This window comes from Triticum urartu, chromosome 6A (assembly GCF_056163025.1).
Source record: "Triticum urartu cultivar PI428250 chromosome 6A, HENAU_Tu73, whole genome shotgun sequence".
NCBI classification, from domain to species: domain Eukaryota; kingdom Viridiplantae; phylum Streptophyta; class Magnoliopsida; order Poales; family Poaceae; genus Triticum; species Triticum urartu.
The window spans coordinates 369,851,372-369,923,460 of record NC_141878.1 but is presented as its reverse complement, the minus strand read 5'-3'; the positions used below and the strand labels follow the sequence as shown (position 1 = coordinate 369,923,460).

The 72,089-nt window shown below is 45.8% G+C and overlaps 3 protein-coding genes across 5 annotated transcripts; all 3 read left to right on the top strand.

The window, feature by feature from the left end:
- Positions 1-33,850: 33,850 nt before the first annotated feature.
- Positions 33,851-34,456, top strand: LOC147965291 (uncharacterized). Its single transcript, XM_087530391.1, has one exon. It carries the CDS (start codon positions 33,851-33,853, stop codon positions 34,454-34,456), a length of 606 nt encoding a protein of 201 aa, XP_087386517.1.
- Positions 34,457-48,983: 14,527 nt separating this feature from the next.
- Positions 48,984-52,042, top strand: LOC125513544 (uncharacterized). Of its 2 annotated transcripts, none has more exons than XM_048678670.2 (2): positions 48,984-49,496; positions 50,611-52,042. In XM_048678670.2, exons 1-2 carry the CDS (start codon positions 49,425-49,427, stop codon positions 51,709-51,711), a joined length of 1,173 nt encoding a protein of 390 aa, XP_048534627.1. In that variant the 5' UTR covers positions 48,984-49,424; the 3' UTR covers positions 51,712-52,042. The 2 variants fall into 2 exon arrangements, with proteins under 2 accessions (XP_048534627.1, XP_048534628.1); XM_048678671.2 differs by lacking the exon at positions 48,984-49,496 and adding an exon at positions 49,658-49,791.
- A 5,930-nt stretch (positions 52,043-57,972) lies between these two features.
- Positions 57,973-63,727, top strand: LOC125513543 (SUPPRESSOR OF GAMMA RESPONSE 1). Of its 2 annotated transcripts, XM_048678669.2 has the most exons (8): positions 57,974-58,379; positions 59,526-59,661; positions 60,044-60,230; positions 60,320-60,801; positions 61,274-61,561; positions 62,194-62,373; positions 62,919-63,194; positions 63,284-63,727. In XM_048678669.2, the coding sequence occupies exons 1-8, from the start codon at positions 58,372-58,374 to the stop codon at positions 63,335-63,337; spliced, it is 1,611 nt and encodes a 536-aa protein (XP_048534626.1). In that variant the 5' UTR covers positions 57,974-58,371; the 3' UTR covers positions 63,338-63,727. The 2 variants fall into 2 exon arrangements, with proteins under 2 accessions (XP_087384136.1, XP_048534626.1); XM_087528010.1 differs by lacking the exon at positions 62,194-62,373 and having other exon boundaries at positions 57,973-58,379.
- Positions 63,728-72,089: the final 8,362 nt, after the last annotated feature.

Sequence of the window (72,089 nt, the reverse complement as noted above, 5' to 3'; positions counted from 1 at the left end):
AGGGTGCTCCCCTCCTGGCACGCCCAGGTGGGTTGTCCCCACCTGGTCGCCCCGCGGACCCTGAAACCGACGCTATAAAATCCTATTTTTCCATAAAAAATCAGGGAGAAAGAATTATCGCAATCCACGAGACGGAGCCGCCTTCACCTCCTGTTCTTCATAGGGAGGCCGGATCTGGAGTCTGTTTAGGGCTCCGAAGAGGGGGATCTTCGTTCTTCGTCATCACCAATCTTTCTCCATATCCAAATTCCATGATGCTCCCCACCGGGAGTGAGTAATTCTTTCGTAGGCTCGCTGGTCGATGAGGAGTTGGATGAGATTCATCATGTAATCGAGTTAGTTTTGTTAGGGCTTGATCCCTAGTATCCACTATGTTCTAAGATTGATGTTGCTATGACTTGGCCATGCTTAATGCTTGTCACTTTGGGCCCGGGTGCCATGATTTCAAATCTGAACCATTTATGTTATCATTATTATATCCATGTTCTAGGTCCGATCTTGCAAGTTATAGTCACCTACTACGTGTTATGATCTGGCAACCACGGAGTGACAATAGTCGGGACCACTCCCGGTGATGACCGCAGTTTGAGGAGTTCATGTATTCACCCTGTGTTAATGCTTTGTTCTGGTTCTCTATTGAAAGGAGGCCTTAACATCCCTTAGTTTCCAATAGGACCCCGCTACCACGGGAGGGTAGGATAAAAGATTTCATGCAAGTTCTTTCCATAAGCACGTATGACTATTTACGAAATACATGCCTACATTACATTGATGAACTGGAGTTAGTGCTGTATCGCCCTAGGTTATAACTCTCTCATGAGGAATATCATCCAACAAGTCATTGATCCAATGCCTACGAATTTATCTATTATTATTCTTGCTAAGTTACTATTTCTATCGTTACTGTTGCACTTACTACAAACTATTGCTATCAGTGTTACCGTTACCATTGCTACTATCAAAACTATCATATTACTTTGCTACTAATTACGTTGCTGCAGATAATTAATCTCCAGGTGTGGTTGAATTGACAACTCAGCTGCTAATACCTTCAAATATTCTTTGGCTCCCCTTGTGTTGAATCTATAAATTTGGGTTGAATACTCTACCCTCGAAAACTGTTGTGATCCCCTATACTTGTGGGTTATTAGTGGCTCCCCTGGAAGTTTTGGGGGTATATGTGTATATATAGGAGGAAGATCTAGGTCAGGGAGTCACCGAGGGGCCCACAAGGTTGGGGTCGTGCCCTGCCCCCTAGGCGCGCCCTCCACCCTTGTGTCCGCCTCGTGGCTCTTCTGACTTGCACTCCAAGTCTACTAGGTGTCTTCTGGTCCAAGAAAAATCATCGTGAAAGTTTTATTCTGTTTGGACTCCGTTTGGTATTCCTTTTCTGCGAAACTCTAAAACAAGGAAAAAACAGAAGCTGGCACTGGGCTCTAGGTTAATAGGTTAGTCCCAAAAATCATATAAAATGGCATATTAATGCATATAAAACATCCAAAACAGATAATATAATAGCATGGAACAATCAAAAATTATAGATACATTGGAGACATATCAAGCATCCCCAAGCTTAATTCCTGCTCGTCCTCGAGTAGGTAAATGACAAAACAGAATTTTTGATGTGGAATGCTACCTAACATATTTATCCATGTATCTCTTTATTGTGGCATGAATATTCAGATCCGTAAGATTAAAAACAAAAGTTTAATATTGACATAAAAACAATAACACTTCAAGCACTCTAACAAAATAATTATGTCTTCTCAAAATAATATGGCCAAAGAAAGCTTATCCCTACAAAATCATATAGTCTGGCTATGCTCCATATTCATCACATAAAATATTCAAATCATGCAAATCCCCGATGACAAGCTAAGCAATTGTTTCATAGTTTTGATGTTCTCAAACCTTTTCAACTTTCATGCAATACATGAGCGTCAGCAATGGACATAACACTATAGGTGCAATAGATAGTGGTTGTGGAGAAGACAAAAAAATAAGGAGATAGTCTCACCACAACTAGGCGTATCAACGGGCTATGGATATGCCCATCAATAGATATCAATGTGAGTGAGTAGGGATTGCCATGCAACGGATGCACTATAGCTATAAGTTTATGAAAGTTGAAGAAAACTAAGTGGGTGTGCATCCAACTTGCTTTCGCATGAAGACCTAGGGCGTTTGAGGAAGCCCATCGTTGGAATATACAAGTCAAGTTCTATAATGAAAAATTCCCACTAGTATATGAAAGTGATAACATAGGAGACTCTCTATCATGAAGATCATGGTGCTACTTTGAAGCACAAATGTGGCAAAAGGGATAGTAACATTGTCCCTTCTCTCTTTTTCTCTCATTTTTTTCTTTCTCTTTTTTTGGGCCTTCTCTTTTTTTATTTGTCCTTTCCACTTTTTTATTTCCTCACATGGGACAATGCTCTAATAATGAAAATCATCACACTTATATTTACTTACAACTCAAGAATACAACTCGATACTAGAACAAAAATATGACTCTATGTGAATGCCTCCGGCGGTGTACCGGGATGTGCAATGAATCAAGAGTGACATGTAAAAAAATGATGAACGGTGTCTTTGCCACAAATACGATGTCAACTGCATGATCATGAAAAGAAATATGACAATGATGATATGTATGTCATAATAAACTGAACGGTGGAAAGTTGCATGGCAATATATTTCGGAATGGCTATGGAAATGTCATAATAGGTAGGTATGGTGGCTGTTTTGAGGAAGGATATGTGGTGGGTTTATGGTACCGGTGAAAGTTGCGTGGTACTAGAGAGGCTAGCAATGGCGGGAAGGTGAGAGTGTGTATAATCCATGGACTCAAAAATCTATTAGTTGTCGAAACAAAGAACTACGCGCATGCTCCTAGGGGGGTAGATTGGTAAGAAAAGATCATCGCTCATCCATGACCGCCACTCATAAGGAAGACAATCAAAAAATATCCCATGCTCCAACTTCGTTACATAATGGTTCACCATACGTGCATGCTACAGGACTCACAAACCTTAACACAAGTATTTATCAAATTCACAACTACTTACTAGCATGACTCTAATATCACCATCTTCATAGCTCAAAACAATCATAAGGAATCAAACTTCTCATAGTATTCGATGCACTTTATATGAAAGTTTTTATTATATCCCTCTTGGATGCCTATCATATTAGGACTAATTTTATAACCAAAGCAAATTACCATGTTGTTCTAAAGACTCTCAAAATAATATAAGTGAAGTACGAGAGTTCATCAATTTCTATAAAATAAAACCACCGCCGTGCTCTAAAAAGATATAAGTGAAGCACTAGATAAAAATTGCATAGCTCAAAAGACATAAATGAAGCGCATAGGGTATTCTAATAAATCATGATTCTTGCGTGCCTCTCCCAAAACTTGAAAACTTCACAACACAAAACTCCAACAGAAAATCTCGTAAGCCCCGTTAGTATAAGAAAATAAATCACCACTTTTGGTACTATTGTGAACTCATTCTTTATTTATATTGGTGTAATATGTAATGTACTCCAACTTTTCCATGGTTTATACCCCCCGATACTAACCATAGATGCATCAAATAAGCAAACAACACGCGGAAAACAGAATCTGTCAAAAACAGAACAGTCTGTAGAAATCTGGATATTTAGGATACTTCTGTAACACCAAAAATCCTGAGAAATTAGGAATTCCTATAAAATTTGTTTATTAATCCTATGCAAAAAGTATCAGTATTTTATCGCACTTTTGTTAAAAACTAAAACTAATCTCCTGGGCGCAAAAGTTTCTGATTTTCAGTAGGATCAAATCAACTATCACCGTAAGCTATCCCAAAGGTCTTACTTGGCACAAACACTAATTAAAACACAAAACCACATCTAACCATAGGCTAGATGAAATATTTATTGCAAAACAGGACCTAAAAAGTAAGAACACAAATAAAATTGGGTTGCCTCCCAACAGGCGCTATTTTTAACGCCCCTAGCTAGGCATAAAAACACGAATAGATCTAAGCGTTATCATCTTTGGCATGCAAACCATAAGTGGATCTCATAATAGATTCATAAGGCAATTAAATTTTCTTTCTAGGGAAGTGTTCCATGCCTTTCCTTGACGGAAATTAATATCTAATGTTTCCTTTTTTCATATCAATAATTGCACCAATCGTTCTAAGGAAAGGTCTACCAAGAATAATAGGACATGTAGGATTGCAATCTATATCAAGAACAATGAAATCCACGGGGACATAATTCCTATTTGCAACAATAAAAACATCATTAATCCTTCCCATAGGTTTCTTAATAGTGGAATCCGCAAGATGCAAATTTAAGGAACAATCATCAAATTCACAGAAACCTAACACACCACATAAAGTTTTTTGGAATCATGGAAACACTAGCACCCAAATCACACAAAGCATAGCATTTATAATATTTAATTTTAATCATAATAGTAAGTTCCCACTCATCATAAAGTTTTCTAGGGATAGAAACTTCCAATTCAAGCTTTCTTCAAAAGATTGCATCATAGCATCAACGATATGTTTAGTAAAAGCTTTGTTTTGATTATAAGCATGAGGAGAACTCAACATGGATTGCAATAAGGAAATACAATCTATTAAAGAACAATTGTCATAATTAAATTCCTTGAAATCCAAAAGAGTTGGTTCATCGCTACCTAAAGTTTTGACCTCTCCAATCCCACTTTTATCAATTTTTGCATCAAGATCTTAAAACTCTGAATCATTGGGATGCCTTCTATCTAAAGTTAACTCATATACAGTCCCATCTTTATCAAGATTTACATTGGAAAACAAAGGTTCAATAGGAGTTACTTCAATTACTTTAAGGTCTTCATCATTATTTTCACAGAAACTAGACGGACACGCTTTTATAAACCAATCTTTCTTAGCATGCATCTTTTTTTGAAGGATTAGACAGTAGGAAAGGCTCCTAGTGCTTAGTATATTACCAAGAGGTAAAACAAGATGTACAATGTTACATTACATATGGACAGAGTCCAGCAAGCAACCCCCGCGCAGGGGGGAAAGCATTACTGGTATTCTCAAAGTAAAGAGTCAAGTATAGTGGTAATTATCTGTTTTTTGCGATCAGGGACCCTATGGCTAATACTAGCAAAGTCCTTCTTGAACCTAGTTTTCCAGGATGAGATTGATGGGGCTACTTGGCGAAAGTAGTTATTGTTTCTTTCTTTCCAAAGACTCCAAGCTGCCACCAAGAAGATTTCCATAACCATGGGGCTATGATGTAAAGTTTTGAGGTTCATCATCATGTCCAATCTGTTGCCATTTACAGGCCAAGAAATATTCAACTCATTCCAGCATGTCCCACTAAATGTACACCGGAAAAAGAGGTGTTCCACCGTTTCCTCAATGTGCTGCCCACAGAGCAAACAATCCAAGTTGTCTCCAATGTTATAGTGCCGCCTTTTGAGCATGTTCCTTGTGTTAAGACGATCGGATAAAAGGAACCAACCAAAGACTTTGAGCTTGGGTATACATCGAGCCTTCCACAACAATTTAAAAGCTTCATGTGTAATTACATCTCTGAAGGAGAAAGCGTAATACGCGGTTGTCTTGAATTCAGCCGCCCCCCAAATGCAGGACCAGATGTCCTTTGTGTCTGTCACTCCAAGGTGTCTCACGTGTTGTTGCAGCGTCCTCAACTCATCATGCGCTTGGAGTGAGAGAGGTAAGTGAAAGCCTTGCTCCACACTAGAAATGGTGAGGAACTGGTTGATCGAGGCATCTTCCATGATGGTGTATGAGAACGCACGTGGGTAGATATCAGCAACGATGCCTTCACACCAGTCGTCCTTCCAAAAAAGTGCTGAGTCACCCGATCCCACATTCACCTTAGAAACCCCACTGTAAACTGGCATAAGTTTGATGAGTTCCCGCCACCAGAAGGAACCACAAGGTGCTGCAGCACGGGGGGACAGTGGAGGAGTAGTAGGAGTCCCACATGAGGTGTACCCAAGGCGTATCAAATTTATTGTAGAATTTGTGAAGTAGTTTAAGAAGCATTGCGGCGTTCTAAACCTTGAGGTTAAGGACACCGAGACCACCATTCTTTTTTGGTCTGCAAACCATATCCCAAGCCGCACAGGAATTACATTTGTCCCCGTCATCATTTTTTCTAATCTACAAGCCATGACGTCTGATTTTATCCAATTGTTCAATGATTTTTGGAGGGAGTCTGTAACGCCCTCGATGCGGCTATATCTCCCACGTGTCGAAGCACGACTTAGAGGCATAACCGCATTGAAAGCAATGTCACAAGTGAGGTAATCTTCGCAAACAACCCATGTAATACAATAGGGGAAAAGATACATAGTTGGCTTACAATCGCCACTTCACGCAATTACATGAATAAAGCATTACAACAACCAAATACAATCAAGGTCCGTCTACGGAACCAAAATAAAAGAAGAACCCCAAATGCGACACGGTCCCCGATCGACCCCAACTGGGCTCCACTACTGATCAACTAGAACGAAACAACACAAAGGACAAGATCTTCATCGAGCTCCTCCTGAGCTGGGTTGCATCATTTACACGGAATCATCGGCACCTGCAAGCTGGTTTTGGAAGTATCTGTGAGTCACGGGGACTCAGCAATCTCACACCCTCGCGATTAAGACTATTTAAGCTTATAGGAAGGGTAAAAAGGTATGAGGTGGAGCTGCAGCAAGCGACTAGCAATATAGTGGCTAACATATTCGCAAAAGAGAGCGAGAAGAGAAGGCAAAAGCACGGTCGAACAACTATGATCAAGAAGTGATCCTAGAACAACCTACGCCAAGCATTACTCCAACACCGCGTTCACTTCCCGGACTCCGCGGGAAAGAGACCATCACGGTTACACACGCGGTTGATGTATTTTAATTAAGGTCAACTTCAGGTTATCTACAACCGGACATTAACAAATTCCCATCTGCCCATAACCGCGGACACGGCTTTCAAAAGTTCAAATCCCTGCGGGGGTGTCCCAACTTAGCCCATCACAAGCTCTCACGGTCAACGAAGGATATTCCTTCTAGTGGGAAGACCCGATCAGACTCGGAATCCCGGTTACAAGACATTTCGACAATGATAAAACAAATCCAGCAACACCGCTCGAATGTGCCGACAAATCCCGATAGGAGCTGCACATATCTCGTTCTCAGGGCACACTCAGATTGTCTAAACTTCCGGTAGGCCAGCCCAGAGTTGCCCCTGGTGGTCACCGGCGGCTGACAAGGTGGACCAACACTCAGAGGAGCACTGGCCCGGGGGGGTTAAAATAATGATGACCCTTGAGTCTGCAGAACCCAAGGGAAAGAAAAGTCTAGGTGGCAAATGGTAAAACCAAGGTTGGGCATTGCTGGAGGAGTTTTATTCAAGGCGAACTGTCAAGGGGTTCCCATTATTACCCAACCGCGTAAGGAACGCAAAATCCGGGAACATAACACTGATATGACGGAAACTAGGGCGGCAAGAGTGGAACAAAACACCAGGCATAAGGCCGAGCCTTCCACCCTTTACCAAGTATATAGATGCATTAATTAAATAAGATATATCGTGATATCCCAACAAGTAACCATGTTCCAACAAGGAACAACATCTCCATATTCCAACAAGGAACAAACTTCAATCTTCACCTGCAACTAACAACGCTATAAGAGGGGCTGAGAAAAGCGGTAACATAGCCAAACAACGGTTTGCTAGGACAAGGTGGGTTAGAGGCTTGGTTCAACAATATGGGAGGCATGATAAGCAAGTGGTAGGTATCGCAGCATAGGCATAGCAAAAGAGCGAGCATCTAGCAAGCAAAGATAGAAGTGATTTCGAGGGTATGGTCATCTTGCCTGAAATCCCGCAAGGAATAAGAACGAGTCCATGAAGAAGACAAACGGGCGTAGTAGAACGGTTCCTCACAAACGCGACGTTCTCGGTACCAACCTGAAGAAGCAACACCGGAAAGAAGCAAACAACATAGTAAACAACCACGACAAGAACATGGCATGATGCACAACCAAGTATGATGCATGTCCGATTTAATGAGGCATGGCATGGAAAAGTGCACAAACTCCGTTGCATATTGACGAAACACCACATTCAAGTTATTTAGTTCGATCTCGTTTATGTACTCAACAATATTAAATGTTGTTAAACATGGCAAGAGGGTGAAGCAAAGTAAAACTACCTATCTAGTCAAGTTTAAATTAGGCCGGAAGCAACGAACAACAATTCCAATAAATCCCCATATGCATATATTAGGTTTGGTACTGTTCTGCCCTAAACCATATTTTAGAGTTATTAAACATGCAAAGTGAGTACACCATGTTAAACTAGGCATAATTCTACCCCAAATACATATAAAGTTTATTAGAAACCGAGCTACGGTTATTTAGTTATGAAATAAATCATTTTACATGGCAATATGGCAAAATAGATGCAAACATTATTTTAAACATTTTAAACATAGATGAAAGTGGCATATTATGAAACTAGACAAGATTCTAAGCAACTTTCATATTAAGTTTGTTTTAATCCGATGCATGGTTCAACAGTTATTAAATGCATGATGCTCGGGGGGTTTTCTGTAAAACTGGACGGCTCTGGATAAAAAGATAAATCGCTGATCTGGAAAAAATATACACTGGGCCGAATCTGGCCGGCCCAAAGTGCATAGGAGCGGGGGCTGCTCACCAGCGTGGCCATTGGGCCGACATGAGCTGGGCCTGGGCCGGTCGGTGGGGGAATGCAGGCTGGACAGGCCGCAGCGAGCAAAAGCGTTCTCCTCCTCTTCTCGATAGGAAGGCGAGCAGCGGCGGCGTGGATGAACTCCGGCAGGGTCTAGGACTCCAGCGGCAAGGGAAGACGGCGGGAATGGGCAGATCCGGTCCCTGGGCACCGGATCCGACCGAAGATGGACGAGGACGGCGAGGTGCGGCATGGATCTGAGTGCTGGAACGGCGGGGTTCGCGAGATCCGGCGAACTCCATGCGGCGGCGCGACGAGGCTCCGGGGTCCTACGGAACATGGGGAGAGAGAGCTTTGTGAGAGGAAGAAATAGAGGCAGGGGAAGGAAAGAGGAGCAGGTGGCGGGATTCGGCCTGGGTTGGTGCTCGCCGGTGGCGGAGTGACGAGGTAGGTCTGGGACGGCGCCGGCGGAGTCCAGCGCTGGGGATCGGGTCGCCGGCGGGAGGTTTGCGGGGTGCTGCGTGGATCGTGCGCCCAGGCTCGCGGCGGGTGGCCTCGGGCCCAGATCGGCCCGCGGCGGGTCTGCCATGGGCTTCGCCGGGCTCTGCGGGAGGTGGAGGGAGGCAAACGCTGAGGTGGCGTGCGGCGGTTGGTTGCATCCAGCGCAGATGGCGGCGGGGGCGAATGGCGGTGCGCCAAGTGGCGGCGGCGGGTTAGGCCGGTGCTGAGATTGAGGATGGGGGTAGGTGGCTGCCGGCTGAGAGGTGGGAGGAGGGTTAGGGTAGGCTTAGGGGCTAGGGACGCCCAAAATGGCAAGGGGGTTTGCTTAAATAGGAAGGGACTAGGGTTTTGGTGGGTTTGGGAGGCTTTAGGAGCGTTTCGGAGCCTCCGATCGTGATCTGAGGGTCCGCAACGGAGGGGGGATTTAGGTGGGCTGCAGGTGGGTTGTGAAAAGAGGTTGGGCTGAGATGAGAGGAGAGGAGTGCAGCCCGGCAACTGTTTCCGGAGACCGAAAACGTCCGACGTTTTGCCCGACTATAATGTCGCTATAGTTATCCGTTGGGGCATCAAACGAACTCCGAATGCAATGAAACTTGGCAGGAGGCCTACCTACAACATAGCAACACCGCATGCCAACTTTCAACCCATTCCGAGAACATTTTCCTGCCACTTATAAAATACTATTTCGGACATGCCGCGGGCGCGTGCAAGTGTGGTTGGGCTCAGAACGGACATCGGACGGAACTGGGAAACCCAGACAGATGCAAGTTTTGAAAACATGATGATGCAATGCACATGATGACATGACAAGATGCAACACGGAAGCGAATGACATGGCAACAACAGCGAATAACCTGAAATACACCTGGCACATCGGTCTCGGGGCGTTACAACACTCCACCACTACGAGAGGATCTCGTCCCGAGATCTAGAATGGCACCCGAGGGAAAACAGAAGAGAAAGAGAAGAGGTAAAACTAAGTTGCTTCTTGACAAACAAGTAAAACCAAAGAACCTTGTGAGGTTCAACAAATTCGAGAAAAGAATACAACGAAGGTGAACAAAGTCGAAAACACACCGTTAGAAAAGAGGGACAATGAACATTGCGAAAAAAACCTGACGTTGAAGGGCAAGATATATATTGAAACCACTCCGGTTAAGAAGGGATGCAAGACTTGATAAAATGAAAGAACTTGAGCAGCGGGCACACTCTCCGGTTAAAAGGATAAGCACGATCAAAACATGGTCCCGACAAGGCGAGAAGATGGATTGAGGAGAGCAACATCACAATGCCTTCAGAACGGAGGAATAGAAGATAGATAATTGAAATAGGAGAAATGAGGAGAAAATGCCAACTTCTGCCAAAAGAGCTTGAGAAGGCATCCTTAGGTGAAGGGTCGAACGGTGTTGTTGGAAAACCAACAATGAAAGGATAAGCTTGATATGGTCTTGTGGAGTACATCTCAAATTAAGAGATGAAAACCTGCCACTCACGGGAAAAAGAATTGGATTGATATGAATAAGGAGACGAGAAACTTATTTCACCGGGAGGATAAATGAAGAATTTGGATCATTAATAAACACCATAAGAGCGACAGTCCTTAAAGGAAAACTTTAGGTGAAATATACCCAAGGTAACTCCAATGACGAGATTGGTGGATTTAAAATACCTCATCTTGATAACTTGTGAAACACGAAGCACGAAGGGAAGTTATCAAGAATGACATAACACCACCTCAAAAGATGTGCGTGAAAGAATTGCACTCCGGATTGCAAGATGAAGAAAACTTGAGCTCCTTAGAAAAGAATCTTGATGAACGCTTCGAGAAGGAAATAAATCCTTGATGAACCATCATGTAGAACCTTCATGAAGAACTCCGGTAAAAGAAAGGAATAAAAAGAAAGAGAAGTTGAAAACTGAAGGTGAAACCTTGCAATGATTAGATGGATCTTCGTGATGAGATAAAGCGGAAAAACTGGAACTCTGGAAAAAAGAAGAACAAAAGAGATCAAGAATTTGATGAACCTCCGGAATAAGGAATTAATCACTTGGATGGAACAAGAATAAGAATTATGTTATGCGTATCCTTCAACAATTTAATTGCTGACAAGCAACGGATTTGGCATACTACTTATCCTCGTAAAAAGATTAAGAGAGATATAGCGCAAACTTGAGAAGGTCTTCAAGGAACCACCGGTAGAATTTGAAAAGCACGAATGCATGGATATGATACATGAAGGAATATGATACACGAAGGAAGAAAACTCTTGAATGAACCACCGTAAGAATTGAAAAAGAACGAATAAAACATAAAGAAACACCGGGAAGAATTATAAAATAAACGAAGATGCTTGAGAGGATTTAGATACATGAGAACGAAGAGATCACGAGCTGATTAAAGATCACTTGAACGAAGCACCAGTAAAATTTGGAGAATGATAGCTGAAAGCTGAGAATGAATAATCCCGAAATGATGGCCTTCGGAGAATCAAACTGAAAAGACTCCTGAATTACTCCGGATGGGTGAAAATCTCACCAACAAAAACAATTATGAGAGGATGGCAGAGAATGGGGCAATATTTAAAAGAAACTCTTCTTCGGTCTTCAAATGCAGAGAATGACGATGAGGAACACCACCATGAATTGTTGAGGCACTCCGAATGAAAATTATAAAGGTTGAACCAACGATGAAATAATTTGACAGATCTTGGAGAAATACATTTGACTGATGTCAATTCATTCTTACGTCAAACTGTGAAATGAATCTGAGACTAACTCTGGGAGAATAAGAAGAGTCAGGTAAGATCCTGGGAAAAGACCTGTGGGTTAGGGCCCACTCAAAAGAACACCGTTGAAAAGATTTAAAAGAGAGATTGCACCGGTTGAATTAAATGACATGAATGAGATAACAATCTCGAAAGAGCTTGAAAGGATCTTGAATGACAAGACGAGCCTTTTGAGAAAACTTGAGCACGCCGGAACAAATGAATAGCGAGAAGTGAATTATTATGAAGTGCACCGGTATGAGAAGGCATTGAAATGAGGAAAAGGGTAAGATTAACAAAGCTTGACTTGAAACCACCGGAGAAGATAAAAGAAACGAAGAATGATGAACTAGAAGCTCCATTAGAATCTTCATGAGAATCACCGGATAAGAACATTGACGGGGAGAATGACGAAACTTCTCATGAATAAAAGGATACTTGATTAAGAAATCTGAGTCCTTGAAGAAAAAGGGGTGGGTGGGTGGGAAAATAAAGACAACTTGGGATGGATGAAACGAACACCGTTGAGAGAGCTGAGATTGAATCTTGCGGATATTGAAAATAACGGATCCGCTTGAAGAGAAACACACCGGTTGAAAAGGATTGTCATGACAATGTCGACTATCATGAAGGATTAGTACTCCCGTAGGAATACGAGAACACCACTTATAAAAGGTATGGAATCAACATTTGACTTCGAAGCAACTCGAATACCACAACTCAAAACAAAACAAAGGATTGGCTTGCAGAATAAGCCGGAACAAACATATGATAGAGATTTCGTCCGAAGTTTTCGTGGTGGGGCCTACATGGGCTCGATCGTACAGCACCATCATGTACAAGGCAGTGCACATGACATACGAAGCGTCCCCGAGTCGGCATAGCCAAGGACTCTTTAAGACACAACGAGACCACTGTAAAAACCGACCGTGAATAGGCGGACCACTAGACGTCGAACCCCAATTTCGTATCATACATCTGTCGGAAAGATATCCTAAGAGCTACTTGAATTCCCACTTATAAACTCCCGAAATTTTCCGGTTATGCAATCAGGTGTTGGGGATACAAGGGAAGCATAATACCTCACCCAAAACTAGCAAATCCTACATCCAGCTGTATCCATCCTTCAACACATAACCAAGAAACCTTCGGAAATCGTCTACCCCAACCTTCGAAAAGCATCCGTTATACAAGTTATGGCAATACTCTCGAACTCCCGCCCCAGTACTGGGTGGCGTCGAGGTTATCTCACCAACAACTGCATAAAAGAGATTTTTGATGTCGGCGAAACTAAACTCAGGTATTCCAGAACTGCAACGATAAAATTGTGACGACAACACCTCGGAGCTCAACTCCCTGGGACACTGCCACAACCCCTAAATGACAGGAGGCACCAAGAACAATGTTCTCGTCACAAAACCATCAGAACGATTCCAAGATACCCGCGTGATCCTAAATTTTTTTTTTGTGAAATTTGAGAAGAGAATAGTCAAAACTCTACGTCAGGATGCCTTACCAGAGCGATGAAGGGACTGGGGAGTAAAAAGAATTCCTAAACTCTCCGATATATAATTCCTAAATGACTCAAAACATTTTTCTAGACTCAACTCGTCCACTAATTCGATCAAGCAGTGGGGGCTCCTAAGGTCGGGGAAGGCTCTGATTACCAACTTGTAACGCCCTCGATGCGGCTATATCTCCCACGTGTCGAAGCACGACTTAGAGGCATAACCGCATTGAAAGCAATGTCGCAAGTGAGGTAATCTTCGCAAACAACCCATGTAATACAATAGGGGAAAAGATACATAGTTGGCTTACAATCGCCACTTCACGCAATTACATGAATAAAGCATTACAACAACCAAATACAATCAAGGTCCGTCTACGGAACCAAAATAAAAGAAGAACCCCAAATGCGACACGGTCCCCGATCGACCCCAACTGGGCTCCACTACTGATCAACTAGAACGAAACAACACAAAGGACAAGATCTTCATCGAGCTCCTCCTGAGCTGGGTTGCGTCATCGGCACCTGCAAGCTGGTTTTGGAAGTATCTGTGAGTCACGGGGACTCAGTAATCTCACACCCTCGCGATCAAGACTATTTAAGCTTATAGGAAGGGTAAAAAGGTATGAGGTGGAGCTGCAGCAAGCGACTAGCAATATAGTGGCTAACATATTCGCAAAAGAGAGCGAGAAGAGAAGGAAAAAGCACGGTCGAACAACTATGATCAAGAAGTGATCCTAGAACAACCTACGTCAAGCATTATTCCAACACCGTGTTCACTTCCCGGACTCCGCCGGAAAGAGACCATCACGGTTACACACGCGGTTGATGTATTTTAATTAAGGTCAACTTCAGCTTATCTACAACCGGACATTAACAAATTCCCATCTGCCCATAACCACGGGCACGGCTTTCGAAAGTTCAAATCCCTGCAGGGGTGTCCCAACTTAGCTCATCACAAGCTCTCACGGTCAACGAAGGATATTACTTCTAGCGGGAAGACCCGATCAGACTCGGAATCCCGGTTACAAGACATTTCGACAATGATAAAACAAATCCAGCAACACCGCCTGAATGTGCCGACAAATCCCGATAGGAGCTGCACATATCTCGTTCTCAGGGCACACTCAGATTGTCTAAACTTCTGGTAGGCCAGCCCAGAGTTGCCCCTGGTGGTCACCGGCGGCTGACGAGGTGGACCAACACTCAGAGGAGCACTGGCCCAGGGGGGTTAAAATAATGATGACCCTTGAGTCTGCAGAACCCAAGGGAAAGAAAAGGCTAGGTGGCAAATGGTAAAACCAAGGTTGGGCATTGCTGGAGGAGTTTTATTCAAGGTGAACTATCAAGGGGTTCCCATTATTACCCAACCGCGTAAGGAACGCAAAATCTGGGAACATAACACCGATATGACGGAAACTAGGGCGGCAAGAGTGGAACAAAACACCAGGCATAAGGCCGAGCCTTCCACCCTTTACCAAGTATATAGATGCATTAATTAAATAAGATATATTGTGATATCCCAACAAGTAACCATGTTCCAACAAGGAACAACATCTCCATATTCCAACAAGGAACAAACTTCAATCTTCACCTGCAACTAACAATGCTATAAGAGGGGCTGAGCAAAGCAGTAACATAGCCAAACAACGGTTTGCTAGGACAAGGTGGGTTAGAGGCTTGGTTCAACAATATGGGAGGCATGATAAGCAAGTGGTAGGTATCACAGCATAGGCATAGCAAAAGAGCGAGCATCTAGCAAGCAAAGATAGAAGTGATTTCGAGGGTATGGTCATCTTTCCTGAAATCCCGCAAGGAAGAAGAACGAGTCCATGAAGAAGACAAACGGGCGTAGTCGAACGGTTCCTCACAAACGCGACGTTATCGGTACCAACCCGAAGAAGCAACACCAGAAAGAAGCAAACAACGTAGTAAACAACCACGACATGAACATGGCATGATGCACAACCAAGTATGATGCATGCCCGGTTTAATGAGGCATGGCATGGCAAAATGCACAAACAACCCTAGAAATTAATTGGAGCTCAATATGAAACTCCGTTGCATATTGACGAAACACCACATTCAAGTTATTTAGTTCGATCTCGTTTATGTACTCAACAATATTAAATGTTGTTAAACATGGCAAGAGGGTGAAGCAAAGTAAAACTACCTATCTAGTCAAGTTTAAATTAGGCCGGAAGCAACGAACAACAATTCCAATAAATCCCCATATGCATATATTAGGTTTGGTACTGTTCTGCCCAAAACCATATTTTAGAGTTATTAAACATGCAAAGTGAGTACACCATGTTAAACTAGGCATAATTCTACCCCAAATACATATAAAGTTTATTAGAAACCGAGCTACGGTTATTTAGTTATGAAATAAATCATTTTACATGGAAATATGGCAAAATAGATGCAAACATTATTTTAAACATTTTAAACATAGATGAAAGTGGCATATTATGAAACTAGACAAGATTCTAAGCAACTTTCATATTAAGTTTGTTTTAATCCGATGCACGGTTCAACAGTTATTAAATGCATGATGCTCGGGGGGTTTTCTGTAAAACTGGACGGCTCTGGATAAAAAGATAAATCGCTGATCTGGAAAAAAAAACATACACTGGGCCGAATCTGGCCGGCCCAAAGTGCATAGGAGCGGGGGCTGCTCACCAGCGTGGCCATTGGGCCGACATGAGCTGGGCCTGGGCCGGTCGGTGGGGGAATGCAGGCTGGATAGGCCGCAGCGAGCAAAAGCGTTCTCCTCCTCTTCTCGATAGGAAGGCGAGCAGCGGCGGCGTGGATGAACTCCGGCGGGGTCTAGGACTCCAGCGGCAAGGGAAGACGGCGGGAATGGGCAGATCCGGTCCCTGGGCACGGGATCCGACCGGAGGTGGACGAGGACGGCGAGGTGCGGCATGGATCTGAGCGCAGGAACGACGGGGTTCGCGAGATCCGGCGAACTCCATGCGGCGGCGCGACGAGGCTCCGGGGTCCTGCGTAACATGGGGAGAGAGAGCTTTGTGAGAGGAAGAAATAGAGGCGGGGGAAGGAAAGAGGAGCAGGTGGCGGGATTCGGCCTGGGTTGGTGCTCGCCGGCGGCGGAGTGACGAGGTACGTCCGGGACGGCGCCGGCGGAGTCCAGCGGTGGGGATCGGATCGCCGGTGGGAGGTTTGTGGGGTGCTGCGTGGATCGTGCGCCTGGGCTCACGGCGGGTGGCCTCGGGCCCAGATCGGCCCGCGGAGGGTCTGCCATGGGCTTCACCGGGCTCTGCGGGAGGTGGAGGGAGGCAAACGCTGAGGTGGCGTGCGGCGGTTGGTTGCATCCAGCGCAGATGGCGGCGGGGGCGAATGGCGGTGCGCCAAGTGGCGGTGGCGGGTTAGGCCGGTGCTGAGATTGAGGAGGGGGGTAGGTGGCTGCCGGCTGAGAGGTGGGAGGAGGGTTAGGGTAGGTTTAGGGGCTAGGGACGCCCAAAATGTCAAGGGGGTTTGCTTAAATAGGAAGGGACTAGGGTTTTGGTGGGTTTGGGAGGCTTTAGGAGCGTTTCGGAGCCTCTGATCGCGATCTGAGGGTCCGCAACGGAGGGGGGATTTAGGTGGGCTGCAGGTGGGTTGTGAAAAGTGGTTGGGCTGAGATGAGAGGAGAGGAGTGCAGCCCGGCAACTATTTCCGGAGACCGAAAACGTCCGACGTTTTGCCCGACTATAATGTCGCTATAGTTATCCGTTGGGGCATCAAACAAACTCCGAATGCAATGAAACTTGGCAGGCGGCCTACCTACAACATAACAACACCGCATGCCAACTTTCAACCGATTCCGAGAACATTTTCCGGCCACTTATAAAATACTATTTCGGACATGCCGCGGGCGCGTGCAAGTGTGGTTGGGCTCAGAACGGACAACGGACGGAACTGGGGAAACCCGGACGGATGCAAGTTTTGAAAACATGATGATGCAATGCACATGATGACATGACAAGATGCAACACGCAAGCGAATGACATGGCAACAACAGCGAATAACCTGAAAGACACCTGGCACATTGGTCTCGGGGCGTTACAGAGTCTGAGGGTACCCATTGGATAAATAGCCAGAGATGTGACTAGAGAGTTCATAAGAGCCAATTTACCCGCGTACGACATCAATGACATGACAGCTGTGATCCTACTTTCGGCTTTGCAAATCTACGGAGTGAGATCAGCAACAGTTGGTTTAGTGGTGCCTAGAGGTAACCCAAGGTATGTAAACGGCATTTGAGCGCATGTACAACCAAAGATGGCTGCAATTTCTTGGTATGTATCATTAGGAGTGTTGATTGGTATCAACGTGGACTTACTGAAGTTGATGTGCAGACCCACAGAGTCTGCGTAATCCTCAAGAATCCGTTTCATTCGAGTTGCTTGTTCCCTACAAGCAGGCATGACAATGATCGTGTCGTCTGCGTATTGAATAACCGGAAAGTTTTTATCACGATAGGCAGGTATAGGGAGTTGAAGTTGGTCGTTGTTGAGAGCCTCATTTATAGCTGTTTGTAGTAGATATGCCGCAAGAACAAAGAGTAACGGTGACAGTGGGTCACCTTGTCGCACCCCACATTTGCACCAAAAGTTTTTGCCAGGGACCCCGTTGAGCAGGACAGAAGATTTTCTAGAGGAGGAGATACACTTGAACCAGTTAATCCATTTCTCGTTAAATCCCATGCTCTGCATGATTGTAATAATGGCTGAATGTTGTACTGTGTCGAAGGCCTTAGGGAAATCCAGCTTAAGGAGGATGATCAGTCGCTTAGAGGCTTGGCATTGATGTATATATTCGAATACCCAAGCTAAGCAGTCATTGATAGAGCGCCCTTTAAGAAAACCGTACTGGTTACGATGCACAATCCGAAGAATTATACTTTGTAGACGATTAGCCAATAGTTTGGTGATCAATTTGAGACAGAAGTTAAGCAATGTAATCGGTCTAAAATCGTTGACCGTCTCAGGAGCACGTTTCTTGGGGATCAGGGTGATGTAGCCATAATTAAGGCTCTCAAGATTGAGGTTGCTTTTATGAAAGTCAGTGCATAGTCGGTTGAAGTCGTTTTTAATGATTGGCCAGCAAGCTTTCATGAATGCACCATTAAACCCGTCCGGACCAGGCGCTCGATCAGGTGGCATCTCTTTAATCACATCATCAATCTCTCGAGGTGTGAAGGGGACAGTTAGTGCATCAAAATCCACCTGCGAGCGAAGCACCCGTGGGAGATTAAATTTCATCTGTGGGGGTTTTGAAGCACCCATACGATTTTTACAGGCCTCAAAGAGGATCGAATCCTTTCTCGAGTGGTCATCAACCACAGCGTCGTCATTAGTTTTCAAGCTAGAGATAAAATTCTTTCTATATCATTCGGTTGCTACGGCTTGAAATTTTTTGGAGTTTTCATCTCCGAACTTAATCCAACGAATGGTGCACCTCTTTTTCCAATACTCTTTCTGATGTTGCAGCAATCTTAACAGGTGACGCTTGAGTATAGATCTAAAGTTAGCTTCAGGGACTGTGAGGGTGCGGCGATCTGCAATGTGATCTAATTCAAGCAGGGCTTTGTTGGTGTTCTCGAGAGCAATTTTGAGTCTAGAAATTGTCTTGCTCCAACGGATGAGGTCATGTCTGAGGTTTTTGAGTTTCTGACATAGACTCGATGCAGCATTAACTGACTTGTCATATTTTAGGGGTTTGTTCCAAGCTTGAGACACAACATCCATAAATCCAGGGTGAGCAATCCAGTAAGTTTCAAATCTGAAAATTTTTCTTTTGGGTATTGAAGTTTGAATCACAACCGAGCAAGGGGTGTGGTCTGACACCGGTCGACCAACAGGATTGACCATGGTATTCAGGAAAGAGGATGTCCAATTGAGCGTTGTAAAAAACCAATCTATTTGCTCGAGCAGAGGGTTTTGCTGCATGTTTGACCATGTATATGTTTTTCCTTTGATAGGTATCTCAGTTAAACTTTGTTCACGTATAAAATCATTGAATGTGAACATATCGTGTATGTTACCGCCTAGTTTATTTCTGTTGTTAGGGGAACGGATGTAGTTGAAATCGCCAAGTAACAGCCAGTCTTCATTGGACGAGATATCTATGTCAAACAGCCAGGAAGTAAAACTATCACCTTGCTCACCCTGACACAGACCATAAATATTAACAAGCTTCTAGGAGTGGGAAGAGATTGTGGATTTAAACTCAATACCTAACGCAAACTGTTCATGAATGAAAACTTGTCCCGTGAATGCACTATTGCACCAGATTGTAATGATACCTCCAGATGCACCAGTAGAGGGAATAAAAGCAAAAGCATCAAAGCGCAAGGGGCAAATAGACTTAAGGATGCTAGCATTAAAGTCTTGCATTTTAGATTCTTGAAGACAAATGATGGAACAACCAGAAGTGCTGATCGCGTTGGAGAGAGCTAAGTGTTTCATAGGAGAGTTCAAGCCACGAATATTCCAGCATAGTACATTCCAGTTGTGCAAAAGTAGCATAAAGAACGCAAAGTAGAGGCTTTAGGTCGATGAAGCAGAGCCATCAACATCCTTGGTGAGAACCTCCATGGTGAGCTCTTCCGCAGGAATGGTGCAGAGATGAGTGCCAATGTTCTGCATGGTTGCAATGGCAGTCGGAGGTGGTGTGTCTTCAGTCTCAACCTGCATATTTGGATCAGCACAAGTGTTCATATTGGACACAGCCGAAGGAATAGTCCTGGGCTTCACTTTTGACTTGGTGGCGCGCGAATCCAGTGTCTGAGTTGTGCGGAAGCCATCGTACTTATTGTTCCTGGTGCTACGGCAAAGTGGGGCAGTTGAAATTGGATCTCATCTTAGCGGTTCTTTCTTTGCACTCATCAGTGGAAATTCTAATGGATTTTAGATACTCATTGATATCATGCTTAGGTGGAATAGATCAAAATTTCAAAGAATCAACATCAAGAGAAATTCTATCCATGTTCCTAGCCAAATCGTCAATCTTAAGCAATTTTTCTTCAATCAAAGCATTGAAATTCTTTAGCGAACTAATAAATTCTTTAACACTATTCTCAAATTCAGAGGGAATGTTATTACAATTTCCAAAAGAATTGTTGTAGGAATTACCAAAATTATTAGAGGAATTACTAGGAAACTGCCTAGGATTAAAATTACCTCTATACGCGTTATTACCAAAATTGGTCCTACCGAAAAAATTCACATCCATAGATTCATTATTGTGTTCAATCAAGGAAGACAAAGGTATATCATTAAGATCAATAGGATCACTCTTATTAGCAAACAATTTCATAAGCTCATCCAGCTTCCACTCAAAACATTTATTTCTTCAATTGCGTGCACTTTTTTTACTAGTGGAAGATCTTTCGGTATGCCATTGAGAATAATTAACCATAATATTATATAGTAGTTTAGTAGCTTATCCTAAAGTAATTTCCATAAAAGTGCCTCCCGCAGCCAAATCTAAAAGATTTCTAGAAGCAAAATTCAATCCGGCATAAAAGTTTTGTATAATCATCCAGAAATTCAAACCATGAGTAGGGCAATTTCTAATCACCAATTTCATCTTCTCCCAAGATTGTGCAACATGTTCATGATCAAGTTGCTTAAAATTCATAATATCGTTCCTAAGGGAGATGATCTTAGCGAGAGGAAAGTACTTGGAAATAAAGGCATCTTTACACATATTCCATGAATCAATACTATTTTTAGGCAAAGATGAAAACCAAGTTTTAGCGCGATCCCTAAGCGAGAACGGAAATAGCTTCAACTTAACAATATCATTATCCACATATTTTTTCTTTTGCATATCACACAAATCAATGAAATTATTAAGATGGGATGTGACATCTTCATTGGGAAGGCCGGAAAATTGATCTTTCATAACAAGATTCAGCAAAGCGGTATTAATTTGACAAGATTCCGCATTAGCATCAGGAGCAATCGGAGTGCTAATAAAATCATTGTTGTTGGTATTGGAAAAGTCACATAATTTGGTATTATCTTGAGCCATCATGACAAAGAAAGCAATCCAACACACGAGCACACAAAAAGCAAGCGAAGAAGATGAATGGAAGAAGGGTGAGGAAAAGACGAATCTTTTCGAAAATAGTATTAGAAGTGGGGGAGAGGAAAACGAGAGGCGAATGGCGAATAATGTAATGCGAGGGGTGAGAGTTTATGATGGGTACTTGGTATGTCTTGGCTTGGCGTAGATCTCCCGGGCAACGGCGCCAGAAATCCTTCTTGCTACCTCTTGAGCTTGCCTTGGTTTTTCCCTTGAAGAGGAAAGGGTGGTGCACCAAAGTAGCGTAAGTATTTCCCTCAGTTTTGAGAACCAAGGTATCAATCCAGTAGGAGACAACACGCAAGCCACCGAATACCTGCACAAACAAACACCAACCTTGCACCCAACGCGATAAAGGGGTTGTCAATCCCTTCACGGTTATTTGAAACATGAGATCTGATAGAGATGGATAAATGGTAAAGTAATATTTTTGGTATTTTTGGTTTATGGGACAGAAAGTAAAAGATTGCAAAAGAAAGTAAATAGGAAACTAGGATTGTAGATCGGAAACTTATATGATGGAAAATAGACTCGTGGGCCATAGGTTTCACTAAAGGCTTCTCTCAAGATAGAAGATATCACGGTGGGTAAACAAATTACAACTGAGCAATTGATAGAAAAGCGCAAAGTTATGATGATATCTAAGGCAATGATCTTGAATATAGGCATCACGTCTGTGTCAAGTAGACCGAAACGATTCTGCATCTACTACTATTACTCCAGACATCGACCGACTCCTGCCTACATCTAGAGTATTAAGTTCATAAGAACATAGCAACGCATTAAGTAAGATGACATGATGTAGCGGGATTAACTCAAGCAATATGATGAAAACCCCATCTTGTTATCCTCGATGGCAACAATACAATACGTGCCTTGCTGCCCCTACTATCACTGGGAAAGGACACCGCAAGATTGAACCCAAAGCTAATCACTTCTCCCATTGCAAGAAAAACCAATCTAGTTGGCCAAACCAAATCGATAGTTTGAAGAGACTTGCAAATATATCAAATCATGCATAAAAGAATTCAAAGAAGATTCAAATAATATTCATAGATAAGCTGATCATAAATCCACAATTCATCGGATCTCGACAAACACACCGCAAAAGAGTATTACATTGAATAGATCTCCAAGAACATCGAGGAGAACATGGTATTGAGAATCAAAGAGAGAGAGAAGAAGCCATCTAGCTACTAGCTATGGACCCACAGATCTGTGGTAAACTACTCACGCTTCATCGGAGAGGCAATGGTGTTGATGTAGAAGCCCTCCGTGATAGAATCCCCCTGCGGCAGGATGCCGGAAAAGGCCCCAAGATGGGATCTCACGGGTACAGAAGTTTGCGGCAGTGGAAAAGTGGTTTCGTGGCTCCCCTAGAAGTTTTTGGGGTATATGTGTATATATAGGAGGAAGATTTAGGTCAGGGGATCACCGAGGGGACCACAAAGTTGGGGGCGCCCTACCCCCTAGGCGCGCCCTCCACCCTTGTGGCCGCCTCGTGGATCTTCTGACTTGCACTCCAAGTCTCCTAGGTGCCTTCTGGTCCAAGAAAAATCATTGTGAAAGTTCTATTCTGTTTGGACTCCGTTTGGTATTCCTTTTCTGCGAAACTCTAAAACAAGGAAAAAACAGAAACTGGCACTGGGCTCTAGGTTAATAGTTTAGTCCCAAAAGTCATATAAAATAGCATATTAATGCATATAAAACATCCAAAATAGATAATATAATAGCATGGAACAATAAAAAATTATAGATACGTTGGAGAGGTATCAATAATCAATAATAGCGACGCCATGAATCGCATTGCCAAATGAGCGATAGAGCTCCTTCCCTTAGAGATCGTATACAGACCACATCGAGCTATTAAATCTCATGTGTTGGCCGATTTTTATCCGAATGGACCAAAGCCGAACTCCCCGGGGAATATAATACATATGCACACTGGACGATGTACTTCGACGATTCTAAAATGCTAGCCAGACTGGGTGCTGGGGTAATCCTAATATCCCCCACAGGCAACAATATTTGGTACGTTCTACAGATCATGTACACGGACTCAAATAACCCAGCCGAATATGAGGCATTGTTGCACGGTCTTCGGATGGCAACATCGATGGGTGTTCAGCAGTTAGAGGTGCGAGGAGATTCGAACCTTGCCATCTCCCAGGTCAACGGCGAATTTGACACCAAAGACCCAAAAATGGCGGCATACAGAAACGCTGTCCTCGGGATGTCAACCCGATTTGAGGGTCTAGAATTCCATCATGTCTCTAGAGACAGTAACCAAGTTGCGGATGTCCTTGCCCGCATGGGCGGCAAGCGCGACCCATTCCCTAAAAACACCTTTCTAGAAAGGCTCTTCAAGCCATCCATGGTATGGCAGGGCGGGGATAGTGGCACCACAACCAATGAGCCCGCCTAAATTGCCCCCCCCCCGGAAATCGAGCTCGATGACTATATCATCGGGGGCTCTGCACTCGAAGAGACACCCTCGACCCACGAGATCATGGCCATAATTGCCCCGTGGACGAGCCCTTTCTTGCCTTCCTCCTACGACAGGAACTCCCTGATGATCAAAAGGAGGTGTGACACATAGTCTGGCGCTCTAAAGCGTACAAGGTCCATGAGGGCGAACTCTATAAAAAGAGCACTGCAGGGGTCCTTTAGAGGTGTGTCGGTGTCAAAACCGGCGGATCTCGGGTAGGGGTCCCGAACTGTGTGTCTAAGGCGGATGGTAACAGGAGGCAGGGGACACGATGTTTTACCCAGGTTCGGGCCCTCTTGATGGAGGTAAAACCCTATGTCCTGCTTGATTTATTCTTGATGATATGGGTATTACAAGAGTTGATCTACCAATCAGAGAGGCTAAACCCTAGAAGCCTATGGTATGATTGTATGTTGTTGTTGTTGTGTCCTACAGACTAAAACCCTCCGGTTTATATAGACACCGGAGAGGGTTAGGGTTACACAAGGTCGATTACAAAGGAGGAGATATACATATCCGTATTGCCTAGCTTGCCTTCCACGCCAAGTAGAGTCCCATCCGGACACGAGACGAAGTCTTCAATCTAGTATGTTCATAGTCCAACAGTCCGGCCAAAGGATATAGTCCGGCTGTCCGAAGACCCCCTAATCCAGGACTCCCTCAGTAGCCCCTGAACCAGGCTTCAATGACGATGAGTCCGGCGTGCAGTGTTGTCTTCGGCATTGCAAGGCGGGTTCCTCCCCCGAATACATCACGGAAGAATTTGAATACAAGGATAGTGTCCGACCCTGCAAAATAAGTTCCACATACCACCGTAGAGAGAATAATATTTCCACAAATCTAATTTGCTGACTTGTTTTGGTAATACAACATTATGCCATGGCCCGGTGATTATTCGAACCGTTTCCTTTAACTAGCCCGCACATAACGCGAGGCAGTTTTTTGACACGTCTTGTCAAAGCAGAGATCGTGTCCCCCTTATTACGGGATTCTCATTAATACGGGCGTGGGTAACCCAACCGCGCCATCGATTACGGCGCTTGGGGGATAAGCGAGTTTTACCAGGTTAGTGGGGACGTATAGTTTCGGCCGCCCATATAAAGGGGCAAGGATTCACCTTTTCACCCACGCCTTCTTCCTCCTTTGCTCATCCATTTTCGCACACCCAATCTCCAGCGCCCAAGTCCGCATTTCCCACCTCAACCTTCTCCAACCATGTCCAGACCGGGAGGCAGGTGGATGGTCTCCTCCGTCACGGAGGGACACATCAAGAAGCTGAGGAGAGCCGGATACCTGTCCGATGACATCGCGCATGGGCTCCCAGATGAAGGGCAGCTCATCCCCACCCCCAGGCCCCACGAGAGGGTAGTGTCCCTTACCCATTTCCTCCGCAGACTGGGATTCCCTCTCCACCCATTCGTCCGGGTCATGTTCTACTACGGCCTGGATTTCCACGATCTGGCCCCAAACTTCATCCTCAACATCTCGGCGTTTATTGTCGTGTGTGAGGCCTTCCTCCGCATCAAGCCCCACTTCGGCTTATGGCTGAAGACCTTCAATGTCAAGCCAAAGGTAGTGAGCGGCCGCCAAGCGGAGTGCGGAGGCGCCATGGTGGGCAAGATGCCCAATGTCACATGGCTCGAGGGCTCCTTCGTGGAGACCATAAAGGGGTGGCAATCGGGGTGGTTCTACATCACCGAGCCGCGTGACCCTAAATGGGCAGTGGCCCCCGAGTTCCGATCTGGCATCCCCACGCGGCTCACCTCCTGGCAAGAGAAGGGCCTGTCCTGGGGTAGTTCGGGAGAGTTGACCGGACTCCAAACATGTATTCAAAACATGGTGAACAAGAAGCTCAAACTCGTCAACGTAGTCCAGGTCATGCTCATCCGCCGGATCCTCCCGTGTCAACAACGGGCTTTCAACTTGTGGGAGTTTGACCCGGCCCAGCACCGAACTCTGACCAGGCTCTTCGACACAACTCACGAGGATGCCTGGAAGGTGCTATTCAAGGGTGCCGAGGTTCCCCCTCCCACACCGAGGATCATGGATTCTGCGCGAAGCGCCAAGCCAGCGCGGTAAGTTGTTTTACCTCTCACGGGATACTTGTTTTTCATAGTTTGACTCTATGCGGGATCTAAGCTCTCGTACCTTTGACAGGACTGGCAGGAGCCGGCCGGACAGATCGACTGTCCAGCTCCTTTGCCCGAAGGCCCAGCAGACGCTCTCCTGACGAAGATGCTGACTCCGGCCCCTTATAAGGTGCCGGAGAAGACCAAGAAGGCCAAGGGAACCTGAAAGAGTTCCCGACACCAGGCGTCATCAGACTCATCGTCCGATAACTCTGCGACACACTCCTCCCCCGAAGACGAGGAGGAAGAAGAAGATGCTCCCCCTTCAGTTGGGGGAGACAAGAAAAGGAAGGCCGCCCCAACCAGGGGGGCGAAGGGTCCAAGAAGGGAAGGACTCTCCTTCCGGACTACTCTACCACAGCCGCCGAAGGCGAAGATGAGTGGCTGCTCAGGGCCAAGCCCCTGGCAAAGTTGTAAGTATTCGGATGCCAGAGTAACTCATAGCATTCATTTGTCGCACTGTTTCCTCTAACGCCGAATTATGATTATGAAGACCGCCACAAGCCCGTATCGACGTATCGTCGGACGGCTCCCTGGGCTCGTCGGATATGGATAGCGATCCACTTCCGACCGCCACCTCCCCTTGCCCTACGGACAATGTCGAGGTATTGTCTCAAGAGGCACCTGGTCGAGGGGAGACAGTCCCGGGAGCAGAGGGAGCAAGGCTCCCGAGGGCTCCGAGTTCGGACCTCAGCCGAACATCGCGCCGGAACCCCCAGTGGTTCCGGACTCGGGCAGGCGGCCTCCTTCTAAAAGGGGCAAGACGCCTGTGCTGGTGACCTCTGTCCATCCAGAGGCACCGGACAGTCTGCTGGGAGCGCTTCGCAGCGCTTCCATCGACGAGGAGCACCGCACTATTATGAGTGCGATGGTCCAGAAGGTTCAGTCCGCCAAGAGCGGATTGACTGAAGCCTGCGGCAGCCTTCTAACAGGATTTGAGGTAAGTGTTTGAAATATAGGAAAAATATTACCGCATAGACAGTAGCCCCTGATGCTCTATTCGGTGTTCAAAAAGAAAAGCCGAATAGAGGATCAAATAATACCGCGGGAGTCTGACATAAGTATGTCTATATGCGTATGCAGGCTTCGCTACTGGCCTCAGCCGCACTGACTGCGGAGGTCGCCACACTGAAGCAGGACCTCGAGGGGTCCAAGAAAGAGCTCGGCCTTGCCAAGAGGCAGCTCGAGGAGAACAAGGGTAAGTAATACCCTGTCTATAGATATGTATATATAAAAGAAGACGCGATTGCAAAATGACAGGATCATCTTATATTTGCCAGGGGACACGACTGAGGTGGCGACCCTGAAGCAAGCGCTATCCGAGGCCGAAGACAAAGCGGCCAAGGAGCGCACCGAGCGGGAAAGGCAAGAGGCACGGGTGGGCGAGGTGCAGCAAGAGCTCCAAGCTCTTGTGTCGAATCATGAGGCGTTGGAGCGTGACTCGAAGACGCGAGAGTCCGAGCTTGCCACGGCCCTCGAAAGCGCGAAAATTGCCAAGGCTAAAGCCCAGAAGGCCCTCCAGGAGATTGATGCGATGAAGAAGATAGTGGCGGGTAAGGCATTCTATATGCAAAGCAAGCATGTGAAAGTAAATTACCTGTTACTTACCCAAATCCGGAGCTCTCCAGGAGCATTCGCAGATTTGCCCCACAGCATGTCAGATGCCGCAACTTTTTACCAGGCCGAGGAGGGAAGCTCAACGGAGAAGTTGTTCTGGGCCCAATATACTGGGACCGAACACCCGGTGCCTATGAGCGACCAGCTAAAGCAGCTGGTCGAGCTACACAAGGCGGCCGAACAGGCCATGAAGGGCTTTATAGTCCGGTTGTGGCCTGGCAACGCCCTTCCGAACAGCTACTTCGGCCTGGTGAGGCGGCTTGTGGATGCCTGCCCATGGCTGGAAGTCGTCAAGCGGTCCGTCTACATTGAAGGTGCACGCCGGGCTTTCGCCCGTGTGAAGGTGCAATGGGCCAAGCTAGATGTCGTGAAGCTGATCAAGGAAGGGCCGCCGGCGGGCAAGGAGCATCGCCACCCTGAGATGTACTATGAGGGTGTCCTGAAGGGTGCCCGTCTCGTAGCGGACGAGTGTACGAGAGATGTAATATTTGAGTAAACTTGCTCGTGTGATCCTGTATGGTGAAAACTTGTTTCATATGCGCTATGCAACGCTTGTTTGAATTTAAAATATTACCTTCTGTTTGGCTGTTTATCCAATCTGAGAGATGGCTAGTCCTCGGCTTCTGCCCCCATGCCGCGAGTGCTGGGGTGTTCGGGATAAACGTGAGCACTCTTGTTCCCATTTTTGGGTCCTTCGAGGGAGGTGCTCAGCACAGCGAACAAGGCAACCAGACTAATAATGCTTTATCACTCTCACTTAGCCACAGAATTCTATAATTTTAAATTTCGGCGAAGCCCCTGGTATTCGGAAGGCCGAATTTGGGGCACGATACACGCCTTTAAGCCGGACAGGACCGACTCCTCGCTCTAAGCGGCATAAGTATTTAGGGACTCGAAACCTCGCCGAACAGCGACCAGTCTCTCGCCTTATCATGACAGTCAGTTTTAGCTTTCTCTACTGAGGTGCTTAGCCCAACAGAACCGGGGCACAATCGCAGTAGTTCTCCTAGTGGTACCTTAGCCGATAGAGCGGAACGTAAGGTACCAAAACATAGGAGCCGGGCAAACCCAACATTTGACCAAAGACATGATTCGGAGTTGATGCATATAATGCTATAAGTTCGGGGTGCCGCACTTGTGAAAGTGTTCGGACTTCTCACACCATATTGTGGGGTACTTAAGCCCCTGGTGTGTTGGCCGTACCAAAGTGTACGGTTGCAAGGCGTCATTAATGAACACACACACACACACATATATATATATATATGTAGGAAGAATGCAATAATAGTCTTAATGCTATGTATTGTTTATTTAAAAAGGTGCGTTAAAGAGGAATGATACATGCAGTGCAATAAGCAAAAAGTAGGACTATATCCCCTCCAAGGGCAAGCTGAGGAATAATGTTAAGGCAAGTATTTCACCCATTATCGTAATCCACCTGGGAGTTCCGTTTTGTGATGTAGGTTTCTGCCTCCTTGGATGCTGCATCATGTGTCCGGCAATCACGCTGCCGGACAGGGTTTCCAGAGATTAATGTCCTGAAAGAGAGAAAAATAACAAAGCAGGAAGCCCCTAGTGCGGTTTAAGCCGCGTCTTGGGTCGTGCCGTAGTTGTGGGCCCCTCCCCACATGTGCCCATGGTATTTTTAATGCGTAATTATGTACGGGTGGCATGAATTTCGCCGTTTGGCTGGGGCCGGGGTGGGGGCCGCATTGTTATGCGAGCTTGGGACGTGCCAGGCGGTCCAGTTGCCGATTACTCCGGACGCGCTTGAAGGTGTTCGGGTCCTTGAACGCCGAACTAGTGGATTGCCTTAAGAGGCTGCTTTGCGCTTCCGCTGCGAGGGCCGCAGTGTGCTCCTCCGTTCGGAGAGAGCGCTCTGTGTTTCCATTAACTTTAATGACCCCCTGAGGTCCTGGCATCTTGAGCTTGAGGTATGCATAATGCGGTACCGCATTGAATCTCGCAAATGCGGTTCGCCCGAGCAGTGCATGATACCCACTGCGGAACGGGACTATATCGAAGATTAACTCTTCGCTTCGGAAGTTATCCGGGGATCCGAAGACCACTTCCAGTGTGACTGAGCCTATGCAATGGGCTTCTACACCTGGTATGACGCCTTTAAAGGTTGTTTTTGTGGGTTTGATCCTTGAGGGGTCTATACCCATTTTGCGCACCGTGTCTTGATAAAGCAGGTTCAGGCTGCTGCCAAAATCCATAAGGACTCGAGTGAGGTGAAATCCGTCAATAATTGGGTCTAGGACCAGTGCGGCGAATCCGCCATGACGGATACTAGTGGGGTGGTCCCTGCGATCGAAGGTGATCGGACAGGAGGACCATGGGTTGAACTTTGGGGCGACTGGCTCCAACGCATATACGTCCCTGAGCGCACGCTTCCGCTCCCTCTTAGGGATGTGGGTTGTGTATATCATGTTCACCGTCCGCACTTGTGGGGGGGACCTCTTCTGTACTCCGGTATTCGGTTGCCGGGGCGCCTCCTCGTCATCGCTATGTGGCCCCTTATCTTTGTTTTCGACAATTAACTTGCCGGCCTGCTTGAACACCCAACAATCCCTGTTGGTGTGGTTGGCTGGCTTGTCGGGGGCGCCGTGTATTTGACACGAGCGATCGAGTATACGGTCCAAACTGGACGGGCCTGGAGTGCTTCTTTTGAATGGCTTTTTCCGCTGACCGGGTTTAGAGCCTTTGAATCCGGCATTGACTGCCGTATCCTCGGTATTGTCGCTGTTAATGCGGCGCTTATGTTTGTTGCGACGTGACCTGCTATTGCCGTCCTTGGTATCCGAAGTAACATGGTTCTTTGATATGTTATTACTGCGAGCCAGCCAGCTGTCTTCTCCTGCACAAAAGCGGGTCATGAGTGTCGTGAGGGCTGCCATAGATTTCGGCTTTTCCTGACCAAGGTGCCGGGCTAGCCACTCTTCGCGGATGTTGTGTTTAAAAGCTGCTAGGGCCTCTGCATCCGGACAGTCGACGATTTGATTTTTCTTTGTTAGGAACCGTGTCCAGAATTGCCTGGTCGATTCCTCTGGCTGCTGAATTATGTGGCTCAAGTCATCGACATCTGGTGGTCGCACATAAGTGCCCTGAAAGTTGTCGAGGAATGCGGCTTCCAGATCTTCCCAACAGCCAATGGACTCTGCTGGCAAGCTGTTGAGCCAGTGCCGAGCTGGTCCTTTAAGTTTGAGTGGGAGGTATTTGATTGCGTGTAGGTCATCACCACGGGCCATGTGGATGTGCAGGAGGAAATCCTCGATCCATACCGCAGGATTTGTCGTGTCGTCGTATGATTCTATGTTTACGGGTTTGAAACCCTTTGGGATTTGATGATCCATTACTTCATCTATGAAGAATAAGGGGTGTGCGGCCCCTCTGTACTGGGCTATATCGCGACACAGCTCCAATGAATCTTGCCCGCTGTGTTCGGCCCGGCCGGATTTACTTTTACTGTATCCGGCGTGACGTTTATCGTCTCGCGTGGTGGCGCGCCCTCGTGATCCATAGATCGATCTTGCATGTTTTGCTTTGTCCTCCAATACGTCTCGCAGGTCTGGTGTATTTCCCCATGCCTTTTTATTTGAATGATGTCGGGGTGCGGGCTGAGTTTTTGGCTGGAATGCCTCTCTATCGCGGCCACGAGGTGGCCGATCAGCCGCGTCATACGCTTCTTCCTCCAGTCGGGGTAGCAACCTGCATTTTGGGTAACTCTTGGAGGGGCGTTCAAGTTTATATTCCTCGGCCGCGAGGACTTCAGTCCATCTGTCAGCTAGCAAATCTTGATCAGCTTGAAGCTGTTGCTGCTTTTTCTTAAGGCTATTTGCCGTGGCTATAAGCCAGTGCTTGAAGCGCTCTTGTTCGACGGGATCCTCTAGCACGACGAATTCGGCATCGTCGAGGCTTGCCTCGTCTTCGGAGGGGGGCATGTAATTATCGTCCTCCGCCTCTCCATCTGCCTCTCTCTCTGGAGGCCTGGCCTTTCCATCCTCCTGTCCTAGATCATGCTGGAGGGGATTGTTGCCATCTTCGGCACTATCCGGAGTGCTATTATCTCCTGTGCCGGTATCACCACTTTTGCTTTGGCGGGACTTAGAGCGGCACCGCTGACGTCTGCGCTTGGGTTGCTTCTTGGAGGGGTCATCCTCCGCTGTCTCGTCGCCATTGCCTTCTTTGGGTGTGTCCACCATGTATATATCGTATGATGAGGTGGCTGTCCAGTGCCCTGTGGGCAGTGGTTCCTCTTCGTTTCCCGCATCGTCGTCCATACCGTCGATGTCTTCGGAGTCGAAGTCGAGCATGTCGGTTAAGTCGTCGACAGTGGCTACTAAGTGGGTGGTGGGTGGGCAGCGAATTTCTTCGTCATCTGCATCCCAATCCTGCCAGACATAGTTCGGCCAGGATCCTCCTGACAAGGAGAGAGACCATAATGAGTTCAGTATGTCGCCAAAGGGCGAGTGCTGAAAAATATCCGCGGAGGTAAATTCCATGACCGGCGCCCAATCGGATTCGCTAGGAACGGGCGCAGGGGGTTCGGAGTCCGTGACCGGAGAAGGATCCGGCAGTCTGACAACACGGCTCTCGTGCAGGGTAAGGTCGATGTTCGGCTCGATCGCCGCTGAGGATAAGGCCTCCGTGGCGAGGTCCATCCACCCGTCCATGGACGGCGCAACTGGCTCCGAATCGAGGGTCGGAGCGGCTGCCGGTGCGATCTCCTGAACACTGTCCGATGGTAGAGCTAAATCGTGCTCATCGTGACCGCGTGACGCACAGGGCAGAGGCTCGAATCCGTCGAAGATCAAGTCTCCGCGGATATCGGTCGTGTAGTTTAAGCTTCCAAATCTGACCTAGTGGCCAGGGGCGTAACTTTTGATCTGCTCCATATGGCCAAGCGAGTTGGCCCGCAGTGCGAAGCCGCCGAATACAAAAATCTGTCCGGGGAGAAAAGTCTCACCCTGGACTGCATCGCTAACGATGATCGAAGGAGCCATCAAGCCTAACGGTGACGACACAGAGGAACTCTCAATGAAAGCACCAATGTCGGTGTCAAAACCGGCGGATCTCGGGTAGGGGGTCCCGAACTGTGCGTCTAAGGCGGATGGTAACAGGAGGCAGGGGACACGATGTTTTACCCAGGTTTAGGCCCTCTTGATGGAGGTAAAACCCTACGTCCTGCTTGATTTATTCTTGATGATATGGGTATTACAAGAGTTGATCTACCATGAGATCGGAGAGGCTAAACCCTAGAAGCTAGCCTATGGTATGATTGTATGTTGTTGTTGTGTCCTACGGACTAAAACCTTCCGGTTTATATAGACACCAGAGAGGGTTAGGGTTACACAAGGTCGGTTACAAAGGAGGAGATATACATATCTGTATTGCCTAGCTTGCCTTCCACGCCAAGTAGATTCCCATCCGGACACGAGACGAAGTCTTTAATCTTGTATCTTCATAGTCCAACAGTTCGGCCAAAGGATATAGTTCGGCTGTCTGGAGACCCCCTAATCCAGGACTCCCTCAAGGTGCATCTCCAAAGAGGAGGGGCAGCAGCTTCTCGCTGAGATACATGCCGGCATGGGCGGCCACCATGCAGCAGCTCGGGGCCTGGTCAGTAAGGCCTTCCGAGAAGGCTCCTTCTGGCCCACAGCCCGCACGGACGCACGTACGCTGGTTCAACATTGTGTTGGGTGCCAGTTATTTGCAAAGCAAAGCCATATGCCCCTCACAGCTCTTCGGACGATACTGATAACCTGACCATTTGCGGTCTGGGGGCTTGACATGGTCGGGCCACTTAAAGGGGGGCCAAGAAAAAGAAGTACTTGCTGGTTATGGTCGATAAGTTCACTAAGTGGATCGAAGCAAAGCCGATAACCTCTATAGAATCCAGACCAGTTTTTGACTTCATATCTAGTGTCATACACCATTACGGTGTTCCCCACAGTATAATCACTGATAATGGGTCTATTTTTACTGCCCAAGAGGTCAAAGATTGGTGTGCTAAGATGGGCATAAAGCTCGACTATGCTTCGGTGTACCACACGCAAACTAATGGGCAGGTAGAGCGAGCAAATGGACTAATTATGAGCGGCATCAAACCTCGCTTAATCCGCTCACTTAAAGAATCAAATTGCCACTGGGTAGAGGAGCTGGAGTCTGTGCTATGGGGGTTACGCACCACTCCTAATCGGTCAACAGGATACACCCCGTTCATTATGGTGTACGACGCTGAAGTAGTCCTCCCATGTAATTTGATCCATGACGCACCTAGAGTGTGCATGTACGAAGAGAAGGAGGCCGATTTGGATCGGCAGGACGACCTGGATGCCTTGGAAGGAGAGCGGGACATCGCACGGGCACGCTCCGCGTTTTATCAACAGCAAGCACAGCGCTACCAGAATCGAGAGGTTCAGGCGAAGGCATACAACATGGGAGAGCTCGTCCTCTGCCTCCCTGAGAAGCAGAAGCATAATCTTTCACCCAAATGGGAGGCCCCCTTCATCATAGATGAAGTACTCGCAGGAGGGGCATACCGCCTTCATAGCCCGTCAGATGATCACCTCGAACCCAACCCATGGAACGCCGCTCGACTTCAATGTTTCTACGCCTAGTCTGGTATCATCATCACCACTCCTCATTTTCCTTTGGTTTTATATCTTTCCTTGTTTTACTCTTGGAGCTTTAACCTCCCGACCTAGAGTTCGGATTGACCGTAACACGACATGTCGCCACTGTACACATCTTCGGATGTACTACCCAGCTTTACCTGGGGGCTTCTCTTAAAGAGGCCAACTACAATATTCATCAAACAACCTATTTATGTTGTTTGAACTAATGTTCTTCCAATATCTTTCAAGCCATTATATGCACCTATTTGACTTAAGTCCTTTGGCAAGTTGGGTTTCCTGGCTCCTGTGTTTACCCCTATGTTTCCGATTGTTCGGCTAGGAAGTAAAGGGAGCACCTCTGCGATTGTTACGCCCGGGTAATCTGGATACATACCTTAGACGGGTGAAGCCGAAAGCTAGTGTTCTTACAGAAAATAATAGTTCGACCCCAAGGGAAGTGAATATAACCAGGCGCTAGCCGCCAGCTCACTATTCTTGGTTCCTAAAAACCACGTCATCCATGTATCACCAGCATCCGGACTCACGGCTTATGGTCAACATACTATACCTAAAGAAAGGAACCCTTGGAGGAACTATTTTCTTCGGAAGATGTTTCTTATGTTATAAAGTAATATAAGACAGCTCGACGCGCACGTTTTGTCTGTTCGCACCAAATGGCCAGATTGCCTGGTTACCAGAAGTATTCCTTGTTCATCAGGGCATATAGTAAGGAACACTGCCCGACCACTGGTCGTGGAGGCGGAAGCCGATGTCCGGTTAAGGCAACATTTTCACTACGGACCGAGATGGCACAATGTAAAGTACATGGAAACATAGAATCACGCACCCTACTCTTTGTCAATACCATCTATCAAACTGTCCAAGGCACAATCTTGTTGAGAGTACCGAGCAGCAAGCATTACCCGGTCATATACTAAGCTAAGAGGTATTTCCTGCCCATCCGGCCCCACGGGTCCAACTCGAGCCATCTGTTCAGGTTCGAGCTTGGTAAATTGGGTCTTCACCATTGCCCACGCCTTGCGCGCTCCTTCCCGGCAAGCCGACTTCTTCCACAAATCAAAGCGTCGCCTCGCTCCTTTAAAGCGGCTTGCCAGCTCGGCCATGCTTTCTGGCGGCACTTCCATCGACCATAATGCCTTAACCATATTTTTCATGACCTTCCGGGCTCTCTCGTGCGTTTTGGTCAGCTCCTTCAAAAGGTTCCCACTAAAGGAACCGACCTCCTCTTCCGGCCGTCCCGTCAGGAGACCTAGCAAACAGGCGCGGCATGTTATTTATTGTGATCATCCACATACATGTAATATTGAATTCGTCACTTACTGAATATGCCGCCTTTTATCTTCTAGTTCTCCTCTTGGGCTTGCGCCAACTGAGACTTTAAACTCTCAATTTCTTGGGAATTTTGCTAATTTTCCGCCTTGAGCTTATTCTTCTCCTCATGACTTCATGTCGGACTCATTTCCCAGCCTTGTGCTGCGACTCCGCATGCCAATGGGATTCTCTGGCCGCTTCCAGGTCCTTCCGCAATTGGCCCAGGGACTCGGTAGCTACAGAGACAGTATGGTGATATAAAACAAGAAATGCTATACAGTTTTAAAGCATTCTAAAGCTTTCCCTCTTACCATGAGTCCCGCTGGTGACAACCGCTTCTAGTTTGGCCCTAGTATTGGCCAACTGCATTTGGCACAGCTCGAGGTCTTCGGAAAACTTGTTATTCTGTTCCCTCTGGCCTTCAAAATCTAAGCAACATATGGTATAGTTCCTTAACTCGGCCGTCCCGCCCAAATTAAGGCTCGGGGGCTACTAGATTAGGATCTGTGATATCTTCCTAAATAATTCATATAAGAGATCAAAGAAGACTCAAATAATATTCATGGATATAGATCTGATCATAAACTCAAAGTTCATCGGATCCCAACAAAAACACCGCAAAAAGAGTTACATCAAATAGATCTCCAAAAGACCATTGTATTGAGAATCAAAAAGAGAGAAGAAGCCATCTAGTTACTGCCTACGGACCCGTAGGTCTATGGTGGACTACTCACACATCATCAGAGAGGCACTAATGAGGACGATGAACCCCTCTATGATGGTGTTATATTGGATCCTGTGGTTCTAGAACTTGCGGTGGCTAGAATTGTGTTTCATCGACTCCCCTAGGGTTTCTGGAATATTTGGGAATTTATAGGGTGAAGAGGCAGTACAGGGGGGCTCCGTGGGGGGCATAGGCGCGCCCTGGTGGGTTGTGCTCCCGACGGGCCTCCCCTCTGGTACTTCTTTGGCCCACTGGGTGTCTTCTGGTGATGTAGGGTGGAACCCTAGATGGCCGATCTTTCACGAAAGGAGCGGATCCCGCGAAGAACACGAAGAACACGAGGGGAAACACGAGGTTAAAATCACAAGGGGAACACAAGAGAACACTCAAACCAACAAGTATGATCACACATGTGCTAGATCCATGAACACAAAAGGAGATACAAGATCCACAATCAACAAGGGACGATACACAGTAACCAGTTCTTCTCCAAAGTAGGTCTTGATGGGGCCACCAAAGAGGGGGTCTTGAATCCAAGGGGATCTTCTCCGAAGAGGGGTCACGGTCTCTCTCATGAAGTAGATCCGTAATGGATGAGCAAAGCTCTATCTCTAAATGAACTACCACTTTGCTAACCCTAGAAAGAGGGAGGAAGAGGAGTATATATAGTCTAGGTGGGCGAAGGGGTACATGGGCCTCGGCCCTTCACTGTGTGCAGACAGGTGGAGCCGGATGTCTGGGCGTCGGGCCGGATGTCCGGGGCTTCGCGACGGTCCGGATGTCCGGGCTGGGAGGCCGGATGTCCGAGCTGGCCTGGGTCTTCCAGATGCATTCGGTGATGGAGGGGCCGGATGTCCGGGGCTTAGGGAGGAGTCGGATGTCTAGGGCAAGGTGCCGGATGTCCGGGATGCACTCGTCCTTTTCGGTGTTCTCTAGATAGTCGATGCCAGATTTCTGGGGCAAGGGCCGGATGTCCGGGCTGGGCCGGATGTCCGGCCGCTATAGCAGCTGGCTCCTCTTCCTTCTCCTTCCTTCGCTTCCGCGCACGCTTGGCCTTGGTCCTTGGGCTCTCCATGGTCTCCTCGGGTGTACCTGAGTATGCACAAGGTCCGCGCTTGAAGTAGCATCCATGTCTTACATGCGGAAAGGGAAGATTCAGAAAGGAGCGAGTTCACCTTAGGTCCAAAGGCGTATGCTTGAGTGTACATGGGGATGATCATAGGATGCTCCGCATCATCTCCCCTCCCTTGGGAAAGATCCGACCTCAGATCGAAAACCTCATCACCATGGAAATGGTTGTCGTGGACGGACTTGTAGTTGGACGGATTGGAAGACATGGCGCAATCCAAGTACTCGAGGGTGTCGCCGGAGTGGTATACTTGCAAAAAGAGCAAACACAAACGACACTTGGAAATACAATGGTTAGCGCACACAAGGTGTCCATCAAGGAAATATGAGTCCGTGAGGCAAGATTGTTCGTGACAAAGCACATGAAGCTTAGCAAGATGATATGGAAGGAAATGTAAATCATTCATGGGAGCAAAAGCATTCATTGTGCACACAAATGTATTGTGAATGTGATCAATGCAACCACGGTGCAAAATGATGTCATAGTGAGATGGTTTATCAATAGCATGAATATGGCAATGGATTCATAATATGATTATGTTATCATGCAATTGATGGTAGGCAATATGATCATGATGTATGAATATGCCATCAAGAAAGATCACAACAAATTTGCTAAGGAAGTGCACAAGCTCATATATCATGGATGACATGGAAATGCAAGATGCAACAAGGCAATCATAATGTGAATCGATCCATGAATAAGGTGCAAATTTGTTATGGGTGGTGTTGTATTATAGCTCGATGTCGAGGTAGAAGTGGTGTTCCGGTGGAGCTTCCAAAATAGGTGCATCCACTAAGTCCGAGCACTCCTCAACTTGAAGGTCCATAGGGTCCATCTCCAATGTCGGTTCTCTGTTCACGAGATGTATCATGTAGACAACAAGAAGGAAACAACAATGAAAGTATGGCCCATCCAATATGCATAAGTGAAGATGGCTCAAAGGGAAAGACTTCACCTTTATGAGAATGTCGAAAATGTTGGTGTCGCACATCGTGTACGCCTTCACATGACCAAGTTGTCTCGTGATGGTACCACCTTGTGAATCCTTCAAAACAAAAGAACATGACAAACACTCGAAAAAACAAATGAGGTTAGCGGAAGTGCAAAACCTATCATTCGTGTGGTAAGATACCCAACAAGTGGATGCATCATGCTCATCATAAGAAAAGGACAAGGGAGCATTTCATAGTATGGAGGCATATGATGCGAGAACAACCAAATACAATAGGCTCAATCCAACAAGCATGCATCACATGGAATATGTCCAAGTCTCCAAGATAGATAAGCATATCATGGGTGCACTCACTATAATGGCATATGAGAGGTGCAACTAATGGATACAAGAGACAATTATCAAGATATATCACGTGAGAGGCATGAACATATATGTCATCAACCCAAGAAAGCAAGTAAGAATGGAACATGGGTGATGCGACAAAGCAAGCAATCATAGTGATTAAGTCAAGCAAGCTAGTAGTGCGAAGATGCAACGTACTAGAAGAGATCATGTCAAGCATGTCATGGGTGCAAATAGTGTGCATGAATAATTCACATGACATAGCACAAGCATGAAAGCAAGATATGAGCATAATATCATCAATGTATTGGTGGTGAGAGGCCATATGTAAATAGCAATGGGACATCATGACTCTCCCAACACAACAAGCAACAATAGCATGAGGCACATGGTAAACATGGCAATAACAACAAGGATCTCCACCAAGCATGCAAATACACATATGAGTAGTAAAATGGTGAATCATGGGTAGATGCAAGCAAGGGTTACAATTGCATGGCAAAATCATGTAAAGAGGCATAGCATGCAAAGTGAGCAGGATAGGATGGGCATAAGATGGCAAGTGGTAAATAGCCCATAGCCGTGTGAGAGCCAAGTAGAAGAGATGCGCGAAGAGAACGGTGGTAAGGATAGTCTATGGAATCCCAAATCATCGTTGCTCTCAAGAGCTCATTTCGTCAACTCTTGGGATTGAGAGGTTGACGAATATACATGAGTACCTACACAAAGCAAAGGCAAAAGGAAAATTGTGTGTGTGTGGTATATGCACACATCATCCATCATGATGCATACGTGCATGTGTTGGTTAGCACAAAATATCCAATGCTCAAATAAATGAGATGTGTGATATAGAAACATGCCATCCATCATGAGAGTTTGTTATTATGTATAGCATAATGGAGACTCAAATTATGTAATGCGTCATGGGAAATATCTAGAACATTGTTATCCACGGAATGCATATGGTGCAAGCAATTATGAGAATCATGCAAAGTATGGAATGCATCTAATATGTATGAGGAAATTATGGGGGTCTCCTCATGATCATTAGTGGAAACATCACATGGAGAATATTGTCAACATCCAAAACAAAGCATATTTGGAACAATGTGATCATGGCATGGTATAGTAGACGAATTGCGCAAATCATGTAAAGGTAGCATAGCAATATCATCACATGAAAAACAAAAGCCAATGACCATCATCTCGTCATCTATGTCATAAGTGCAAATAGGATTTATTTTAATGGGGCATGCATAGGTACTATGTTGAGATTGAAGTGATGCAATATGGGAGATCTCACTCATAGCATATGACAAGTTTAAAGGATTGTCAAACATGATGTTACCAATAGAATTTTCACATGATATCCTATTTAGCATAGCATCACAAGTAGGCAATTCAACATGCTCATCATCATATTCATCATAAATTGGTAAGTCATGACATGAATAATTCGCACTAGCATGAAGCATGGGTGGATCAACATCATGCAAGCAATCATTGGTGGGATAGTCCGCTAGTGGGACAAGCGAAGCACCATCACCTATGTTACCTTTGGAGCATCGCTCATGTGTTGTAGGTGAGGTGTCGAAGATCCACCCATTGTCATCTTCATCTTGATGGAACCATGTGGGGGGTGCATATTCTTCCACCATGGCCATCGTCGTCGTTGGAGGTATGGACTCGTCGAGGGTAGGCATGTCATCATGTAGGAGACCTAGCACCAAAGAAGAAAACACACTTCGAGTAGAGGGTAAGTCGTTAGAAATCATAGTGGCCTCATGTGCCGTGTCAACTACCTCACTCACTAAGTGTTGTGGCTCACTCACTCCTGGTATGATGCTCTCACTCATATGGTTGGTAGAGTCACTCAAATGGCTCTCAACCTCACATAGGATGTGTGGCATGCTCTCAAGTGTGGGGCTAGTGGTGGTCACACTCATCCTCTCATAGGCAATGCACTCAATGTCACATATGGTGGACTCACTCATGTCACTCATGTGGTGGTGGCTCTCCTCACATGGGAATTGGGGCATCTCTTCATATGTGGGTGTCGGAGAGATGTAGGTGTAAATGTCTCCATGTTCAATCATGTCGTAGTCGTAGCCGTGGATGAAGGCCGAAGATGGCACATCATCACTCTCCTCTAAGACCAAAGATAAGGTCTCATGTGCAGTCTCATAGCTTGACTCGAAGTATGAGTCCAATATGGGCGTTGTCTTCATGTTGTTGAAGAGGCTCATACTCGTCGTCGTGGTCGAAGGGGACGGCCCTTGCTCGACCTTCTTGTCGCCGTCTTGTTGTTGGAGGCCCATATGATGTGGCACCTCGTAGCTCGTCTCCATGACCGAAGGGAAATTCCCATGCTCGGGCATCTTCCTTGAGGGGCTTCCGAAGATGGAAGTGTCGCCCTCGCTCGTAGGTGGTCGCCTTGTTGGTGAAGATGTCGATGTAGGCAAACTCATGGGAAGTAGGCGAAGATGTCGTACGTCCAAAGGCGAAGATGCCTTGATAGCACTTGGCGAAGATGATGAAGTGGTTGTTGTAGTCGTAGCGCTGTCTTGGTTGTGATCGTCTTGCGATCTTCTTTTGTGCTCTTGAAGCTTGGCCTTGGCGTGAAGTAGGGCTTGTTTGGACTTGTGCATTTGCGCTTGGCGAGCATCTTCATGATGATGGTGTCGTTGTCGTGCTTGAGCTCGATGGCGTGCGTCGTCGTCGTGCACATGATGCTTCGATGTGACTTGCCCTTCATGACAATGTGGATCACGAACGTGATGTTGGTCGCCATGGAGATGTGGGCGTGGACAACTTGCGCTTGCATCATTTTTGCGCTTCGAAGACTTGTGACTTGAACGTCGCCGCCTTGAGGATGATGAAGGGGAAGAACGGTTGATCAACAAGGTCCGAATCTCCTCCATCCTTGCATCTTGCTCCTCCTTTTGTGAGGAAAGCTTGTTGTCGATGTAGTCCCTTTTCCTTGCTTCGGAGTGACGAATGTCAATGGAGAGGTTCTTGATGCAGTCTCGCAATCTTGATTGTGTGCCTTGCATTTGTTGTTGTAGATCGAAGATTGGCGCTTTGGTGATGTAGTTGTTCACGTCGTCGTTGCTGTGGAAGAGTGGAGATGAAATGCCTTGCCTATCCATCACAATACTCGAGCAAATATGAGTGGAGAAAGGAGAAGAACTATACCAAATGTACCTTGACCGATGTTGAAGATGGATCAATGATCACTCAATGATGTAACAAGGAAATAGCACAATTGGTACCAATTCTTCTCGGTTTCTCACACCTACACAAATAAGGCTTATGGTGGAGCTCGGTGAGGATAGTGGCACAAAAATTTGATGCAAAATGTTAGCAAGAGTCAATAATGTTGAAAGAGATTCACAAATTCGCAAGTGAAACAAGTAGACCAATAGCAATAAATGGCACACGGAAACGCACACACGGATAGATAAATGGGGTCGTGCAACCAAGGAATGAGCTCAAAATGTGGAGTCCATGAAAAACGCTCGTGTTGCACAACTCAAGAGAGACGCTAGCATGATTTCTCAATAGGCGGATACGACACTTGTCCACAACCTATAGGAGACAAAAATGCAACGACTTCTATCCTAAGTATGTTATATATGTATGATGTTCCAATGTTATGATCCAAGATGATCGGATATGACAATCTTATATGCAATGTGGTATGGTGCTATGGCACTTGCTTACAAGCTTCTTTGCTCTTTCTCTTTTGCTTAAAAGCTTAATCTTTTTTTTGTATGGCCACTTTTGCACAATGCACAAACCAAGATAGCAATTGTGTATATGCGGGAACAAACTTGAGACACAAGGGATGATATGATACCAATATGATATGGTATGTATGCAATGGAAGGTGTAGATCACTAATGTGCACAAGTAACGTTGCCGGCAATACTCAAATGGCTAGTCTCGATAGGCAAGTGACGCAAAATGGGCTAGGGGTTAACAATGCAATTCCAAGGGAATATACAATGGAGGGATACCACGATACCAAGATTATATGGAGGTTACCGTCGAAGGTTTCTCGTTTGTAAGCCACAGATGGATGTTTGTGAAGTGGTCAATGTCGATGACGAACTCGAGGCGATGATGAGTTGCGGTGATCTTGATGTAGATACCAAGATGATGGAGACTCGTCCCTAAGTAGCCCAAACACCTTAGGAAATGGAAAAACCGCAAACTCAAAATCTCAAAGGCAAATGTCAAATGGTGGTAGCGGGATGTGGTGGTGGTTTTGTGGAAGCTCAATGGAATTGCGGAGTGGCAATGATGGGTTGTGGAGTACGCAATGCGGAAATGGAGGGTAAGGTGGTGGACTATACATGGTTTCGGAGTTGGAAGCACGGTCCCTAAGTAGCCGAAACACCTTAGGAGACACAACTCACAACACAAACAAAATTGGGTTAAGTTGGGGTGGCGAAACTGTAAGCCTATGCGGAAGTTATGGTGGTGGTTGATGAAGAAGCAATCGTCCCTAAGTAGCCTAAACACCTTAGGAGACTCGAATCACTCCTCAAGCAACCACTAATGCGATGGGGAACAAAATTGGTTAGGTTGCGGAAGTCGATAGTGGTTATGCGGAGGTTGTGGTGGAAGCCCTAGGCAAAGATGCCAAAGATCCAAAAATCTGATGGATTCAAATGGTTATCGTAGTATTTTTGTGGTAAGGGGGATGTCAATAGCTTCAAAACGAGCTAAAGAACGTCAAAAACGGACTCCGGATGAATTAGTTATGGTCAAAACGGTGAAACACGGGAGGCTGATGCTCCAGGGGTCGGACATCCGGGGTCGGGCCGGATTTCCGGGACCTGATGTCTAGTACCACACGCGAAAATGCGCTCTAGGAGCCGGATGTCCGGGCTAATGGCCGGATGTCCGGGGCTATGGGCCGGATGTCCGGGCTCCAAATCCGAGGATGAACTCGAGGAACTCGATTTTGGGGGAGGAAATTGATGATTTTGGGGGCAAAATTGCGGAGATTTCACGGATGGAAAATGGGGAAAGTTGGGGGAAAGATAGATCTACTCAAGACACAACGAATCCATGGATCAAAATCAACAAAACATCATCGAAACCAACAAATCACAAAAAAAATTGGGGTTATTTTTGGTGGGGAATTTTTGAATTTGGGACAAAATCAACAAAATTGGGCTAGAAAACAAAGAAGGGAGGCTCCGAAATCGTGATCAACGTGGCTCTGATACCAAGATGATGTAGGGTGGAACCCTAGATGGCCGATCTTTCACGAAAGGAGCGGATCCCATGAAGAACACAAGGGGAAACACGAGGGAAAAATCACAAGGGGAACACAAGAGAACACTCAAACCAACAAGTATGATCACACATGTGCTAGATCCATGAACACAAAAGGAGATACAAGATCCACGATCAACAAGGGACGATACATGGTAACCGGTTCTTCTCCAAAGTAGGTCTTGATGGGGCCACCCAAGAGGGGGTCTTGAATCCAAGGGGATCTTCTTCGAAGAGGGGTCGCGGTCTCTCTCGTGGAGTAGATCCGTAATGGATGAGCAAAGTTCTATCTCTAAATGAGCTACTACTTTGCTAACCCTAGAAAGAGGGAGGAGGAGGAGTATATATAGTCTAGGTGGACGAAGGGGTACATGGGCCTTGGCCCTTCACTGTGCACAGACAGGTGGAGCCGGATGTCCAAGCGTCGGGCCAGATGTCCGGGGCTTCACGACGAGCCGGATGTCCGGGCTGGCCTGGGTCTTCCAGATGCATTCGATGATGGAGGGGCCGGATTTCCAGGCGAGGGGACGGATGTCCGGGGCTTCGGGAGGAGCCGGATGTCCGGGCTGCACTGGTCCTTTCTAGTGTTCTCTGGATAGCCGATGCCGGATTTCCGGGGCAAGCGCCGGATGTCCGGCCGCTGTAGCAGCTGGCTCTTCTTCCTTCTCCTTCCTTCGCTTCCGCGCACGCTTGGACTTGGTCCTTGGGCTCTCCATGGTCTCCTTGGGTGTACCTGAGTATGCATAAGGCCCGCGCTTGAAGTAGCATCCATGTCTTACATGCGGAAAGGGAAGATTCAGAAAGGAGCGAGTTCACCTTAGGTCCAAAGGCGTATGCTTGAGTGTACATGGGGATGATCGTAGGATGCTCCGCATCATCTGGTCCAGAAAAAATCTCCCAAAAGTTTCGTTGCGTTTGGACTCTGTTTGGCACTGATATTTTGCAAAGTAAAAAACAAGCAAAAACAGCAACTGGCACTGGGCACTATGTCAATAGGTTAATCCCAAAATTTGATATAAAGTTGCTATAAAATGATTGTAAAATATTCAAGAATGATAATATAACAGCATGGAACAATAAAAAGTTATAGATACGTTAGAGACGTATCACCCCCTACCCAAGATCCGCCGGTTTTGACACTGACAATACTATTGACTCTTTGCATGAAAAGTAAATACATAAAGGTAAAAGATAGACCCTTTGTAGAAGGAAGCAGAGGTTGTCATGCACTTTTTGTTTTTGGATGTGCAAGCTCTTAATGTAAAGGAACGTTATTTTATATTGCCCCTTGTGATAGTAACCTTTATTTTGCAGTTCGTCGATTTAATTTTTTTACAATCACAAGATCGTACAAAGCTTATTTTCCTTTAAAATAAAAGATCGTATAATTTAGAAGCAAATTTTATGCTTTATGCATCGATGACAACTTAGTTGAAGGATCTTAATCAATCTATAGGCAGATATAGTGGGCTCTGCTACTTCTTAAGCTTGCATTGATTTTCCCTTGAAGAGGAAAGGATGATGCAGCAAATTAGAGATAAATATTTTCCTTAGTTAAGAACCAAGGTATCAATCCAGTAGGAGGCACAAACAAGTCCCCAATAGATGCACCTGCATAAACTAACAAAGACTTGCACACAACTAAAAAATTGGGTTGTCAATCCCTTCATGGTCACTAGAAAGAGTGAGATCCGATAGAGATAGATATAAAAGATAAGTAAAAATATAAAAGTAAATACATTGCAGCAAGGTATTTTTGGATTTTTGATTTTATAGATCTGACAATAATATGTTAAAAATAGACCCGGGGCCATAGGTTTCACTAGAGGCTTCTCTTTGAAGAAAACATAAGGTGGGTGAACAAATTACTGTTAATCAATTGATAGAAAAGTGCATAGTTATGACGGTATCTGAGGCAATGATCATGAATATAGGCATCACGTCCGTGACAAGTAGACCGACTCCTGCCCGCATCTACTACTATTACTCCACACATCACTCCTATCCAACATGCATCTAGTGTATTAAGTTAACAAAAACGGAGCAACGCCTAAAGTGCTAAAGTGCTTTGGCTCCATTATATTTTCTCCATTAACCTAGTTGTTTAGAGACTCGTTCAATCATGTATTTGATATTGTAGTGATAATATTTTTATTAAGTGAGTTGCACAGACTTGGCCAATTTATTATGTAGCTTTAAATATGGCGAAGTATTATATGCCCATGTCGGGACTATAATTACCTTTTCTCTTGCAAATAAGATAACTAATTACTACTCCAGCTACTTTTGGGCTTGAAAAATACCTTATCCCAAAGTATAGTCAGTAACATATGTGCAGAGGAAAAGGTTTACACCTAAGCTGCTTCACATGCCTTGATATGATTTAGTCACATTCTTTATAAAAAAAGTCAAGAGTTTGGTCAATTTTAATCATTAATGAACATAAATAAGCTGCTCAACAATCAAATACATTTGGATTCCGAGTGTAGCTTCATAACACAAATTCATATGACTTCTAAAATACATGAATAGGAAAACCCATTAGTAGAATGTAGTGGTATATTTAATATTACATGATTTATATGGTCGTTTGATTGTGCACGGAATAAGGTAAGGTTCTTTACATGGGGTAAGTGGATGGAAATTTTTGTATGAAATCTAGTAAAAATTAATCATACCGGGGAAATTCGATGAATTGCAATCCTACAAATCAACAACTCAAAATTCATAAAAAACTTTAAACTTCATTTATAAATCATTTAAGTCAAAGGCCTATGAAGAGAGAGCACTTTGTTTTCTTAACACAGTACAGACACAGACACTCATACATACGCACATACGCTCACCCCTATGAACGCATGCACACCATATCCTTATTAGCACCTCTGAGAGACTGAGCCGACCCAATATCTTGAGATTGACAAAGTCACCACACGCGCCTTCTTAGTCGACTGGAACGTCTCCTCCCACTGAATCGGAAAGCCTGAAACAAATCAAGGAAATGCGAGCATCGGTGTCTAGTTTAGGACTTGAATCCTGGTAGGCTGGTTTCAACACAAAGAACCTAACCATGCTTAGTTTGCGAGAGAGAACTTTGTTGTTATGATATGAGTGTTGCATGCCTTTGATGTATTGTGGAATTCCAACTTATTTACTCAAGGTATTCAATTTATTGTTAGTAGATGACCATACTCTGTTATCTTAATGATAGTGGAACCGCCTTTTATAAGGTTACTAAAAATAAATCATGTTTGCATCAACATGTAGGGCCAAGGTCTGCACTAAACACAACAAACACATTGTGTGTGTAGAGAGATGCTTTAGTTTGTGATTTAGGAAGATAAATTGTGTTGTACTAACATTTGACCTATATTTTTCTTTTGCAAATTTTCATGAAAAATGAGTCATGTTTTGTAAGTCTAAGTAACTTCCACATTATATAGCAAATAGACAATAGGTGTATATGCACCTAGAAGCCATAGCCAATTACCGAAATTCTATTATCAAAATACATATTTTGAAAAGTTGAAAAATTCGAAACAAAAATTCCGCGGGTATATCCGGACATTCTATGTGCGTGCACAAAGTTTCGATAAAAAACGATGTTTTTTGTGGCTTGTGTAAAAAAGATAAAGAAATGCCTCGTGAATAGTTATAATGAAGCATCAGAAATTGTCTTTTTTTACACAAGCCACAAGAAGCCTCGTTTTTCACCGGAAACTTTGTGCACGCACGTAAAATGTCTGGATATACATGTGGGATTTTTGTTCAGAATTTTTCAATTTTTCAAAATGTGTATTTAAACAATGGGTGTATATGCACCTAGAAGCCATAGCCAATTACCGAAATTACAAGTGTTATATAGTTGTCCACCGCAAAAAAACCCGATAAGCTTATAGAATTGACGCTTCGTGTGAACGTTTTCTGACCGATCGCTCTGAGGTGCGTCAGATTCCATGCGCAAATATTAAAAGCGTTGGCTTCCTCCGCCCGAGCGAGCGACGAAATGCTTCGTTTTGTAGACTCCCTTGAGAGTGAACGCCGCAAACTTCCTATTTTTAATCCATTTTTAAATCCTAAACAAGTGGCTACAAGATCATGTCAAATTCTGCCTTTTAGGGTTTTTTTCTTTTTTGCACATGGCAAATATATCGTGTATACCATGGCAAATTCTGTTTTTAGTGACATGGTGTTTTCGTAAAGCCCTTTAATTACCCCCTCAGAATAGAACATGACACGTTGAAACACGGATGAGGATACTGCTCTACTCGTAGTAGTCCCGGTATTAGGGCCTCTTTGATTCGTAGGATTTTGAAAATGTAGGAATAGAAAAAGTGTAGGGTTGAAGTGGCATACCCATTTGAATCCTATAGAATTAGTAATGATTGTTTGATGCCACGGAAAAAATAAAGGAATTGTAAAAAGAGGTTGGAGTGGATGTTAAATTTCCTATGAAATGCAGTACAAAAGATTCCATAGGAAAAATTCCTATGAGATCCAATCCTATGAATCAAAGGATCAATATAGGAAAAAATCCTAAAGATTTCAATCCTTCAGAAATCTTATAAAATTCCTTTGAATCAAAGAAACCCTTACCTTTTTGCAAGGAAAGGAAAGAAAAAGAAAAGAGAGGAAATCGTCAAAACCGATTAGAGAAAGACACGACACTAACACAAATTTCAGGCTTTAAACTCTGCGAAATGAGATGCCCCTAGCCTCCATAGCAGCACGATGACAAACAAAGACCAGCTCTCTCTCTTCCCTCTTCCCCTTGTGCCAGCCCACCCACAGCCGGAAGGGAACCACGCGCAAGGCCACCACCCAAACGGCTATAATTAGAGGAGAGACACGGTTCTTCCCATAAGCCCCCTGCTCCTGCCTCCTCTTCCTCATCTCGCTATTCCTTTCCGCTCCCACACCACGCGCAAACGTCCACAACCCTTTGTATTTCCACACAACACCCTCCCCTGTACGTGACCAACTCCGATAGCGGAGACACGAATCGAGCCGTGTCGACAACAAACAATTAGCCCAGACCCCGAGGACACCAGCGCAAAAACACCGCCCGGCACCGGGGCGGCCAAGAGACCGCCGCCGCCGGCCGATCGGAGCACCATTGGAGCCGCGCGCGCCCCTCCGCCTGCCCCCGCGCGTCCGGGCGCTGACCCGTCGCAGCGCCGTCGCCCGCGCTGCCGCGATGGAGTCTGCCGGCTACTACACCAACTGCAAGAAGACCGACGGAATCTGCGAGGGCATCTGCGACGGCGAGGTGAGGACCTCGCTCCCGTCCCTTCGCCCACACCCCCCAGATCTGTCCCTTTCCCACACCGCGTGGCTATCTCGGTGGATTGATTACCTGGTCCACGAGAAGGCCCCTTCTCGACCCTGCTTTTTCCTTCTTTTTATATTTTATTTATTTATTATTTCTTTTTGGTTGGCCTGGAAACTGCTCGCTTCATGCTTCGGTTGCTCCAATTGCTCTTGTTCGCGCTTCGATTCCACCACCAATATCACGCTTGCTTCGATATACTATTGTTATTCCGTCGGCAGGTTTCTGTTTTAGAGTAAGTGTCGATGAGATTTGCCTAGTCCGGCTCCGAGATGCTTGCCTAGTTGCTTTACAAGAAGAAGAATGTTTGATCTGTTTCGGTCCTACACATGGGGGGATTAGGTGTAATCCCAGGTTTTGATGCTGCTTCTGGTGCTGGTGGAATCTCGCGAGCTGGCCGAATTTGGGTTCCCTCTAATCCTGGAATCTTTTCTTTAACCGGTTGAGGTGCGGCCGTGAAACGACCCACCTTTAGTAAAAGGGCCAGGTTAATACTTGTGCACGCTGACGATTCATGCTGCCAAAGTAGACTACGAAGGAGTTCGTTAAGAGATACTCCTACGTACTCCACTATGCAGCTTGCTCTTATCGTCGATCTGAATTAGGCTGTGTCTATTTTTCTTTGTATAGTAACAAAATAAACACAAATCCACTTGAATACTTGTTCCTGCCATGGTTGATCTTCCATGAGTAATAATGTAACATTGATTTTGTGCTTCCCGTGTTGAGTGGGTTTTAAATTTTTTTCCCTGTTTTCATCTACAGCCATCCAATTTGCGCTGAACAAATTAGTAACTCTCTTTAGCCAAAAAATTCAGTTATGCAATACACCGTAAGCTTTACTAATTGATTTACAATAGAATTGGCGTCATAAGTTGGGTAAATCAGTGTGTGCTGCATATCCCTGCAGTTTGTACAGTCTTTTCTTGTTCAAATAGTTGTGTGAAGAAGATGGGTGTTTACTTGCATATTATTATTTTTAGCTCAATTTCGTGCTTCTTGTGACTTCCATTGCCTGAGTGATTTCTCACATGGTTTCTGTATTCATTTGCAGCATGGTTCAAAGGCTGTTCTGAGCATGTCAAGGCTGAAGTGTGCACTTCGGGGATTTGATTTAAAGGCCCTTCTGTTCCTGCTGATTGGTGTGCCGATTATAATTTTCGTCATATATGTTCATGGCCAGAAGGTCACTTATTTCCTCAGACCAATCTGGGAGAAGCCCCCGAAGCCTTTCACCGTACTTCCTCACTACTATCATGAAAATGTTTCGATGGCAAACCTCTGCAAGTTGCATGGATGGAAGATCCGAGAGGCTCCACGGCGTGTCTTTGACGCGGTGCTTTTCAGCAACGAGCTCGACATTCTTGATATTCGTTGGCACGAGCTTAGCCCGTATGTGTCAGAATTTGTGCTGCTCGAGTCCAATTCAACATTTACTGGCCTTGAAAAGAAGCTCCACTTCAAGGAAAACCGCCAAAAGTTTGAGTTTGCTGAATCACGGTTGACCTATGGTATGATAGGGGGGAGGTTTGTGAAGGGTGAGAACCCATTTGTGGAGGAATCATATCAGAGAGTCGCGCTTGACCAGCTTCTAAAGATCGCCGGGATCACCGACGATGACCTGTTGATTATGTCTGATGTTGATGAGATCCCAAGTGGTCATACAATCAACCTGTTGAGATGGTGCGATGATACGCCTGAGATACTTCACCTTCAGCTGAAGAACTATCTCTACTCGTTTCAATTTATGCTTGATGATAAGAGTTGGAGGGCTTCAGTACACAGATACCGAGCGGGGAAGACGAGGTATGCCCATTACCGGCAAACTGACGACCTTCTGGCAGACTCAGGATGGCACTGCAGCTTTTGCTTTCGGTACATAAATGATTTTGTCTTCAAAATGAAAGCCTACAGCCATGTGGACCGGATCAGATTCAGCTACTTCCTGAACCCCAAAAGAATTCAGCATGTGATATGCCAAGGGGCTGATCTCTTTGATATGCTTCCGGAGGAGTACACGTTCCAAGAGATCATCGCCAAGCTTGGTCCAATCCCAAGTACGTATTCAGCGGTTCATCTTCCCGCCTATCTGCTCGAGAAGGTTGATCAGTACAGGTATCTTCTTCCTGGCAACTGCATGAGAGAAAGTGGGTAGCCTCGGCCGTTTCCATCAAGATGTGATGCCCCCTTGGGGAAGAGTGTGGCTTAGCGGTTGTATTTGATACCAGTGGCTGGCTGACTTAGTTGGAATGGCGGTTGTGTTGGGTTCATGATTTTGTACCATGTAATTCAAAACAATGGATGGAGGGCCTGACAGCATAGCGCATGCTCCATGGGCCGCTGCGTGCATGTTTTATTTTTGGAAGAGGAGCTTAGCCACCTGAGTCTCTTGTTGATTCATTGCTTCCATGATTGATTTATGAACTCAGAAAATATATTGTAGATTACAGACTGAGTGTGACATTTGCAGCAGTTTCTCATTGTTACCTTGTGGTGTACATTATTATTATCATCATCATTTATTCTTGCTGATGATTTACTGCAGTACATGTGCACTCAGTGGGTTCATGTCCTGCCTGCCCGCCTTACTGCTGTCAGGGGCCATCCGTTTTTCTGGTCAAGTGTCTTAATCCTCCTCTTTACATGTGATGCCGTTGCTGTCGTACTGAAGACACCGGAGTGTGCAATTGATTGCATCTGTCATCTTTCTTTTGCCAACAGTCACAGGTTTCCTTGGTAAGGGTAGGTTTGGTGCAGGTTGATTTGGGTAATCCATACTCTGTTTGGGCATCACTGGCAGCTGCAAGTTGTTAAGCGACCTGTGAGCGCTGCAATGTGGGTGGGAACAGGCTGTCCGTGTGGGTTGCTGTCCACCTCGGCCAGAGTGGCAAAACATGCTGCGCAGCACATTGGCTGTTGGCCTTCCTCTCCGTGCGACCCTACGCGACTTTGTTCCGTTGCTACGAGGCTTCCTCGGCTAGTTGATTTGTTCAATGATTTTCAGAGAAACGTTGCCAGTAGTAGTGGTATAACTTGCAGTCTTCGGTGGAGGGAAATTGCAGATTTTATGTGGGATTTTGCCTGCGGACTGAGCTGTCTCTGGAGGCAAGTTGTAGAGGAGATTCCTTGAGGCGAGTGGTACAGTGGCATGGGCGTCGCCGGTGGACCGGGTCACGAAGGCATACGGATAAGGCCAACTTCAACGGAGACCCGCAAATTGGCCGACCCGTAATTTTTCTTCCGCATCCGTCCGCGAACAAAGTGACCAGTCCACGTGCATAGATGTGGGAGGCCGCTACCTAACGCTGACCGCATACATTCCGACAACAATTCAAACTAACTGGACAAAATTCGTCGGATTTCATATAAACATGACGGGTTTCATTACATTTACATCTAACCGGTGCTCCTCCGGCTCTAAAGGTAATACACCTAGTCTATGATTGCCGGCGCTCGTTTCCTACGTTTGGCTATGAGCCTTGAGAACTGAAACTTCTTCTTCAGTTTTGTTTCAGCCTCCGCAACCACCGCCTTCAAAGACCCGCGAAATGAAGCTGTTCATCTCCACGTCTCCGCCAAGCGGCTAATCAGGCGGCGATATTGAGATCACCAAGCTTGGCTTCAACGGGAGGGGAGGAGCGATGGCTTTCTTGGGACCCAAGTGGCAGCAACCCACCATGCTCTACTCTTTCCTTGTTGCTGGCGGCACCCGCGGACGTGCCGGTGGGGCGCGGCCTTGGCGGAGCCGGTGATGTCCTCTGCCTCATAGTCTGTCTTGACCCACACCCTGTCCGTCGCCTCGTTGAACTCCTTGTAGGTGGACTCTAGTTCCGCCTGACGCTGGTAGTAACACCATCAGGCGAGGCGAATCTCGCAGGCGGAGTGGTAGGACTCAAGCAGCGCCGCCGGGTATGCTTCCGGTGCAATCTCCTGTCGGCGGTGAGCTACTCCTCCGCCTGCTGGTGCTCATGGAGGAGCTGGTGGTTGTAGACGACGTTAGCATGCGCCTCCCGGAACTGCTCCTCACGCACCATGTCCATGTAATAGGCACGAGCCTCGCCGATGGTCATGGTGCAATGCAGTGGCGAGGGTGGCGGCGAGGAGGAGGAGGGTGGCGCTGGCTCGTCGTCGACCGTGTCCTCCATTGGGACGTTGTCGTCCTCCGGCTGCCAGCCGACAGCAATGGCGGCCATCTCCTTCTTCTAATCCGTTGTCAGTCCGTCTCAGAGAGCTTTGGAGTGCAGGGAAGCCATGGTGGGAGTGGTGCAGAGAGGAGAAAGGGATCAAAGGCGGATGATTGCGGCTATGGTCAGGACAATAATTTATATAGCAACGATGGCCGGCAGAGGGGCGGACGGGTGGCGTCGGAGTAGCCACCTCGTTTACCGTGTGTCACTAATGTGGGCGGCAGACGGCCGCCGACGGACGGCCATCATGTCGTTTGAACGCGAAGCAATCATCTGCACCGGAAAGTGGCGCGCTGCTTCAGTGCCGGCTCTAGTTAGAGGTCACGTTCGCTTTGGCCGGGCATGAATGCGGCACTAACGCTATGAAGCGACAATGACCGTTTTAGGCGGAAGACAAGGGCGGGAGAGGTAGGAGATTTTGATGGCCAGGGTGGTCAGACTAGGACTTGACAGTGGTCCGGACGCTGAAAAATTACGTTTTAATCATCTTGCCGGCTGATACAGGCTCGTATTAGATGACACAACACATTTAAATAGCATAACGTGGATGTATGCGGGGCGTTTTGAGGATGGACGTTGGAGATACGGCAAGGCCATCCATCCTGGTTGGCCACCGGTGGTCTGTTTGAGGCGCGCGCTGGTCTGGGCGTGGCGGTTCCTTTCATTGACCTGGCGCTGGCAGGTCACGCCGCGTCTCTTTGCCCGCGCGCGGGCGTCGACCTGTTGACCGACTCCGGGCAGGAGAGCGCGACGGCTGCGTCGTCACCGCCCGAAGCCACAACTGCAATTGCGAAGCCCGGTCCTGCTCGGCCGCGTGCTGCTAGCTAGGCTAGGACGGTTGCGCTGCATGCTAAGCAAACGCGGGCCGGGTCAGTTTCGCCGCGCTCTTCATTCATCGCACCACGCGTCCGTCGGCCACCGGCGACGGCGACAAGTGACGACACCGCGCTGCACACACGGTCTGGCCGCTTCCTGATCGTCAAAAGGGGAATTATGGGTGCGTTAACCTGTTTATTACTTAGAATTATGATTAGGGCGGTCCTAATTAAACGGGGGCGTGTAACGTGTTGTTGCAGTAACCACTGCGAGGCGAGGCGAGTGGGTGGTTGTCTACTCAAGCCTAATCAATCAAATGGCAGTTCCTGGCTTGAAAAGTTCGCCTGTTTTTCCTTTTTTCCTATTGAGGGTTTTTTTTAAGCATCTCCTATTGAGGGGGTTGAAGAGTTCGGTCGGATTCACTTGTGGGGTGTAGTGCGCTTTTATTTGTCTACGCGCACACGCCTCGCCTTGGAATATACTTACTTCATCTGGCATGCTATGCTACGTGCAGGGGCGGACCCAGGGAAAAAATTGAGAGGGGGCAAAATGTATGGGCATATTCACGAACTAGCAAGGCAAGTATTAGTATAAACTAAAAGTTTGGGCATGATCACCTTATTCTTCTCATGGTATCAAGTTCATTGTGAAGTGAAAATAAATTAAAATTTTGAGACAATGATCTGCATCGATATGAATATCACATTTGATGTTTGTGTGTGTTTGCATCAATATGAATATCACATTTGATGTGTGTGCGTGCACAAACAAATGATTGTTAGAATTTTTTATAATAGTTGATTTGAATAAATTGGAGCCTATGAGCCTGAACTAGCCAATATTGCCCTTAAGTAGGAAATTGCATATTAAATATTGTATGTGACAAAAAAAATGGTTGAACGGTTGAAGTGACCTAATTATCCAAATCCATGGATTATACACATATTTTGATGTTTTATACGGTTCATCTAGATTTCAAAAGGAGAAAGACATGGACAAACGAATGAATAATACACTAATCTGATAGCACACGTGCAAGGCCTAGATTGAAATTTCAAACAGTTGAATTTCAGTTTATATAAGATTGGAATTGCAAACTAACAAAAAAAATCGCAAGGAGGAAAAACCTAGATGTGTTATACGGCTCACCTTGATATCAATGAGAGAGAAATTACAGAATCGGGGTTTGCTGATGGGGTTGTGCGTTAGTAACGTCGTGCAAGGCCGCAGGGGAAGGATACAGGCAAGTCAGCAGTTGCCGCCGGCGGCGGCTGCGAGCGGCAAGGTCAGGGCTTCGGCCGTGTGGGTGCGTGTGTGCACGAGGAAATCTGAGCGATCTGCAGGCTAGACGCTGCAACACCTTTTTTTTTGCTATTTCTTGACCTTTTTCACACTTCAAGTAATGGGCTTTTGAAAATACGCAAGGAATCGGGCTAAGTGGAGGCAGAGTATTCGTCCTAGTGGGGGCACACGCATAGGCAGCAACATGTATAGAAGCGCATGTTAAAAACGAGTGGGGGCAGCTGCCCTCACAGGCTCCAACGTAGATCCGCCCTACGTGCCAAACATAACGCCACAACAGGGCTCTCCACATCAAGCATACGTGCACAAGTCATACCGGAAAGAACGTTCAATTGGAACAGGAATACCCTGCTCCAAAAACGAATCTAGCCAGAGATACTAAGCTCACGTGATTTGAAGCGTTCTACTGTTTCGGGGATTGTGGGATTGCTGATAGCCCCGCATGCTAGGTTCTGTGTTGTTTAGTTTTATTTTTTTATTTAGGTTTTTTCACATTTTAATTCATGAGCGCTTATCAAAATTTGTCCACATTAAAAAACAAAACATATTTAAAATTCACTTTTTATGGATTCATTAATATTTATTAAATTCATGTTTTTATTTTTTTAGTTGTTCATATTTTAATTCACGGGCACTTATTAAAATTTGAGCACATTAAGAAGCAAAATATTTTTTTAATTCTCTTTTTTCAGATTCATTAATATTCATTATATTTATGTTTTTATTTTTTAGTTTTCCGCATTTTATTTCATGGGCGCTTATTAAAATTTGTGCACACTAAGAAAGAAAACATTTTAAAAAATTACCTATTTTCATATTCACTAATATTTATTAAATACATGGATATTTTGAAAGTTACTATCATTTTGTATGTTTGCGAATATTTTTTAAATTGAAAACGTATTTGATATGAGATCATTTTATGAAATCCAAGAATATATTTTAAATTTATGAATGTTTTCTAAAATTCACGCCTTTTTAAATTCACAATTTTTTTAAAAAATTCCTTGAATATATTTCAATTAATCTAACCTTTTCAAATAAAAAAAGATAGCCATTTTTTCCTAAGCTATCATCGGGATGAGCGAAAAAAACTAAGCGAACGAGAGGAGTAGCGAGCCAAGCTAAGCGAGCGAGAGCTTCATTGGCCAGCCCATGTGAGTGTTATAGTAGTAGATCCACGGTTTCAAGGCGGAATAGGAGCTCACAAAATGTTCAGACAACAACCACCGTCTGACATCGAGGCCAGAACATATAAGACACCACAACGATGTACCAAACAACTCCTATATTCTCTCGGAACAAATATTGTCTCCAACAACAACTCGACAAGATATACGAATGAAAAATAACACCACCAAAACATAATTAAAACACAAGGCAACATAGATAAAACCAAAAGGAAACATATGATCACAAAATCGCATGAAGAATGGCGCGGCGAAGCGCACGTTAGCCTCTAGTGAGTATAAATCATAGTTGATCACTTGGTTGCAACCAAATAAGGCGCTATCGTGCGTGCCCAGCCTTCCGCCAACATGGCCCCGTTTTGGCTTTTACTGATGGTTGCAACCATCAACGAACAGGGCCATACCGGAAAGAACTGATTTACTTCTTTTAGTGACCGACAAAAGCTCAGTCTTTTCATATAGAAGAAGAAATTTGGTGAAAAACTGATGAGTACAATTATGTGCCCGAGCTGAGTAAGGTCAGTGAAGTCTAACCATTCCTCTTTTTTAGGTGAGCCTAACGTTTTATAGATGCGCATAATTTTTTGTGTGACACATTTTTGTTTAGAATGTACAATTATTGGGACACATCTTTGTAGGGAATTATTCTTTATTATTTTTAGAACATCACGGTCAATTTAGAGGAATTGATTTTTTAGGGGATTTAGAGGAACTTAGAGGAATTGATGGGACACATGCAAATTCAGTCTTATATGATCAACTACAGTCTGGGCCCAACTGTGAGCAGAGCAGGATAGCTTGACTGGTGTGGGCTGGGCTACATCGTATGAGGTGCGCCGCGTTGCAGCCCATTTAGAGAAGACGGGAGTTCCAGTCCAGCGCCCGGCCCGAGCATTAATGTGTTGTGTGGGGGGACCGCGCTCGGCTTGCCAAGGAAGGAAACCACAACGGCCACTGCGGCAGCGGGGCGGGGATTTTGGGGTTTCCCGAGGCGAAAAAGCGAGAGGAAACCGCGGAGCGGAGGCGTCGGACACAGGTCCCCCGTCCCTTCCGACCTCGCTCGCCGCTCCTCTCCTACCGCGACCCTTCCTCCAGCCGCCATTACTAGCGAGTAGGCGGGGGAGCAGAGGCCACTTGGCACCACTGGACCGAGCAGAGCGAGCGCGGGGGAGGAGACCGACCGGAGCAGCAAGCACCCGCCCGCCGCGCCGCGCCGCGCCGGCCGATTAGGGTTTCCCGAATCCTGGTTCGTCGGGCTGGCCGATCGTCGCGGCGATCCGCGCGCGGAGCTCCGATCGGTCGTCCCTACACCCGGTCGCGATGGCAAGGTCGCCACCTCCCTTCCCCCCCTTCTTCAGTTACTTGTACTCTGTCACTGTTGCTTAGGGCTTGTCCGATTGTTCCGGATGCCCACATTTCAGCACTCTAGTGGCCTCCTTTCCCACGGCAGGGAGGAAATGTACCGTCCGTCGATTGCTCACTTTCCTGTAGCGATGCAGCAGTACATTTGCAAAGCCTGCCCGCCCAGATACCTCCAGTCGTTGATAGAGGAATGCTATGACATTGAAAATGCTTGCTTTCTTAATATGTCTAAGCTTAGTTATGTTCTAGCTTAATTGGTCAATACAGATACCCAATACATGATCAGATCCAGCGGTTGCAGCACATAGCTTGTTTGTTCTCATCACTCTGTTATGTAGCATTGTTCAGTCAATAGTGTCCTGTCAATGTTTTGCTTTCTAAGAGCAGCGTAAACAGGACGTCAATTGGAATATCCAATGTCTTGTTACATACAGCTTACTGATTGTCAATCGTTCCATATTGTTCCTGATTGACGCATTACATCTTCAAGTTCTGAAGCTACTGTCTCATTTTTACCATGTAGCTCCGTTGTCTTGTGTACTGACCTTTATGAATAACATTATCTTGTTCACATTAGTACATTTGCAAAGCCTGCCCTGGTACATTGAGTCATTGATAGAGCAATGTGATGACATTGGAAGTGCTCGCTATCTTAATATGTCTAAGCTTATAACTGTTATGTTATAGCTTAATTGGCCAGTACAGATATCAAACACATGATCAGTAACTCCGTTGCGGCACATAGCTTGTTTGTCTCATCACTCTGTTCTTAGCATTGTTCAGTCAATAGTGTCTGGTCAGTGTTTCACTTTCTAAGAACAGTGTAAAGAGGGCGTCAATTCACCCGCCAAAAAAAGGGCGTCAATAGAAATTTCCAATGTCTTGTTACACAGCTTACTGATTGTCACTACTTCCATATCCTTCCTGATTGACGTATTAATCTTGAAGTTCTGCAGTCTCATTTTTACCATGTAGCACCACTGTATTACGTGCTGACCATTATAAATAACATTATCATGTTCACAGTAATATGTTGCTATGTAAGCACTTGTTATCATCCCTGCAAAGAGAAAAACTTGTTACCAATCACCAATGTGTTTCCTTTAATGCAGGTCATGGCTTATAACTTGTAGGGGTGTTGCCAAGAAAGTTAGAAATGCCCACTGCTCTAATCGCCAGATAAGTGAAGTCGGTGCAGAAGCATGCAGGGAATGCCCAAACTGCAAACATATCATTGATAACAGTGATGTAAGTACATGTAAACTATTTTAGTGACCACCTTCTACCTTTATAAGTATGTACTTTGTACGGGAAACTTCTCTTCTGTACTTTTTGGTGCACCCTTACTGGAAAGCTGCTTATGTTATCAGAATACTTCATAGGTTATTTATTCGTCTGCTGGTAGCTTTCTAAGATAGATGTATTCCAGATGGTAGCAAAAAAAGAAATACGGAACAGTCGATACTATACAACTTTCTCCTGTTCCATCAATATAAGGCTTTGAGCTGTATTAACTCGCATAAGCTTCAGCATTACAGATGCATGCAAAACGCTACTCATTTAAGCTCACATTCATTGGTACAGTGTTACACATTCTACAAAACCATTCACTGCATTTCATTTTTTGTAGGTTTCTATCCAGTGGCCCGGGCTGCCTGCTGGTGTGAAGTTTGATCCGTCTGATCAAGAATTGCTCGAACATTTAGAAGAAAAAATTGGTGTGGGAGGTTCAAAGCCTCACATGTTCATCGATGAGTTTATTCCAACTGTGGAGAATGATGCAGGGATCTGCTATTCACATCCTGAAAATCTTCCTGGTAGGGGATTCCTTTAGTTGACAATTTGACGTTGTTTTTGGATTCTTTAGTTTATTCATGTTTTGAGTAGGCCCTGTTCATTTTTATAGGCACAAACAAAGATGGAAGCAGTGCCCATTTCTTCCATAGTATTTCAAATGCATATGGGTGTGGCCAGCGCAAGCGTCGAAGGATCAGCAACAGTGATCGGACCACTTCTGATGAGCATGTGAGATGGCACAAGACGGGTAAATCAAAACCCGTATATGACAACGGTGTTATGAAAGGGTGGAAAAAAATATTGGTTCTGTACAAAGGTTCACAAACAGGTGGCAAACCTGATAAAACTGACTGGGTGATGCATCAGTATCATCTGGGAGTAGAGGAAAATGAAAAGGTTGGGGAGTTTGTCGTTTCCAAAATATTTTATCAATTGAAGACAAGGCCGGTGGACAAGTCCGAAGCAGAAATGGCTAATGAAGAATCTACTGCATTTACTGCAAGTATTTGTCCGAAAACTCCCATGACAAAGATCCCGCCATGTCGCCCAAAGAATAGTCCATGTGAGACTGAGCAGAATGATCCCGGTCAGGTAAATCACAGACATGTGAACTTTTCAGATTAAATATAACCTTTGCTGAAACCACTTCAGAGTAAACAATTGGCATAAAGTCAATACTATTTGATAGAATTCTTATGTATTTACAAAAAGAAAACTGCAACAGCGCAAGCCTTTAAGTAATTGAGAAGTTTATAGTTATTCTGCATCTAGCTAATTTGGCCATTAGAAGTGGCCTGGTAAAAAACATTACCATGTTTTAGAGTCCACACCCAGATACCCAATTCATAATCCATATATGATTTAGAGCTTGTATGATTATTGTTTACAGTAAAAGTTCAGAAGCACTAATCAATATCCTGGAAATTGCTTCTTAGTCATATTGAGACTGTGAATACACTTATCTGCTTGTCATTCTGTTGGTGCATTGCTATTTTTTTTATTGCGTGATCTATTGAATATTTTGGAGTAAAAGTTTGTGCATCTGATATGCCATTTACTGTAGGAAGAAGAAACTGTTAGCCTGGCGGAGAATGCTAATAACCCTGCATGGTGTGCTTTATCATCTCAGCCCGTTGAGGTGGCACTTGAGGCTGGGACTTGTAGCCTAGACAAGTCTCTGCGTCATCATGAAGTTTTGGATTCCTCCAATCTTGAAAACAGTACATTTGACAGGCCAATCCTTTCTCAACTCATGAATGAGACACTTAACAAGAACCTATGTGCGCTTCATGGATTGCCTGATGTCCATAATGTCAACCTTGGAACAGCACCTACAGATCTTCAGATTACTGTAAGTGTAACTTTTGGTATTTGTAATTTGTAGTGCCCATATGTTATGACAAATCTGGTCATGTCTTTCACTCACCTTGTAACACTGCCACATGAGTCACATGTGATGATATTTCTGCGCGCGATGTCATATAGTCATATGCCCAATAGGCCAATACAGATAAAATTCCTCAGAGTTGACGCCAGTTCAGTAAAAAAAATTGGTAGAAGATCAATAATATTTGATAAAAAAATTCCTGTATATTTATATAAAAGAAAATATAGCAGTGCAAGCCTTTAAGTGACTGAGGAGTTTAAAGTTGATCTGCATCTAGCTAATTTGGAAGCTAATAGCAATGGACTGGTAGGAAACATAACCATGTTTTGGAGTCCTCGCCCGAATGAAACTACAATTAATAGTCATCTTTATCCACGCATGCTTTAGAGTTTTTACGATTAGTCTATACAATGAAACTACAAAAGCACTAATCTCAATATCCTGGAAATCGTATCTTAATTTTTTGAGATTGTGAATACGTTTGAGCTTATCTGTGTCATGTCATTCTCTTGGTGTGTGCTAATGTTTTTGATTGCCTGATTTGTTAACCATTTTAGATTAATAACTGTGTGCTTGTGATATGTCATTTACTGTAGAAAGGAGAAAATGTTAGCTTGGTGGCTGATGCTGAGAACACTGCATGTTGTTCTTTAGCGTCTCAGGATGTTGAGGTGACTTCTCAGGCTGGGACTAGCTTGGTTGAATCTCTCCTTCATCATGAGGTTTCAGATCTCCATAATGCTAACCTTGGAACACCTAGAGACCTTCAGATTGCTGTAAGCATGTTTGTTTGTGTTTGTAACTTGTGGTTTCCATATGTTATGACAAATCTGATCATGTTCCTTTCTCGTGTTGTAACACGGTAGCACGTGTCATACGTGCATGATGTGGTAGTCGTACACGGTGCATCTGATGCACTTCAAACTTACCTCAAGGCTATTTAGAGTAGACATAACCTTTGATTAAACCAGTCACCAGTAAAAACAATTCACATTTTCTCCAAAAAAAGAAGAAAGAAAATAAAAAGCAATTGATAGAAAACCAATAATATGTTATAAAATTTAAGTATGTTTAAATAATTGTGCTTTAGGTTTGTAAAGTTGATCTGCATCTAGCCGATCTGGAAGCTAATTAAGAGTAACCATAACCCATATATGATTTAGAGTTTGTATGATTATTGTTTTCAGTGGAAGTATGGAAGCACTTCTCAGTATCCTGGAAATTTTATCGTATTCTTATTGAGATTGTGAAAATGTTTGAGCTTATTTGTTTGTCATTCTGTTGGTGTTCTTATTGCGCGTGTGTTGACCATTTACTGTAGAAAGAAGAAAGTGTTAGCCTGGTGGATGAAGCTGAGAAATGGTGTGGTTTAGCGTCTCAGGCTGTTGATGTGGCATTTCATGCCGGGACTAGCTTGGACGAATCCCTGCGCTGTCATGAGGTTTTGGATTCCTTCGATCATGAAAAGAGTCTTACATTTGACAGGCCAATCTATTCCCAAGGCAGGGATGGGGGACTTGAAAATAACCTTTATTCACTTAATGGATTACCTGATCTCCAAGGTGTCGACTTTGGGACACCGATAGATGATCTTCAGGTAGCTGTAAGCATATTGTTTGTTATTTGTGTTTTGGTATGTTTGTTATGATAAATCTGATCGTGTCTGTCTCTTGTCTACCGTGACAGGGGTTGCAGTTCTATTCACAGGAAAGCCTTGGCAGCTGGTTGGAGCGCATGTAGATCGTTAAAGAAGTGGACGATCGAAGATCATCTCTTTTCCATCTAGTATGATTATGGTGGCAACATTTTTGGTATCAAGTTGGAAGATAGAAGCTGTGCGATCGTATCAGTGATGCTTTAGACTATTGAAGAGTCTGCACAAACACCTGAACACCTCTTTTGTTTCCTGAAAACTGAAAAGACATGTAAAAGCGTTGTTGTTTTCCCGCTTTTGCGAAAAGTGTGGTGGAAATCTGGATTAAGTTAGCTCTTTGTATGTGTGCAGTTCATGTAACTGCAGGAGTTTCTTACTTGTCGCAACTCGCAATTTTTGTGGTGCCTGGATAACCTGGTTATGAGAAACGATGGAACCGTATGTGATGTGATTAATGTGAGCTGCACCTTGCTGAATGCTGCATGCCTAGTTATAATGTTAAACCAACTATTTTTAACGGTTTAGACCCTGCTTGGAAGGGTTATAATTTTGGTATGCTTTCCGAGTATTTTGCTAAGCTTGAACTAAGTGCGCCCAAACAAAGTAGGGCAAGTCTTTTGGGTTGTTTGGTTTATGCCCCCAACTCGCCCTACCAAAGTATTGGTCACGCCAAATCCTTTGTATGTTGTTTGCTTTGCTTCCAAATATTTGGCTGCCAATGAGTCCCTTGTTCTTTCCTTCACAGATTCTTGCCAAAAATTTGGCCAACCCTGGGCACGCCAAATATTGGCAGGGCATCTACAGGCAAGAACCAAGCATACCTTTTGTCCAAGGCCCAGTTGGCATGCCGCAAGCCGAGGCTGCTGCTGGCCGCGCCGGTTTGGCCCTATGCTGCCGCTGAGGCGGCGTGTGGTTCTTGAGGCAATTAGCTCAATATATACGAGGAAGCTAACACTCGTCAGAGCAAATCAAGAAAAATGTACCGTATCTAGAATCCCCGATCGATTATTCGGAAGGGAAATTGAAATGCTCTTAAGAAAGCCAATCGTATGCATTGTGCTTTGTCTCTGAAACTCTTTTACAACCCGAAGTGCAGTAAGCAATCATAGTGTTGAGGAAGCAACAGACAGAACGACAGATGACGAATAGTGAACCGTAGTGATCCATGGAGCAAAACCGAGACAACCTTCAGCAGGATCTCGGACCGTGAACCTAGACGTCAGGCTGTGGCTTTTGGCTCCGGCATTCATCGCTGGCGGCTGAGCCCACGTTGCCACGACGAAGTGCGGAGGCAAGGCCGGCCGGCCAACCGGCATCACTGAAGCTCTGGGCGCACGAGGATTTGAGCAGCCTGCTCGTCCACAGCACGGGGACATGGCACGCATGTGTGGTGTGTGGACCTCAATGGCGTGGCTGGCGTACGTACATGTACAGTTGCGCGGCGTCGTTCCTCCTCCTTCCTCGCTCGCTCCTTTGATTTTCTTGGCAGCGACCGCATGCAAACCATTTAGCATTTGCGCTTCGGAAAATCATGCCTAACTCATTAAAATCCAGACGACTTTGGAGCATGCGCCGCGAATTGCAATCCAGCAGCGACACGATATATCGTATCGACCGAGCTGGCGGGGCATCGATCTCCGGCCGGCATGACGGCGACCACTCCGGGACATGGAGAGATGGCGCCGAGCCTCGGGCAACTTGGACCGACCGGTGTGCTGGCTCGGCTGTGCCCTAAAAGCCCACACGCAAACGCAGGCGCACGCCCAAGGTCGCCGACGTGTACGGTCCGGCCGTAACGCCATCGCCATGCATGCATCATTGGAAGCTCCTGTTCATCGCTTTGCTCCTTCCATCCTTTGCGTTCATGCATGGTTTCGTCTGGTGCCGGCCATCTCACCTCACCTACTTGATCGCTCAAGTTGAACAGTATTTCCAGCTACACGCACGAGTTGAGTTGTTCTCGATCATTTTCCTCGAAATTTCGAGACAATGGCCCGTCGGCTAGCTCTGGCTAGACATGCACAAGTTGCCCATAAAATGGTGTTGGCAATGGGATGGGCTCTCTTCTGACACTGACATGCATCATGGAGAGTTTGTACCACGTCTCAATACGCTCGGCACGTGCGCATACCAGTCATACATGGTGTTGGAGGGACTGTGTTATCCCCAGTCCACCAAGGTTCAAATCCTGATACTTATTTATTTTTGAAATTATTTTAAGATTTTCGGCGATGCGCATTCAGTGAGAGGAAACGTTCTCGTCGACGACGACGTGTCTATGATGACTTCGTAAATTTTAAAATGATATGTCAGCTCAGTCTTTTGAAGGTGCTCATAGAGATAGGATGTGCGTATGTGCGTTTATAGAGGTGATTGTATGCGCGTGTATATGAGCGCTTGCGTTTGTACTGTGTTAAAAAAAAAGTTATGGCGCCACTCGTGTGAACCGTACATCACATCGCTGTCGATTTTTGACGACCAATGGACGAAGAGATCGATCGAGACGGACTCTTGATGGCACAGAGAGTAGCTCCATGTAACAAAACTGCAGACGATCGATTCGATCGTCGATGCGCTGCCAGTGCCAGCCGGCCAGACTCCTCATCTGATCTCTGATCGATCGCGCGACCGGCCGACACGGCAATGCTGATGCACGCCGCTCGTTTCAAAAAAAAAAAAATTGCTGATGCACGCCCCTCGTGCCCTGACCGCTGCCGCAAGACAATTACCGGATCATGCATGCGTGGTTCTGCCGAGTCCCGCGACGATGATACAGCGGAGAAGCTTGCGTTCCGTGCTCTGCCCTGCCGCCGATGGAAATGGGATGCGAGCGTCCCTGTCAGTGTCATGCCGTCCGGTACGCTGTCTACTCTACCTATCATATCTTTGTCGTGGCAGCGGTACACGTAAATCCTCACCGACGGGTGCCTGTCGGAGACAGGAGTACATCGGTATGGGTATGGCACACGGCGGCAAGATCGGAGTCGGACGTGCGCCAATACACGATCGATGGCCACGCCCCGTACGCGCACAGTGCAGGCCGGCCGTCACGCTCGCCAGGGAAGGGAAGCTCGGCGCAGCGGGGCTATCAGTGCAGCCCGGACTTTGCTACACTTACGGACGACCAGCCCACGGAAAACAGCTACGCGCAGATGGGGAGTCAGCTGATTGGCGCTCAAATTTTCACTTTGCGTGAACTACGGCTCACATCGCTCTCTCATTCTGCCACGGCAGTGCGTAGCCAGCTTTCCGTACAAGTTATCTGTAAGTGTATCATTTCCGGTGCAGCCCAGCCCAGGGTGACTGCGTTGCGTACTGCAATGCCATTGCCAAGCTGCCATGCACATGGGCCATGGCTGCCTGTGAGTCTCAAAGGGTTTCAGAGTTGTTCGACCAAATCCAGAATCAAGATACGCGAACGAGCATGCGTGCGGTGCGGCCATGGTAAAGTGCGGCGCCGACGGGGCTTGTCAGGGTTCACTCGTACTGCGTGCATGATGTAGAGTTTTTTTTTGAGGCAGTGCATGGTGCAGATATTTCTTTTTGAGATCCGTGCATGATGTAGATAGAGTGCAGTGGAAGAGATGGATCTTCGTTCCTCTAGAGCACAGTGAAATGGGTTAGGTTTCACGACTTTGCAGCCCGATGGGCCGAGTTTCTAGCCGATATATAGGTATTTTCTCACTTCGTCCACAATGTCAACACAAGATGATGACATTTGGAATCTGGACCACTTGAGATTGGGGCCGCTTACTCCATGACTCAGTGCAATTAAACAGAGCCATGTGATCTGATAATCATTACTCTAGTATGTTACTATTGTTATTTTATGAAAAGGCCAAATGTCATACTCCACTTCCGCCGTTCTAAAATAATTGAAGTTCTAGGATTTTTGTAAGTCCAACTCTTTAAATTTTGACCAAGTTCCTACAACAATCTACAAAGATCTACGATATTAAATATACATAATATGGAAAATATATGTCATAATGAATCCAATGAGCTAAATTTAGTTTTATAGATGTTCATATATTTCTATATATACTTGGTCAAACTTAACAAACTTTGACTTACAATCCTAAAACTTTCAATTAATTTGAAATAGAGGTAGTATATATTAAATATCATGAACCCTTACAAGAATTGTACCGTGTCTCATGTAGTTCCTTGGAAGAAATACTGAAATTGACATATAGTAAATAAATATTATATTTTGGAAATTTGAAGATGAAGAAGAGGATGTTTATCCTCCCATCCAGCAACCACCAAGAATTGTGATGAATCTGAGTTGAGCCTCCATTGGAGAAGAAAAGAGAAAACCAAGAGAGACATATAGAGAATGAGAGAAATATAGATGGAAGAAGCTTGCCATCAAGCAAAAGGATCCCATACCCAAGGTTGTGAAGAACAGATCCACCACCTTGTCTTATCTAAGCCACGGTCCCACCATCCTTGGAGAGATTGTTCGAATCCCTAACTCTTGCAGATCCAGATTTTGTTGTTGCTATCTTTTTTCCTTTTTTTTTGAAAAGGGGTCAGGCCCCGGCCTCTGCATCAGAATGATGCATACGACCATATAATTAATAAAAGCAAAATGTTCTACAAAGGTCTTCAGATCTCAAAAGCAAAAAAAAAAGCTCACAAAGAGCATAAGCAACATGACAGGAAAGCCACAACCGGTAGGCAAAGATATAAGATAGGAAACTAAAAACCTATCCTATTACATGATCGCCATCCAAACCAGTTGAACATATCCCGAGCTACCGTCTCCCATCGGATAGACCCAGTAACCAAACGCTCCCTGGCCTCTGTCGGAGTGAGTAGAGACCACATACGGATGAGTGTAGTGGCCCGGAAGATAACCTGCAAGAAATGAATTTTTGTTGTTCTGCTAAAAACCAAATCATTTCTGCAGTTCCAGACTGCCCATAATAAAACACTGTAACGCCCTCGATGCGGCTATAGCTCACACGTGTCGAGGCACGACTTAGAGGCATAACTGCATTGAAAGCAATGTCGCAAGTTAGGCAATCTTCACAACATCCCATGTAATATAGATAATAAAAGGGGAGATACATAGTTGGCTTACACTCGCCACGTCAATCAAAGTACATAAATAACATTACATCATCCAAACACTCATGGCCCGACTACGGCGCCAAAATAAAAGAACAACCCAACATGCGACACGGTCCCGATCGCCCCAACTGGGCACCACTACTGATCATCAGGGAAAGACACGTAGTATCGGCATGAGTCCTCGTCGAACTCCCACTTGAGCTCAAGCGCGTCATCTGGAACGGAGTCATCGGGTCCTGCATCTGGTTTGGAAGTAATCTGTGAGCCACAGGGACTCAGCAATCTCGCACCCTCGCGATCAAGACTATTTAAGCTTATAGGTAAGGCAAAGGTGAATATGTGGAGCTGCAGCAAGCGACTAGCATATATGGTGGCTAACCTATTCGCAAAAGAGAGCGAGAAGAGGAGGCAAAGCGCGAACGAATAAACTAGAGAACAACCTGCGCAAGCATTACTCCAACACCGTGTTCATTTCCCGGACTCCGCCGAGAAGAGACCATCACGGCAACTCACACAGTTGATTCATTTTAATTAAGTTAAGGTTCAAGTTATCTACAACCGGACATTAACAAATTCCCATCTGCCCATAACCGCAGGCACGGTTTTCAAAAGTTCAAATCCCTGCAGGGGAGTCCCAACTTAGCCCATGACAAGCTCTCACGGTCAACGAAGGAATAGACCTCCTCCCGAGACATTCCGATCAGACTCGGTATCTCGGTTCTACAAGACACTTCGACAAGTTAAAAAAAATCCAGCAACATCGCCCGAATGTGCCGACAAATCCCGATAGGAGCTGCACATATCTCGTTCTCAGGGCACACTCAGATGAGCGCTCCATACAACTAAAACCAAACCTCGAGTTTCCCCGAGGGGGCGCTGCACAGGACTCTAGTTTGGACCAACACTCAGAGGAGCACTGGCCCAGGGGGGCTTAAAATAAGATGACCCTCGGGCTCCGGAAACCCAAGGGAAAAGAGGCTAGGTGGCAAATGGTAAAACCAAGGTTGGGCATTGCTGGAAAAGCTTTAATCAAGGCAAACTATCAAGGGGTTCCCATTATCACCCAACCGCGTAAGGAACGCAAAATCCGGAAACATAACATCGATATGACGGAAACTAGGGCGGCAAGAGTGGAACAAAATACTAGGCGAGAGGCCGAGCCTTCCACCCTTTACCAAGTATATAGATGCATTAAGATAACATGGCAATATAATGATATCCCAACAAGTAAATAATGTTCCAACAAGGAACGGTCTCCAATCTTCACCTGCAACTAGCAACGCTATAAGAGGGGCTGAGCAACGCGGTAACATAGCCAATCAACGGTTTGCTAGGACATGGTGGGTTAGAAGTTTGACATGGCAATTTGGGAGGCATGATAAGCAAGTGGTAGGTATCGTAGCATAGGCATAGCAAAAGAGCGAGCATCTAGCAAAGCATAGGTAGTAGTGATTTCGAGGGTATGATCATCTTGCCTGTAAAGTTGTCAGAGTTGACTGGATCCTCGAAATCAAACTCAACGGGCTCCTCATTAGCGAATTCGTCTCTCGGCTCTACCCAAACAAGACAAACAAGCAACAAGGACACAATCAACCACGTGCAAAACTCAAACAATATGATGCAATGATGGTATGCTATGCGGGGATGCGATATGCGATGCATATGCAAGATTTGACAAGGAATGAATGAACCTGGCCTCAACTTGGAAATCCAAGTGTGCCACTGGAAAGGTGAGATGAAATCGCTTGAAAACGATATAAAGATCACCGGAAACGGAGTTACAGTTTGGAAATGGCAAGCAATTCAAATATGGCACCGATCTGCGATATACAGCAAGTAGCCATCTAAATGCAACAAGATGAACGTGCTACAGCACCCAAACATGACAAAAAAATACATTTCAGGGATCCATTCATGATGCTTAACAAAAGAGGAACACTGAACTACGACCAATTCATCCATTAACAGGTTCAAACAAGCATGACAAAAATGCATTTGACAAACAAATTTCAGACTTAGTGAAATTAACACTTGTCTGGAATTTCAGATCAGGTAGCACACTTTGGAGCATGAAAACTATATGCTACAGGACCTGAACATGGCAAAGTAAATCATTGAATGGAGCTACTCAAAGAGCTTAACAAAAGTCCCTTAGTGACCTTGAGCCAAAAGGGATCAGAAAATACATTTGCAAGCATGTGAACATGGCAAAAACATAATCAGTTCTCAGACTTAGTGAAAACTGGAGCATGCTGAAACAGATATCAAGTAGGCATGTTTACGAGCTCGATGCACTCACTACAGAGCAAGTCATGACAATCTAAGCATACACCCATCAAGAATACACAAAATACAAGGTAGACATGGCAAGAACAATAACATAGCATGCACGGATCAACTACAACATCCTCGGCAAAATCGCTAACAAGTAGACAATCTGCCCAGATTCACGAAATATCAAAAGTAGAGCTCGATTGACTCAAGGTAGGGTGCTCCATAATTGCAAACAAAGACATGGATGGATAGAGCACTACAAGATTAACAAAACATCCTTACTGATCATCCTCAAAAGAGGCACGGATCACTAGGAAACAACATGAACATATGGCATATTGAGATAAACAGGTCAAGGACTTAGTGGAAATGCTAAGTCCCTGAAATCAGCATTAACGAATGCACCACTTTGAAAGCATTCTTCTAACAGCATTTCGGGCATCAAGATGAACTTAAATGAAAATGATGCAATGAGATGAAATGATATGCTCTCTGAGACGAACATTTTGATATGCTATATGCCCAAAACGGAGCTACGGATGAGGAGTTACGATGCGATGAACATAGCCAAAATAATTAGGGTTAGGGACGGAAAGTCAACTGATCCGAGATCCGGATCCAGATCTGGCCGCACGGACTTCGAGGTTCGCCGGAATCGGAGGTCGCCGGAGATGGAGTTGACCACCGAAGTGGAACTTGCCGGCGACGACGTGGGGAACGGCGGAGGGCGGCGGAGGCGGAGATGGCTGGAGAGGCCGGGCGGCGAGGCGCGGCCGGGGACGGTGGCCGGCCCGGGCGCGGCGGCGGCCGCCGGCGAGGAGGCGCGGTGGCGCGGTCGGAGGGAGAGGCGGCTCGGGCGCGGGAGGGCGCTGGCCCGGCGCGGCGAAGGAGAGGGCCCGCCTTGGGCCCGGCGGGCCGCGGCGGGCGCGGGAGGGCGATGTGGGCGCGGCGGCACATGGCGCGCCCCGGTTGGTCGGAGGCGGCGGCGGACGCTGTCCGGCCGGGGACGGACGTGTCCGACGCGGCGGAGACGATTTTTTTAGGGTTTGGACGGGGAAGATCCGGAATTTGAGGAGGGGGTCTATATATAGAGGTAGAGGGAGCTAGGAGTGTCCAAATGAGGTGCGGTTTTCGGCCATGCGATTGTGATCGAACGCTCTAGATGATGGAGAAGGTTTTGGTGAGTTTTGGGTCAAATAGGAGGGGTGTTGGGCTGCAACACACACGAGGCCTTTTCGGTTCCTCGGTTAACCGTTGAAGCATCAAATGAAGTCCAAATGGTACGAAACTTGACAGGCGGTCTACCGGTAGTAAACCAAGGCCGCTTGGCAAGTCTCGGTCCAATCCAGAAATGTTCAATCCCCACACATGAAAGAAAGGTAGAAATAACCACCGGAGGAGAACGGAGTGCCGGAAAGCAAAACGGACAACGGGGAAAATGCCCGGATGCATTAGATGAACACGTATGCAAATGCAATACACATG

What these genes read in the sequence shown, in the direction of transcription:
- LOC125513543 (XM_048678669.2), top strand. An exon ending in ATATCATTGATAACAGTGAT is followed by an intron (nt 59,662 to 60,043) that starts GTAAGTACATGT and finishes CATTTTTTGTAG; the next exon opens with GTTTCTATCCAGTGGCCCGG. An exon ending in ACATCCTGAAAATCTTCCTG is followed by an intron (nt 60,231 to 60,319) that starts GTAGGGGATTCC and finishes TCATTTTTATAG; the next exon opens with GCACAAACAAAGATGGAAGC.
- LOC125513544 (XM_048678670.2), top strand. Translation starts at nt 49,425, where the DNA reads ATGGAGTCTGCCGGCTACTACACCAACTGCAAGAAGACCGACGGAATC. An exon ending in AGGGCATCTGCGACGGCGAG is followed by an intron (nt 49,497 to 50,610) that starts GTGAGGACCTCG and finishes ATTCATTTGCAG; the next exon opens with CATGGTTCAAAGGCTGTTCT.
- LOC147965291 (XM_087530391.1), top strand. Translation starts at nt 33,851, where the DNA reads ATGGGCATAAAGCTCGACTATGCTTCGGTGTACCACACGCAAACTAAT.